We start from the raw sequence: 72,089 nt of genomic DNA, 5'->3' as shown, positions 1-72,089 counted from the left end.
TTAGCCATAGACTACAAGCCAAACTGCAAGCTGAAACTGACCTTGTAGCTTGGTCAGCTGGGTTTTGGTCAGTTGAGATGTACCTCCATTGCTCTGGACTAGTGGATTTCCTTATTTGCTGCACTCGATTATGTACATACACATAAAATCGTCTTGACTCATTGTGAATGTAACCTAAGACCACTCTACTGTCTGAGTAGAATGTTACGAGATAGGCCACAGCTGCAATAGTGCCTGTTGATGTGTCACAAAAGATGTGCATCTCTTTCCTGTGAGCCTGACTAAGGGAGATGTACGTATACTGACGAGGAATTCTTCCACTTCCACCTTCCACTCTTTCAGTTTCCTTTCAGGGAGAGAAGCATCCCAGTCAAATGACTCCGTGGTTAGCTCCCTAAGCAATGACCTCCCTTGAATGGTCACAGGGGCTGCGAATCCCAACAGGTCAAACAGACTGTTTATCGTCAACAAAACCCCACGTCTCGTGTAGGGGTTTTCAGCCACTGACACTTGGAAAGTGAAGACATCTTCAACAATGTCCCAGTTCACCCCAAAACTTCTCTGAATAGGAGGAAAGTCAGTGTTCAGGTATTTTAGTCCCTTGGCCAAGTCCTGAGGAGGGAACTCCTTCATAACCTCAGGACTGTTGGAAGCAATTTTATGTAAGTGCAAATTTGAGAGTGCAAGCATGCTTTGGGTGTTCCGAAGAAGCGAGACTGCCTGCTTCTCTGTGGGAATGGATGCCAGAAATCGTCAACATAGAAGTTACATTCTGCAAAATGCCTAGCTTCAGTTCCAAAGTCACTCTCACCTGCAAGGGCAGCCCCCCTGAGCCCATACATAGCCACTGCTGGTGATAGGCTGTTACCGAAGACATGCACGCACATTCTGTATTCGATCACTTTGTTATCAATGTCGTTATTGCGATACCAAAGAAATTGTAAGAAGCTCCGGTGATCCCTGTGCACCACAAAACAATAAAACATATGCTGCACATCAGCTGTTACTGCAACAGACTCCATTCTGAAGCGCAGAAGAACTCCAATCAAGCTATTATTCATTTTGGGACCAGTTAGAAGTACATCATTAAGTGACACACCATCTTGTTTTGCGCTAGAATCAAATATGACCCTTATCTGATTGGGCTTTTGGGAATGATACACCCTAAATAATGGCAAATACCAGCATTCCTCTTCTGGCTTCAGAGGTGGTGCCACTTCTGCGTGCCCATTCTTAAAGATTTTGCTAATAAAATCGATGAAATGGTGCTTCATTTCTGGGCGTGTAAGATAGCGATTTTAGACGGTTAGCTGCCTGCTCCCAATTATTCAGAAGGCTCTGTCGAGGACTACGAAAGAGAAGTGGCACAACCCAACTATTACTGCTATCTTGATGAAATCAGATGAGAGCTTATGCGCACCATGAAGACAGACTTCTCCTACTATAACCCAACCAAGGGCTAGGCATTGAGCAAAGGGAGCTCCTGGTGCACTTTTCCACCGAATGACAACAGCAATAATCTACTTGTTCACGTTCATCAACGAGATCATCTAAAGGTTCTCATACGTCAGCAGTAAGCTTAGCTGCTATAGTGGCTTGAGCAAAAGCAGAAGCAGCAAGAGCAAGGGCCGCATATGCGCAAAAGGAAATACAAGTAAAAGTGCAGCAAGCTCAGCTTAGAGTCAAAGAGTTACACCTTGAGGCTACATTAGAAGCACTCAAAGAGGAAAAGGAAGCTGAAGCTGCATTAGCAGAGGCTACTGTCTTTGAAGCAGCAGCAGACATAGCTATCTCAGAACAGCTTTCTAGGAGTGGTGTTACTCAACATAGTTCACTCATCAATTTGCTAGAAAGAAAAAAGAATTATGTTAGCGATGAGATGTCTTGTGTTAGACAGAATAGTGGCAAGCAAAGATGGTTCACTGTATAATGCGTGTCAGCCAGATGATTTCCAAGCAGATCACTCATTTCCTATAGATGCACAGTGGGCTCATGTTACACAGCAAACTGATCCTCCTCCTTGTGGCTCCATGCAATCCGAACAGGAAACTGTAATGTAAGGCAAATGAAGATTAACACACCATCTTACAAGCCACATTACCCTGGCTTACCTGATCACAGGCTGCGTGAAAGTGCACATTCTCCTGTCACTGAAAAAAGGTTGGTCGACTTTTTTCTCCCTCGAGTGTGGTAGAATTGGGAATATATTTGGCACGACGGGACCTACTCACTGTGGGATTAGAGAAATTTGATGACAAACCTGAACACTACTGGTCTTGAAAGTCAACATTCTGCAATGCAATTGATGGATTGGAGCTAAAACCCTCAGAAGAGCTTGACCTTCTAGTCAAATGACTCGGACCTGATTCGGCAGAGCACGTGAAAAGGATAAGATCAGTTCACATAAAGTATCCTGCGGTTGCACTCGGTATGGTATACCAAAGGCTAGAAGAGTCATATGGGTCAGCAGAAGCAATGGAAACTGCCTTGTTTAACAAACTTGAAAACTTTCCAAAAATTTCTAGTAAAGATTCTCAACGTCTTCAAGAATTAGAATTAGTATAAAAGAAAAATGGATGGTAATGGGAAACAGATTTAAGCAGGAACACCATGTTAGCTTTCCACCTTTTTCTTTCTTCTCCAATTTTATTCGTGCTGAAGCAAAAATGAGGAATGATCACAGTTTTCAACTCACCAACAGCAGCACAGCACCACTTAGGACAGAGAGGTTCCAAAGAGGAACAGTCCGCAATCCTATTATGGTACGTAAGACAGTTTAATCAAGAATGATGAGAAAGGCATGACTAAAAGGCTTGAAGACCCCAACAGAAACTGCCCCCTGCACAGGAAGCCACACCCATTGTGAAGGTGCAGAGGCTTTCGTGAGAAGCTTCTTGAGGAAAGGAAAACTATCTTAAAGGAGAATCTAATATGTTTTCGCTGTTGCTCATCAACTGTCCACCAAGCTAGAGACCGTAAGGCAATAATACATTGCTCAGAGTGTGACAGCAACAGCCATGTGGCAGCACTACACAATGAGCCAGCTCCATGGTTGGTGAAATACAACACTGATGCCGCCACACAGCATGGCAGGGACGAAAGTCATTCTTCCACTATTCCTATATAAGAGAGTAAGGACGTATGTTATTTTGGATGACCAGAGCAACAAGTCTCTAGTTAAATCAGCCTTTTGCAACATGTTTGGCATACCTGATAATGCTTCTCCCTACACTCTCAAAACATGGGCAGGTGTAGCAGAAGCAAAAGGTCGAAGAGTAAATGGGTTTATAATAGAATCCATCAACAAAGAAATGTGTTTAGCTCTTCCCACACTCATTGAGTGTAATGACCTTCCTAATAACAGGTTAGAAATTCCCACCCCTGAAGCAACAAAGCATCACAGCCATCTAAAGAGCTTAGCCACTAAGATACCACCTTTAGACCCTGAAGCTCAGATACTCATTATTTTGGGTAGGGATATCATCCAGGCACACAAGGTGCTGGAACAGCGCAATGGTCCACTTCATGGTCCCTTTGCTCAACGCCTAGCCCTTGGTTGGGTTATAGTAGGAGAAGTCTGTTTTCATGGTGCGCATAAGCTCTCATCTGATTTCATCAAGATAGCAGTAATAGTTGGGTTGCGCCACTTCTCTTTCGTAGTCCTCGACAGAGCCTTCTGAATAATCGGGAGCAGGCAGCTAACCGTCTAAAATCGCTATCCTACACGCTCAGGAAACACCCAGAAATAAAGCAGCATTTCATCGATTTTATTAGCAAAATCTTTGAGAATGGGCACGCAGAAGTGGCTCCACCTCTGTAGCCAGAAGAGGAATGCTGGTATTTGCCATTATTTGGGGAGTATCATTCCCAAAAGCCCAATCAGATAAGGGTTGTATTTGATTCTAGCGCAAAACATGATAGTGTGTCACTTAATGATGTACTTCTAACTGGTCACAAAATGAATAATAGCTTGATTGGAGTTCTTCTGCGCTTCAGAATGGAGTCTGTTGCAGTAACAGCTGATGTGCAGCATATGTTTTATTGTTTTGTGGTGCACAGGGATCACCGGACCTTCTTACGATTTCTTTGGTATCGCAATAACGACTTTGATAACAAAGTGATCGAATACAGAATGTGTAAAATTAAAACACACAAAGATTCTAATGAATATACAACAAGAGTTAATTTACAGTACAAACTCAATTGCAAATATCACATTACACAGCCAGGAAGATTATGAACACTCAAACTCACAACCTAAACTTCCCAATACCAAATAATTCACTAATAAAAAACTTTAGCCTATAAGAATAACATCTACTTACAGACAGTGCTTAGATTAATGATTACAGGCAGGATGGATGAAGATGCATATCCACAGTGTGCATGTCTAATGTGGAGTTCAAAATGTGCTTTCCTACCATAAAAAAACACAAGAAATTGTGCCACCTAATGGTACGGAGTATTAGGGAAGTTGTGCCATCTAGTGGAAGGGAATAATAACAACAAATAACTGCCCCACCATAGGCGGACATAAGGAGCTATTTTTCAAAGAAACATGTAAGTCACAAAGTCAAGTTTACTAATAAAATAAGTCAATCATAATAACAGCAGGCAACAATCATCTGTAGCTATGAATAGCATGGTTTGGAAATGAACTGCACACAAACAGCCAATTGTCAGTTCTCTACATTGTCGTTTTCTGACAGAGCCAAGAAAAAAAAATAGGCAATGTTGAGGGGTGGGGGTAGATTCATAGGTCTCCACCAATGTCAAAAGTAAATATATGTCCTTGGGCCAGGTGACTAAGGGAATTTGCTGTCTGTATGCCCATTTGAGCTCCAACTTCATAGAGCTATAGTTGGACATATTGTATTCAGTGGGACGCATACCCCGACTAGCATAGGCTACTGGATGTATGCATCCACCTCTAAATTAAAAAGCAAATAAAATCAGCATAAGCAAGGACAGGAGCAGTCGTGAGCCTTCTCTTTAGCTCGTCAAAGCTATACTGACACTGCTTATACCAAGACAATAAAAAGCTCTGCTCTGAACCCTTCATGAATTTTGTATCTGCCAGCTCTGCCACCAACATATGCAGAGCTGCTGCCAGCTTGGCAAACCCCTCAACAAACCTATGATAATAACAGGTAAAACCCAAAAATGAATGTAGCTCAAAGACAGATGACACAGATGAGCAACAGCCTCAGTCTTACTGGGGTCAGTCGCAACCCAATGGCTTGAGAATACATGATCCAAATAACTGAGCTCCTGTTTAAAAAAAGGAACACTTCTCCAACTTGGCCTTTAACCCCTCTCGATGCAAACGTCCTAGCACAAGATCTAGCTGTTCCAAGTGCTGAGAAACTGTGGAGAAGATGAAAATATCATCCAAATAAAGAAGCAAAGACTGACACTTGTTCCATCAAAGAGTCGCTCCATCAGTCATTGAAAAGTATCAGGAGCATTACAGACCCCAAATGGCATCCTATTTCCATTCAAAAAATGGAGTGCAAAATGCAGTCTTAGCATGGTCTTTCTCAGTTACAGGAACCTGGTTATATCCACTAGCCAAATCCATCATGGAGAACCAACAAGCGCTGGAAAAAGCGTCTGTTGATTCTTCAATGTGAGGCAGGGGGAATGCATCTTTCCAGGTCTTAGCTTTCAATTGGAGGTAATCTACACACATGTGCAAGTTAACATCTTTTTTCTTACCCAAACAATTGGTGACACATACGGGCTACTACTCTCCCTTATTACCTGTGCTTCCAACAATTGATTGTGTGCTTTAACCACCTCATATTCAGTGGGAGGTTTTCGCCTATGCCAATGACAAACCAGAACATCATCCAACATAAGGATTTGGTGAGAAGTTGACACATCCCAAGTCATTCTCATGGGATGAGAATACTCCATGGCATTTTCGGAGCAATGCCCTAACTTAGTCCTACTCCCCATCAGACAGTGATGACAAGTCAACCGCTTCAACCTGATCATGCACTAAGATGGCCACAGTTTGAGTTGCAACTGTGGTGGTCATAGCATCAACTTCTGTAACTCCTCGGGCAGACTAACAACAAACACACTGCTTAAAGTACCCAGACTAGTAAGTTTTAAAGTAAAACATCACTAGCACCCACATTGACTACTGGAATATAACCTTTACAACAAGTCACGTTAACCAGTGCAGGAGAAGCCAATAAGCTAGCTGGTAAACCAATATCAGGAGGTTTAAAGAGGACAAGCCCACAAGAGGAATACTCAGAACAAGTTGCTCGCACCAACATCATGGTGCCACTTGGAATGCAACAGACCTGTCCACCCTGAACTCTCACACTCATGCATTTACCAGCTTGATGTTTGTAATGCTTGGATGACAGAACTATGAGCATGAGATATAACAAGCAGATAACATTTTCTCAGAACATTCATCCCTAGAACCGCTGGAGCCTGTGGCCCAACACCACCAAGAGGGTCCTTGATAACTAATATCACACAGCTTGGCACCAACTTACCACCAAGCTTCACAATGATTTCCATGGAGCCAATATAGGGAAGATCAAGCTTCTATCATTGACAGGACTGAAGACCGTCCATACCCCATGGCTCAAAGAACTTAGAACAGAAAGATTTAGTAACTCTAGACCATAGACCCAGTGTCTATTAAGCAAGGTACAAACAATCCACCAATATGTATACACAAATAAGGGCAAGTTGACATTAACATAGGCCTTGCCCAAACCTTACTTGAGCCATGTAACTCCCCACACAAACTGTGGCTTGGCAGTTTGGTGGGAATTAGTTTTCTGCCAAAGGATGTAGTGATGACCTTTCACCCCCACTACATGACGGAACCAAAGGAGAAGGCTGGCGATGGGGCAACCCACTCCCCCCTCACAAACCCAGGCAAAATATCCTGGCCGCTAACACCTGCTACATAATGCCACACTATAACAGTGTTAAGTAACGCTTTGAGAAATATGATTCAGTTCTTGTTGCCACTTCAAAATATCCTTTAATTCAGCTAACTCAGGCTCTGCAATTGACTGCCAACAGCCACACGTGACCCTCCTTGCACACCATACTGAATTGCTTTCACTCTGGCTTCCAGCATGGTTGTAGTTGATTCAAGCCACATCAACTGCTTAAGCTCCCACCACAAAGAACTATCAACAACATGCTCAGTAAACTGGTCATGCAACAAAACAGCATCTACCAGTCCACCAGGTGCCTAGGAGAACTCTAATAAAGTCTCTACCTCCTGCTGTTTCTTTGAAAAGAAGCCTCCTGTAAAGCCACATAAGACTGTGAACACCCATACAGTTCTCTCAAAGCAGCAATTACCTTAACTGGATCACTCCTCTCTGCGTTGGGGTGGTACTTGATCTCTTCCCCTGCCTTGCCTTCTAAGTAATGAAACAAGAAGAAGACTTGATCAGTGGTAGAAAGGAGATGCGCCTACATACAGGCCTACATAACTTATCACACCGAAAGGTAATCCAAGAATCAGAGAGTAAAAAAAAAATTAAATAGAAAGCAAATACCACAAAAATAAATAAATAAATAATAGTAATTACGAAAACAAGGGGTACACATCTCTGTTTTGGGAAAATATGACCCTGCTGACTACGCCAGAATGTGGTGAAGTGGCAGTTGCCTTGTAATTGAAATTAACTAAATAAAATCAACTAAGTCACCCCAGTAACTCACTCACAGGAAACATGCTATCATGTATATCAAATAGGTCTGCAAGTTTGTTATACTATCAACAGACAAAGACGTGTTTCCAATAAAAACAATTTGTTTTATTGAACATAAATTTAATAATGGTAAACCAAAACACTAAACATAAAAACCCACAGAGAAAATAAATTTTTCTGTAAGCCAAGCACTTACCGGCAGAGTGGTAAACTCACCACCCACAGAGGGATGAGATTGGTCACACACACATGCTCCACATGTGGAAATATATTAAAGAAGCAATAGGCAAATGGTAAGCAAATATACTGACACAAACAAACTGAATCGGTACAGAGGACAGTGAGTAACAGCTGTTTGTTGATTGGTTTTCAAAGGCTATTTTAAAAGGCCTGAAAATTCAGTCTTGATTTTGAAATGATGTGGTTTTATTTATTTATTTATTTATTTTTTTCCTTTTGTTCAATGTAACAAAAGCTCTGAAAGTGTGGTTCTATTCAGAATTATATATTCAAAAAAGGCATGCTTATTTAAAACCTTTGGCTTAAATTAGTTACTGGGTAAAGGCAAGTGTTTTAGGATTGTTGGGATGAATGGAATGAATTTAATAAATGTAACTTAAAGTTATACATTTTGTCAAAATCACTATCTATATTAACCTAAATTCATTACAAGAAGTACAGCCCACTCCTGATTTTAGTTAAACTAAACTTGATTTCCTTGAATTGGCCTGAAATAATATTTAAAGTTGAATGTATAAAATTGAGTTGGTGTAACAAATGTTTTTGGTTCTATTTACTCAACTCAACTCAGCTCAACTTTACTTAAAATTTACTTAAATTCTTCTTGTTTTATATACTTAAAAAGGTCCATGCACAATGTTGCCTTGATTTTTTTTAAGTAAACCCACTATTTTTACCAGTGTATGAAAATGTATAAAATGTGTTTATTTGTCTAAAAAATGTATTACAGATGTAAATGTTTTACAAAGTTGATCATTTTAACATATTAAAATGCTAACTTTGACACCCCTGATTTATTTTTTAAATCAAATTTTGGAAAACTTATTATTATTATTAAAATTTATTTTTTCCATTTATTAATATGAATACTATTGTTTAGAGTGGATCTAATATAATATAATGGGATTTTTGTACAACTTGTACAATTTGTACAACTAGGTCAACTTGAAGGGATCTTTTTTTATGGTTTTTTAACATTGGACACTCAGTTAAAGAAATTAACGCACAAAGGCTGATTATAGCTCAGTCCACTTTTCAGCATGGAAAAACACACAAACGCTCCAGGGCAGTCATGCAGAGCATTGGGGTAATTATGGGAGGCAGTTTCATGAATAGGTGATAGTGAAATGAGAGCAGACATTAATTTGTCATTTGGCCAGGCTAACTGCAATATGATGGCTCTGGGCATAGTGTTTTTCAGTCATACTCTCACTGGAAAATACCAGCTGGCTGTGGGATAGCTTAAGTAAAGTAGCCTTTTTCTCTCTCTCAAAACAAGAGGAGTCACATGGGTCTGGGGCATTCTGGCCTTTTCTTGCACCCCCCCCCCACCCCCCCTAGGGGCCCCTAGTTCGGCAAAAGCAATAGCAATGCTAAAAATAAAGGGTCAGGATTACATAGTCAGGCAAAACCCGCTAACCCATAGCTGAAAGTAGCTCACAATTTAAAGCTAACGTTTAAAGCTACTAATTGCATGATGCATATGCTGTTCAAAAATAATGAAAAACCCTTTTCTATGTACACTATATGGTCAAACATTTGTGGAAACCCTTGCATAAAGAACCTTAAAAAAATAATTAAAACATTAATTTGTAGAATTCAATGCTTTGCTTCAGTAACTACCTGTAGTTATTTGGAAAGTGTTAACATTAGATTTCTCTGAGCATTTAATGTCAATTGGGCAAGAGAACATTCCTGAGGTCTCATCCAAATGAATTGGATGGTACTCATCACTCTAAAGCCTGCTCCACAGACAATGCCAGTCAATACCTCTCCAGTGTGGTGAAATTTTTACATTTTTTTTAAACACACACACACACGCACACACACACACACACACACACACATATATTCTCCCTCTGGAGAAACTCTTAGAATGGAGCAGCTTAATTCTCACATGAACATGAGCGGACACTGCCTTTACCAGGAGTCCCTATGAGAGCAAAGATAAAGTCTCTGTGAAATCCGGGACGAATGTTGTGGGTGTTCATGTTCACAAATAGAGCTCCTCAGGGTAAAACTCTGGGTAAACAGAACATTTCCGGTTTGCAGTGCATGTGTGAAAGGTGTGCCTCTGTCTTGTAAACCTACTGAATATGCCTGTATGTCCTTATGTTTCCATCTGTTTGAAGCCAGGTCCATATACATTCTTATGGCTGAAATCGAATCCTTTTGAGACTGTGGTACATTTTGTGAGTTCATGTTCACCCTAACCCTGTTTGGTGCAATGATGCAAAACTGCCAACTTTGCAGACGGTATGGAGATTCTGAATTGAAGATGGTGTACTTAGATGGTGAAATTGGGGAATTTTACTTTTTGTTTGGTTGTCTTCTGTTTTGTCCTCACTGGAATGGATCTAGAAGGAGGGACTGACAGTTTGTGGGGCAATCCCTTCTCCAAATCCACTAGAGAGAGAGAGGGGGAGAGAGAGAAAATGACAATTCTTTTGCAGTGGTAATGAAAACCAGGTGTGGCTTCCCAGATGTGTGTACATGTTTCTTCATGTCTTGTGTGGATTTACATTATGTGTGTGATTTACAGTGTGTAAACAAACACAAAAAATACAAATCTGTATGATAATTCTGTTTAGCAGGCCCCAAATCAGAAATGATAGACCACTAGTGCAATTCTCATTTTTTTCTCACAAACAATGTTGAGTTTTGGAGAGCTGTCTTTACCATACACCATTTGCACAAATTATACATTGTTTTCGAAAAACTGCCTGAGGTGTGGAGCCTTGGTGCACAATATGAACCATAAGCAAGGTTGTTGTTCAGTTGTCTGTCAATATTGTTGTTCAGTTGTCAGTGCTTAACTCTGTTGGAACACACACTCTAAACTGTATCAGGAAGAATTTGTAGTTTGTGTGTAAGATTATTTTCTGTGAGACACATTGATTTGATTTCATATGCCCCTTTCATCTCCAGGAATATTATTTTATTTGACACAGCTCTATATATACACTCAGTCATTTCTGCTGATCCCCATATTTGGAGCCGTGTTCAGCCATTATCAAGCCCATCGAGCCTCCTGTTTTAAACTCGCTCCCACCTCCACCCCGTCTCCACCCTTCTCTCGTATTCATCTATCCAACGGGGGGTCCGGCTTCATACTCATAAGCCACCCTGAACTCCTCCCCAAAGACTTCTGAGTTCCCCGTTTCAGCCTCTACGGGCTTGGTCCGTACTAGCAAATGTACCTTTAGGGAACACAATTGAATTCTAAAACCACTGTTGTATCTTTAAAGGTATATTTACACGGTTGGTACATGTATTGACAATGATGTACAGTATCTTTTTTTTCTGAGAGTGTACAGTTATAAACTCTTTTACTGAATCAAGTCTGTCATGAACTCTATTTTTTTGCCTACTATACAGTAAATATTAGACACAAGGAAAGTAATACTGTTTTAATTTTGAGAGTTGGTTTGCTATGATTGACTATATGTTCCTCTTGTATAGAAAACATGTGCCAGTGTTTTGAAAAAATGACTCCATAATGAGGCAGGTTTGCCTTGTTTTGATAGGGTTAGTATATGTAAAGGACGTTTTGTTTAAATATTACAATGTAGACTTGGTATTTAATGAAGAAAATGTGGTTTTGAGCAGAAAACTAATTATTTGGCTATGTGTATGAGGTAGATGTGTTGCTTTGTTTAGAGTATCTTAAGTATTGGTAAATGCAGTCATAAACTGTAGTAGTAGCAGTAGTAGAACAAGAAGATTTTGAAATTGTTGGAGTAGTAGTAGTAGTAGTAGTTAGCATTAGTAATAAGGACAGCAGCATTAATAAACCATGTAAGTTTAGTAGTTTTTGGAGGATTAGCCCTAGTTGTGGTAATAGTGGAAATTGTTGAAGTATTAGCTGTTTTTTATGTTATTGTAGAAATTGTTTGTTGTGAAAATGTTTTTGTTGTAGAAGTTCTTTTAATAGTAGTAATAACATTATATATGCAGCAGTGAATATATATATATATATATATATATATATATATATATATATATATATATATATTACTTCTAGAACCATTGTATTGGTATTTTATTGTATTGGTATTGCTGATGGGCCCTTTACTTGAATGGTATTTACTTTGGTAACAGTGTTGATTTGTGCTTGTGTATTCAAGTGTAAGATAAGGCTGTGAAGAACAGGGCTCCTAACAAAAAGTAGTGACCAAGATATCGACTTACTTCTCTACCCCAAAATGAGTTGAGAAAGGTCTGTGGGAGGAGACCCACACCCAAGCTCTTGGCTTCCCTTGGCCCCATCTGGCCGCACTGCTTGACAAGATGCTTTGCGAGCGAACCCCAAAAAAACACACAAAGCACACAACTCACGCCCCTGAGTCCAGATGCTCTCCAGCCTGGGGCTCACCCACAGCTACGTGTGAAAAATCACTAACCACTGTTGGGGCCTGCTATTCATGTGTTTATTAGTGTGTGTGGTTTATAAGAAAATCTTAACCCATCTTTGATCAATGCAATTTTTCACTGCCATTTTAGGCATTGTAACGATTTAAATAGGAGCATTGACACTGAAGTAGAAACAGCATGTGACACTGCACAAAACATATTTGAACTATTCAGATGTTTTATAAAATACAATATAAAAACAAATATGTGATTGATTTATTTGGGTTGATGCAGAATTAGTGAAGCTTAATGATTTAAAACATGAATATTCTACAAATTATAAGCAGGTGAATATAATATATCTAAATATATAAATACATCATCCACTAAACATTTAGTGTTTTCAGAGGGATCGTGACTCACCACTTTATGACACATTTTAGGAGAGACTGATCTAACAGTTCAAAAACAAATTTTCTTGATATAAGAATCCACTGGAATAATATCTTTCACCATTGTGAAATGATTCAGGAAATCTGGAGAAATCTCAGACTGTATAGTGACTAAGCTAGAATGCCTGTTGAATGTGTGTGACCTTTGAGCCCTCAGATGGGACTGCATGAGAAACTTTCATGTACCTGTGATAATTATAGCCACATGGGTTTGGAATTTCTTTGGAAAAACATTTTAATCTAATAGTCTGGTCCAGCATCAAGAAACGCAACCTGAAACATGGTTATGCAAACTATGTATCAATTCCTTGCAAAAACACAACCAAAGTTCTCTGTGCCTGACCTCAGCTCAGCTGGTCTGAAAAACAGAGGAAAACATGTCAGACATGTCCATCGCTGTGTCTGAAACTGTGCCCTATTCACTATGTAGTGCACTCTTTCGGGGTTCTGCCATTTTGTAGTAGAGCAGTAAACTCTAGTGGATAGTGGATACTCATAATGCACTGTGCTTTTTTGGTTAAAAACCAGCACAACATAGCGTCCAATGTCCTTCACTAACCTTCCAAATTCAGTTCCTTATAATGGTGCATGACATAGTGAGAAATATTGAGAATAGTGCAAAGGGAGCTATTTTGGACACAGCACAATGATGGATGAGTTATGGTATAACCTTTTGTACGTTGCAGTTGTCATTTATTGATTCATCATGCAAACCACATTTGAACATAATTGATCTTGCTGATTGATTAAGTATTTTACATTAAAATGTACATATTTTATCAATTTTCCACAAGTTAACACAGTTCTGGGGCCTTATATGTCTGTTAAATGTTTGATCAAATTACCACAAAGAACAAACACCACAGCTGTGTTTTTCCCCTGTTTAAACAGTATTCTTCAGAATGACAAGTTTCAGCTCCTATTTCTTTAAATGAGAATAGCCACAGCTCAGTTCAGCGTGAGATCCCAGGAGTGAGGAGCAACAAGCAGAAGCTTTGGTTATTAGCTATTTTCACAAAGATCTCTATTTTCTCCATTTTTAATCTGTACTCTTATTTCTCAGCACTCATTATGTTTTTGTTAGTCTGTTTAACCTCATCTTAAACAAATCCAGTGATGTGACTGAAGAGCCCCAGAAGAAGAGGCACTCACAGCTTTAAAGCAGCACAAAAAATATTTCTGGGTCGTCATGTTTTATAGTTTGTGGGTTTGTAGTTTCCAGGTCCTCAAATTAATGTTCACAAGCACTGAAGATATTTTTTTCTGAAGTTGTCCCTGTTTATACTTAATTTACTTACCTAATATAGAGGAGCTTCATTCATTCATGCATTCACACTCTGGACAGGGCTCCAATTTTGGACTATGTGAGTAAACCCATGTAGACACGAATACCTGAACCTCCTCCGAATCAGCCACCAGGGATTAAACACAGGATCCTGAGATCCTGGAGCTGTGTGGGTTCTGTATTAGTTCAGTGTGAGGTTTTAAACATTAATCACAAATGAATTTACTATGAGCATCAGCTGACATTATTACTGTGTTGGCTCCTGTGTCCATTTTAGGGTAAGTGGGTCATTAACATCTGGGCTGGGGTTGGGCACTCGCCTGACTCAGCATTGCTGGGGACAGGGGATCTAAGGAAGATCTGTAGTAGATTCAATGTAATGTCTTCTACTGGGAAGTCCATGGTTATTTCAGCAAGACAATTCCAGGCCTTATTCTGCTCATACTACAACAGCATGGCTTCATAGATTGTGAGTGCTTGACTTGCCTGTCTGCAGTCTCCTAGTGTTCATTATGAAGAGAAGGATCATACAGTCATGACTGCTGAGCAGCAGAAAATATGTGTCAAGCAAAAATGGGCACAAATGTCAGATTTCCTTACAATTTTAGCAGAGAATAAGCAGGAAATATATTTAATCAGCTCAAGTCTTCAGAATAAACTTCCCACAATATACCATGCAGTCCAAAGAATATAGAGAACTCAAATATGCATGTGAAGATTTTATAATGATTGGTTGCTCTGCTAAATACATATTTACAGGGTAGGCCATTTATATGGAATGGTTGGTGATATTAACTTCATGTTTGTGGCACATTAAAAACTTTTCAAGATGGGTGGTGACCATGGCGGCCATTTTGAAGTCGGATATTTTTTATCCAACCTTTGTTTTTTCAATGGGAAGAGGGTCATGTGACACATCAAACTTATTGGGAATCTCACAAGAAAAACAATGGTGTGCTTGGTTTTAACTTTATTCTTTCATGAGTTATATCTAAATGTGTTTAAAATGCTGCCCATTGTGTTGGATTGTCAATGCAACCCTCTTCTCCCACTCTTCACACACTGATAGCAACACCACACCCTGTACTTCTTTAAAGTACACATGCTTACTTTCTTTCTTTCTTTCTTTCTTTCTTTCTTTCTTTTTTCTTTCTTTCTCTCTTTCTTTCTTTCTTTCTTTCTCTCTTTCTTTCTCTCTTTCTTTCTTTCTTTCTTTCTTTCTTTCTTTCTTTCTTTCTTTCTTTCAAGACCTAGCTTGCTGTGCATGAGTTTAGACCAGCCAGTAAGGAAGGGGGTGTGGAGAGAGAGAGAAGGCGAGAGGGAGAGAGAGAGAGGGAGGTAGTGGTGGGGCGGTATAAAATCACCAGAGCACAGACCATGCTTTATCCTGCCACTGTGTCTCGCGCAGCACACACAGTCACTGGAAACTCCTAAATCCTCCCAGCACACTCCACATACACTCTACACACTCTGCAGAAAGCTCACAAAGGAGGAGGATGGCCACGAGGAGAATGAATGGGATGTGGAGACAGGTGACTTTGGCTTTGGCACTGTGTGTAGTGCTCTTCCACAGTAAGTACACTCCAGTTTCTTTAGGAATTCCATCAAGATATGACCTCTTTTCTTTTCTTGGCTTTTGGGGTGTTTGCTACACTTTCTTATCAACTCAAGGCAACTTTCTTTGTTCTTTTTGCTTCTCTTTGGAGCTTTGTTGAGCTGAGGTAGTGCTAATTCTTGATAAGTACAGCTTATAAGGGCAGTTCATTGTAGTTTATGTGAAGAAGCAAATATATGAGTAGAAGAGAAGCTGCAAATATGATTAACAGAGAGGAAAAATATTAGAAACCACTTTTCACAGTATGGTCAATGACTTTGGCTTTACTGATCAGGTGCAGCAGATTGCAGTATTTGTCCAGGGCATCTTGCTAAAAAGTTAGCGGGAATCTGAAACAAAGGGGGCTGACATGGAGTGGAAAGTTGCCTTTGAGCGCAATTATGGAGTCTATCCTCCTCCCCCTCGACTGGGTGGAGCAGGGCAGGCATACAAGCAGAAACGGGATGTGTGAGTTGGGGTGATAGAAGGATGGAGGGCAGTAGGGTGAAATGCATTTTTAGTTATATAATAATCTTATATACCTATCTATATAATAATCTTTTTATTTGTGTATTTTACTATATTTTGTTTTCATACTTTTATTCAATTTTTTTCATTGCTCTGTCTTGTTTTCCTTCCTGTCTCTCATCCTGCCTCCACAAAGGATGTGATTCGCCTTGTGTTTCTTCACACTCATTTAAGGAGAATGGGTGTTTACATTAGCACTCGATGGGCTGGGGGATGTTTTGTGCTAATGTTTGGTGGCAAGGGGAAGTTAAAAAAACGTTTTAAACAAAAAGATGATGTCCAGCATATGAGCGCATGCATTTGGTGAGGCAAATGATGATTTATAATGATTTCCTACCACATAAGTGTCATCTTCTAGACGTAATCTTAACTCCCAAACTGTAGCAATGCTCTGACATAAACATGGAACATTTCTAACATTCAATATTAGTAGCCATAGCAATGTAGCTCATTCTGATTGTTTTAAACCCTAACTCATTACTTCTTACTTGCTGCAGTAAGAGTCCTTCTTCATCTTGGAATGCTATGTTGAAACATTATTGGTGATGATTTATTAAGTATATTAGTAAGGTCAGGTACTGTGTGTGATGATTAGTTCTGAATCATAAATGCTACCTCAGCTTTACCTTTATCTCAAATGTACTGAATGGTGGTGTATTACTACAGAGAACAGTTCTACTGTTGAACTGTTCCGATGTCCAAATGTTTGTCTTCAGGACCTTACATTAGGGAACGTCTGTTGGTGATTGTTTTTCTGCCTGCATTTCACTGTCCACAACCATGTTCAGGGTGTGATCCTGACTTGTGCCCAGTGATTCAGCTTAAGTTCTGAACTTATATATATTTTTATGGATAAACCATATGAGCTTTTTTTTCAATCTGTCTCTATGCATTGCTGTTGAAGGTGAGTGCAGGGCAGTGAGCAGTGCCACTGGTAATTACAGGGTGAAATCTGGCTTGGACACTACTCTCCATGTGAGGGCCCATTTTAACAATTTCTGCCCAAATTGGTGGCTAGACTGGGTAGTCTTGAAAGTAGACCTGGCATCATTCTGTCCATGGAAACACACCACCACATGTGCTGTTAGCAAAGGGGAAAAAAGCTACAGTTTATACTGGGTGAAATTCATTGCTAAGAGACAATCAGCACAAATACTGTAGACACACAAAGCTGACTACTAATTTCATTTCCAAGGTACAAAGGAAACTAAATTATGCCACCAGCCGCTTCAGTAGCCCTTGGAAACTCTGCTCACAATGTGGCTCAGCTTAAAAATATCATGTAATTTAACATTCTTGTGCCCTAGTGTCCTCAAGAAGCCCTATGAGATCATACACCCTTAGCAGTACTACTTTCAAGAATTAGGAGTGGTCACTGGTGCATCAGTATTTATTGATACTGTGACCAATTATGTCATAATATTGCTTTCCAAGCCTGTTTTGGATATATTAGTATCTGAAGAATAATAAACTGCTCAGTTGGATTTGTTGTGGTGTAGTATATGAGACTATGAATGATCAACACCTCTAAAAAAATTCAACCTCAGAAAAACAATATATCCTCTGTCGTTAAAATATTTCCAAGCATGCTGTTAAAGTAAGGATATTTTAGTCTTTTCGTATCACTCAACCCTATTATACAGTAGATTAAACCTCCAGTTTGCAAAATCTAACGAATGCTTAAGCTTTGGAAATTGCAAGGAGGTGCCGCTGAGAGTAGCTCTTTCCCTGCCCTAGTTTTAACTTCCACTACCACACATGACCATTCTTACTATTCTGTTAAATTTTTTTGTACTCAAGTAACAGGCAATAATGTGGGACATGCTTGGTGGTGATCATTATCTAAAAACATGGAATATTTATGGTATGAACTAAGTTCAAATGTATGCTTTTACCCAAACAATGGATTGTGATATTGTCTTTGTAGACTCCCTTTATAATTACACATAATATATTTTCAGTTGTACACAGTCATCTGGAATACGCCGAGAAATCTTTTCGCTAACAGAATAGGAGCCCACAAAATAGGTCACTATTCTCCATGCCAAGTGTTGGCAAGAGTATTAGTATAAACCTCCAAAGATCGGGCATCATTTTCCAGATGGTTTGAACAAAGGCCAGTAGCTTTGGGATGAGTTATAGTGGTGTTATGTGATCCATAACTAATCATTCAACATCTGTATTCACTCACTGATCTCACTAATATTTATGTGGCTGAATGCCATTGGGTTCACCCATCTATCTTGAGGGACAAACTCCCTATTGATGTCATTGACTTCAGAAGTTATATTTGCCAAGCATGTATGTACAAACCTACTGTCATATAGTGAAACTGGTCAGAATCAGTCATAACAGGCTACTTCAACTTTAGTATAAATTAAAGGACTATAGGGTAGTCCTTTTCAAATAAATGCTAGCAGACCTATTGAAATGCAAACAAATAGAAATGGATCTCCAAGAGTAGTAGACAATATTAGAGACAATGATCCCCCAATGCAAATACTGGTATTTAGATAAAACTAGCTCCTAACTTTCGAGTATTGCAGGGATTTGGAGGAGGAAGAGGATGCATTCATCACTAAAGTTTCAAGATATCTATGTAATTCTGTCAGATTGGGGTAAACTAGGCTGTGAAATGTACAACTTTAGTTACTGCTTCAGAATTGTTCATGGTGTTGATAGAATCCAGACAGCCAAGTAATTTCCTCAGAAGGTTACAAATGTGCTTCTTGATGGCTGAGACCTTGTTTTGTCACAGGTTTGAAAAGTGTTTTCTTAATATTTGCTTATAAACAATGATGGAGAGGTACATTCAGGGTGTCAAAACTGCAGACCCTTTGATTAACAGTGATTATACAATTATTTTCCATATAAAAACACTAAAGACCCGTCTTGTGGTCCCTTGTTTCCATCAACATCATTGTAAAAATTCATTAAGTAAGTTAGAGACAATTAGGCTATGTTCACACAGCAGGGAAAATGACTTGTTTGTGTTGTTTGTGTGGCTGTTTGAACAGCAAAAAATAAAGTAAAATAGTAATAAATAAATAAAATAATAATAATAATAATAATAAAGCATCAAATTTCAGTTCGGATGTGGTTTGTGTCATTTGTTGTGCTGAAATCTGTTCCATTTCTGGTTTGTGATGCTGCAACTGGTCTAAAAAGCCAGATTGGAATTCACGTGATACTTACATCAGTGCAACTCCACATTTCTCATAAGTTTGTGCTGCTGGGACAGAAAGATGAATGACATCACTGAGGAACAGTCAGTGTTTGTCCATCCAAAGCATTTTAATTTTCATTTGAGGCATATAAGAAAAGGTAACAAACTGTTCAACATTTTAATAAAAATATATACAATTGGGAAACAAGAATAGATGATGCTGCTTAATCCATACATATATATATATATATATATATATATATAAACGTAGCACAAAACAATTATGTTTGATTGATTATTTTTTTGGTTGTAACAATGCTTCTTGGCAATAACTATTAGACTGTTGGAAAGCCTGTTAATTTCCTTTTTAAATGGTGCAAATTTGTAAGGAACATGTATTTGTGGGATGAGTAGTACAGCTGAGAATGTGGGCTGCGCCCCTGAAAAATTTGTCAGATCCTCTCTGCCCTATTTTTTTTTTTAGTACAAATTTGCTATAGAAATTTATTTTATGAATTCTGCATTATTGAGTCAGTACAAAAATATTTTCATTTACTTTACCAATAATAATAATAATAATACAAAAAAATCATTTTATGTCTAAAGAAAGCAACTTAAAAAAGAGTTTACATTCATTAACAAAAAAAAAAAAAACATAATGAGTTGTTGCATGAGAAAAGAAGTGTGGCAATTCAACTTAAAAGAAATGTGGCAGATTCTTCAAGACATTCAGTAAAACTACCATCTAATTTCTATAAAACAAAAACTGTATAAACTGTACCTAGGACTAATATTGAAAAAAAAAAGCAAATTGTCATCATATAAAGTTTTTTTTTTAAATGTCACATTCATCTGTCTGAAGGAAAAACAACTGAATTCTGCTGGTACCACATTTAAAAGCTCAGTAAAATTCATTTTCCTATAGGCACCAATCCAACTCATATTCAAACAGAGGGAAATGTGGTACTGATGGAATAAGGGTGCCACCTATTCCTCATGAAATAATCTCAGAGAAGTGCCAGGCTGTAATAATATTTGAGTCTCTGCTAAATGGCAAAGCACTTTCACACTAATTTGACTGTATGACACACCTGATGTGAGCAAGAGCTCAGCTGTTTCCAATGCTAATGCTGCTACTTCAGCACATGGCTCAAGAAGCAGAGTAGTCAGCAGTTTGGTTAGATAGTCCTTCTGTGTTAGTCCTAAAGTGTCCTACTGGTCATCAATTACACCTATAATAGTCTTTGTTTATCAAAATGACACAAATTTATACATAATCCACTAAATTCCTTAAAAATGGTTATATACACACTAAACACCTTCACCTTCATTCAATCCACATGTATCAATGACCAAAGTGATGTGATTGGTTTCATGGTGTACATATTCTCTACCTTGTAGTTAGGAAACATAAAGGTACCTTATTCTATTACACTTGTATATTTTTAAATTGTGTTAATTTAATATGCCCACAATGTACTGTACCTTTAGGTACATTTAGGCTGGTTGTTCCTTAGTGACCAAAAACGTAACTCTAATGTACCTTTTTTTTCTGAGAGTGTATAAACAAAACCAAACAGACATGTAAACGAGGTTTAAATGCTGGAGAGGGTCTTTAACAACAGCAATTACCATAATTTGGAAGGACTTTGAGAGCATAGCCGAATTTTTTCCAGCCCCACCTGGGTTAGTCAAAGTTATTACATAGTCAGTTACCTGCAGTTATTTGAGATAACCACACTTGTTTTCCACAGTTGTTAAGTTTGACAACCATGTTTACATCACAACAAGTAGACTGTGGATTTATTTTTACAAGGTGGAACAACAAAAATAAATGTAAATCAAAAAAGCCGAAAACACATTATGAGCCTATGAAGAATTAGAGGGCAGCAGTGAGTATTTGTTTGTTTATTTGAGCTATGTCTGTTGTCTATGGGATCTACTAAGTATTAACAGCTAGCAAGCAAACAATATCTCCCAAAATGACAACATATAACACTAAAAGATGTAGCTCAGATATTCATAACGCATTCACATTCTTTTGATTTGAGCTCCCATCCACAGGTAGTGCTGTTTCACTAAATCCATGTCATACACTTATGTAACAAATGAACAATTACAGGGTGAGGATCTTTGAAAACTCCTTTTTCAGTGGTGTCATGTTTACAGGCAAAAAACCCTGTTTTTTTTAAAACACTGACATCACATGGCATGCTTGTTTCTGGATAAAATTCAAGTATAGTGAAGTATGTAAAATATACATATATATAAATAGAAATTGAAATATTTCAGTTTTCCACACATACATACATATAAATGATGCTGAAAATAGAAATATAGAAATATATAAGCGCATTATTTGAAGAGCATTTGGGATTAAACCACTGTTTCTTTCATGTTTGGTGGTGTTGATATCTCTCTTTAAGAGGTATTATGGACTCATACTGGACAGGCATGATGGATAGTCATCTGGATGGGGATATTTAAAAAAACAGAAGGAGAAAAATCTCAGTTTTCAAAAATATCTAAATATGTGTGGATGTGGCATTAGACTTTTAGACTTCAATTTTTGTTGGGGCATACAATAAACAAAAATAAGATTATACAGTTAGTTGTAAATTAATGAGGCCTAACACCTAGTCTAACTGAGAAGAACTCTAGCCAGCTTCTAGTTATCATCCTGAAAGGGACCACACTTGACTGACATTTTTTGTAAAAATTATCAACTGATCAACACAGCAAAGTCATTCAGTGCAGAACAAATGCCAGCGTTCATAAGTGTTCTGCTATAAAAAGGCACCCAGTGGCAACACAAATGGGAATGGCCATTCTACATGCCATTATTATGAGAGAGACCCTTCTCAGTGAAAAAAGCAAGATAGAAGGCAAGGGTCAATAGGAGAGGCACGGGACTGGGGAGAGTGATATATCTGTGGCTATTATTAATATATCCCTGTACTTTGGATCTGGAACATTCTCCTTTAAATGCTGTTGAATCTTTAGCCAACATAAACAAAGGCTGAAAATTGCCATTCATTTTCTCATGCCCTTTACTGATGAATTTTAGCAGGCTAAAAAATGCTCTCACAAAAAAAAAAAAAATGCTTTCACTAATAACGTCATGTAACCAGGGGTGTGTGTGATCAGATCAGGATATAGAGTAATTAGTGTTGTGAGCTAATGCTTTGAGGCCGGGCTCATGAAGGCCTCTGACTGAATGATTAGATCATATAAAATCTGGATGAAGGGAGATCTTTGGGGCAGAATATTGTTTGATTGTCATGATTTTAATTTTTTAATTTGCAATTTTTTTATATAATTCTGAGGATGATTCCTCATCATTTGCTAGCTCTCCAGTCTGTGTGCACTCTGCAAACAAGTCTGGTGTGTTTACGAAGCCCCAGTGCCAGTAAATGGTAAAATAAATGCTCTCTGTGTGATATGCTAGAATTTATTTCCCTGTTCACAGCAGAAAAACAGCATCTGGGGATGTTTAGACAAGGGAAAAACTTCTGAACTTTGAAAAGCAGTAATACTGACTTATTTATATGAATGTTGAAAGCATAAAAAAATTAAAGATGTCGCTCTATTTCTACTCCATAGGTGGGTAAATTTGTCCTTTTTTTTTTTGCTATTACATATTACTTAAAGTGGAACTGATTCGGGAGAACGCTAAATGCATGAAGGTAAAAACAGACAGAAAATGCATTAATACATTAAACAACACTAAATAACTCAGTGTCTGTGACGATTCAACCAGTAAACAAAAACTTACAGACTTACAGACAAGTAAAATTCCAGTCACATACAAATTGCAGTCTTTTTTCCCCCTCAAACATACTGTTCTACTCTAAAAGATGCAGAGCTTCAGAACATAACAAACCAGAGAGAGTAGCAGTTCCCCACAAACATAGGCATTGCCTTTAAGTAAGCAGATGTCATCTACACAAACAGCACCACACCCTGTAGTTAGTACTGTTACATAATTGGCAATGCTGATACATAGCTGCAATAAAACTTAATCAAGTGCATGTGTGAGAGGGTATACTTCTCCATAGATGTCAAGGGCATGAACAGAACAAAGAATCCATGTCCACTTTCAGTTTGCTCAAAACATATAATGAACACAAGGACATTTTGTATTCTCTCTCTACTATTGTTGTTCTTGTAAATCTTTGCTTCCTTGCATCTCTGGCATACTGAGGCACTATTACAGTTCTTAGGCATTTATCTGAAAACAGACTGTTTCTCCCACCATGGCACATTCATTTTGAATGAGAAACTTTGGCAAGGAGCAAGTCCAAAAACCTGAGTCAAAACATTAGAGCACAATTAGCTCATGAGTACATGCAGCTCTGCTACCAGTGGAAACTCTTAAGACATCAGATTGGATGAGTCTAGTATTTGCCTCATCTAAAAAGCTTAGCAATTCTACAGCAGTGGAAGTTATTAAGTAAAGCTACATAATCCTCTGAAGCCACTGTTTTGAAGTCTTGCAACATGCAACCATTTCATGGAAGGAGGACAATAGCTCCTATTCATCAGAGTTCCAATAAAATAAATGCGATCTGAACACTTTGAGTGTTATAAAAACAGAAGTATCTTTTTTGTGTAAGACATTTGCCTCATGTTAACACTGAAGGATCTCTGGATTAGTAGGAACACCTACCTTGTAAATATACTCATTGATCTTTTTATCAGCTCCACTGACCATACAGGAGCACTTTGTAGTTTTACAATTACAGAGTGTATTTGCTCTTCTGCATACTGTTCTTCCACAGTCAGGAACCCTACAGGACCAGCACAGAGCAGGTATGATTTAGGTGGTGGATCATTCTCAGCGCTGCAGTGAAACAAGCGGATCTGGCACAGCCATTTAGTTAGCAGTTTGTTTAGTTAGTGTAGATACAAAAGTATGTCTTCCTAATTCAATGATTGTTCTGCCAAGTTCTTTTCTACAAGCCAGGACTCCAAGAGCCTGGAGCTGTGTGGCAGTGACGCAAAATCTTACATAGTGTTCCTATAATACAAGGTTTGCTTTGTTTAATATTTGTACAATATTTTATTATTATTGCCAATTTTATTGACTGAATGAAAACAAAGAGTAACTAACCATTCAGGGACATTTACATGGACTCATTTTACTCCCCAATACCATTTATGAGAGAGATTTGGAATTGTTTACCTGTTTATCATGGAGATGGCTGGACATATAGTGGCGTCAGGCGTAATTTTTCCTGAGGAATAAACAGGCAAAGGCATTGTAATAATTGCCCTGGGTAATTAATGTTTAGCAAGAAGTAAAGAGCTGGGGCAATTGGGTCTAATGTTCACTAATTGAAAACATAAGCTTGCATCCCTTTCCTGTCTCTGCAAAAACCAGGACTTTCTCATGGCTGCCTTCCCCCTCTTAACCACAGTGTTAAAGAACTCAAGGGATTTGTTACGGTTAGCCAAAGGAAGGGAAGGTAAAACCCACAATCTCAGCTTTCTTTTGTGCATGGAGAAGTAAGGAGAGAGAAAACCTTTCCTTAAGTCTCCAATCCTCTCTTCCCCTGTCATCTGCTGTGGATTTCTCTGAAAGTATTTGTGTATGTTAGGCTCTCAACATTTATCAAACATTTAGATATCCAGTTACGCAATGTCTGGATGCTTAGGTCAAGGAATAAGAGCTTGGTTCCTTCCACAGACATCTGTAGTCATACAGTGTTGGTGTGCTGACAGCATGTTGTGGAGTTGAATGGGGGATGTGTGGCGGGTGGTATTTTAAGGAGGTGAAAGCATATTTCTATATTGTAGAAGAGGAGGGGTGCTACTTAGGAAACAAGGGCTTGAGTTACAACTTCAAACTATTTCTATGAGGGCTTTAGTACACACACATTGGAAAGGAGTTATGGACCTGATCCTACCCATTCATCAAACTGATAGCAGAAAGTCCACATTCCTACCTGGCTGCTTATAGCAAGTCCTGTGTTTTCTCTGAAACATAAATCAAAGGTAACAGGGCATCCAGATACTCTAAATGCTGCACTACAGGAATACATACGCACAGGAATATATATTATTCTTAAAGGCAATGTTCATAATTTAATCCTATATATATATATATATATATAAACTCAGAGAAAACTTCCTCACCGTTTGCTAGCTCTCTTGTCTGTTTGTGTTGAAAAAAGGTCAGGTGTTGATAACAAAAATCAATGAACACATGATGTGTATCCTCAAAACTGTCATTAAAGAGTAACACATCCTAAAACTCAGAGGAAGCAGGGCAGGGCAGAGACGTGTAACACAAAAAGGCATTTTCCCCCTCCATAAACCTCTGCCTGACTAGGATATTCGGGGTTAAGGAGTGTTTACAGCAGTCTGTGTCTCCACCCTGGAGCCATTTGACCCATCAGGCCATCCAGAACATTGCTCAGCCCTGCATACTCAAGAGTGTAGGCGGAATTTGAGACTTTGTGTCCCCTTGTTGATTCCTTACAGGATGATCTGGTGTAAGATCCCACAGGAAGCCAAAGGCCTGCTGCAGGAACATCTGGAGCTAGGGTCAGGAGCAGAGACATAGCCAGATTGATGAAAGCAGAGGTGTTCTCTTGGGCGGCTTGGGTGGAGCCACGAAAGCCCGGTGCTCCGTAGACGTCAGGCCAGGATCTCGGATTTTGGCACAGAGCACACAGCCTCCCTGGAGACTTCCACATCTGCGGCAGAGGAGGAACCCCTCCCTTGCCAGATGCCACATCTTTAGGCCTTCTCTGAGTCCAACACAAGGCTGATTACAAGGCATACATTCGGCTCCTTCACCATGGCCCTATAATTCCTTTCGCTCTCTGAGTTGTTAGTTTGTTTTGGTTTTTGACAGGACATTCCTGATGTTAGACCCCTGAAGAGCACAGCAGTGACATGGGATTAAGCAACCTATAGAGCAATGAGATTTAGAAAAGCCTGTCTTAGGCGGGTAGACTACAGGAGGGTGGATGGTGTTTCATGTCCCAGCTATTGTGTGTACGTGGCATTACCCACATGGGTTGAGTCATGGTAGCGTGAAACTGTCTTGTCTGTCTTCTACTGCAAAGCATTCCTGTTAGGATAGAGCTAAGCATAAGTCTTTGCTACTTGACAAGCATTAGCTACTTTGCCTCCAGTGTTAGCATTTCACAGAAAACTAAGATCTCTTTAAAATGGTAAAATGACATATTTTAGAAATTGTGTATTTGAACATTTAATTATTCATATTTCAGATTACCTGTAGCCTATATAAACGTAGTCCTACACATTAGTGCTGAAGCATTTCTGCCATGGCTGCTTTGTGAATGAGACACAATAAAGTGTAGCAAATCAGAAGATATTAGGTGTACAAATAGGTTTTAAAGCATTTTGTGTTACTTATAATTGTAATTTAAAATCTAACATTCTTTGTCATTTTAAGTAAATAAAACCAAGTAATTTTATTTATTGCGTATTAAAGGCGACATACCCTATTTTAACTGAAAAACACCATCCATCCATCCATTATCCACTGCTTATCCGGGTCCGGGTCGCAGGGGAAGCAGTCGGAGCAAAGAAACCCAGACCTCCCTCTCCCCAGCCACCGCCTCCAGCTCCTCTGGGGGTATACCAAGGCGTTCCCAGGCCAGTCGAGACATGTAGTCTCTCCAGCGTGTTCTTGGTCTGCCCCAGGGCCTCCTCCCTGTTGGACATGCCCGGAACATCTCACCAGGAAGGTGTCCAGGAGGCATCTGGACCAGATGCCCGAACCACCTCAACTGGCTCCTCTCGATGTGGAGGAGTAGCGACTCCACTCCGAGTCTCTCCCGGATGTCTGAGCTCCAAACCCTGTCTCTAAGGGAGAGTCCAGACACCCTGCGGAGAAAACTCATTTCAGCCGCTTTTACCCGCGATCTCGTTCTTTCGGTCACTACCCAAAGCTCGTGACCATAGGTGAGGGTTGGGACGTAGATTGAATGGTAAATCGAGAGCTTTGCTTTTCTGCTCAGCTCTCTCTTCACCACAACGGACCGGTACAGAGCCTGCATTACTGCTGATGCTGCACCGATCCGCCTGTCAATCTTTCCTTCACTCGTGAACAAGAGTTGCGGGGTTGCGGAGCAGATCTAGAGTGTCACAACCAGGCAAATGCAAATGCAAAAACAAAAGGAAACGAACAGAGATACTTGGTCTCAGACAGAAAATACCTTGACAGAAGATACTCAAAACAGAAACCTTGACAGAAGATACGCAGACAGGGATGATACCCAGACAGTGACTTAGACAGGGATGATACCCAGACAGGGATACTTAGAGATAAATACGTAGACAGGGATACTAATACAGAGAGACCTAGACAGGGAGACTGATATAGAGAGAGCTAGAATGACAATGGAGGACAATGGAACTAATAGACTAAGAAGAGGTACAAACAGACAAACTAGAGAGAGAAATACAAACAGACTAAAGCAACAATGATAGATAGAGACAGACCAGACAAGAACAAGGAGTAGAGTAATAAGAAGGAACAGACAGACCAAACAAGCACACAAAGGGAAAATGTCCAACAACCAAACACCAACACAAGGGAACTACACACACCAATAAATACACACCACAGACAAAGAACACCTGGGACAGATAATGAAGGGGCAGGACAAAAGAGGCACAACAAGAGGGTGGAGCTAAGGAGGGACTAGGGCAGAGACAAGAACAACAATAAACACACAATGGCACATGGTGGGGAAAACAGACAACAGACAGTACAGGACAGGGCCATGGTGTGACATAGAGAAAGCACGATCACCATATCTGTGGAGGCTGGAGGGAGAAATAGTGAGCAACCTGGCTGAAGAAGACCTGAGAGTGCCAAATGGGTTTGTAGAAATGAAGAAGGTCAAGGATATTTAGAGCTTTGTAAGTGAGAAGAAGTATTTTGAACTGGTTAATTTACTTTATGGGAAGCCAAAGAACATGTTGGATAACAAGCGTGATGTTGTTGAGATGATAGCTGGTGTTGATGAGAGCAAGTGTGAGTGAAAAGGTGGACAGCAGCATTCTGAACAATCTGAAGTCTGTGGACAGAGGAAGAGCTGATGCCAAAGAGAAGAGAGTTGCAATAGCCCACACAGGAGGCATGAATAAGGATTTCAGATGCAGATTGAGAAAGAGATTTTGGCAATACTATGCAGATAAGAATATGACAATTTCCTTAAAATAAATCAACAAAGTGTTATCTTATCTTATTTTGATTATAGAATTGATATGAGTACTAAGTGAAAGAGTTGAGTCGAGGACAACACCCAGATTGCAAACCAAGGAAGAAGGTAATACACTTGAGTTATCAATAGAGAGATAGAAAGGGAAACTACTGTTTTGAGAATTGATTTGGAACTGATTAGCAAGAGTTCAGTCTTGTTTCTCATTTAACATGACAAAGTTGTGATTCATCCATTGCCTGATTTCTGATAAACAGGTTTCTAAGTGGCTAAGAGGTGGGTTTTTAATAAATTTAGTAATAAAATAAATTTGGATGTCATCCGCATAGCAGTGAAATTTTATGAGCATACGTGCAGTTCAGATGCTTGAGGGAATTCCTCCTATCACCAGACCACATAATATAATAGCAAAGCCACACCAAGCTCAGTCTCCAGCATTGCATGCTGTTTCAGATGTGTGTGTGTGTGTCTGTGTTGCCCTGTGAAGGACTGGCGCCCCCTCCAGGGTGTATTCCCACCTTGCGCCCAATGATTTCAGGTAGGCTCTGGACCCACCGCGACCCTGAACTGGATAAGTGGTTACAGATAATGAATGAATGAATGAATGAATGAATAATAATAATAATAATTACGGTTTAGGTACATTATTGGACACTAAAAGTAAAAACGTTGTAATTTCCAGTTTTGTTCCCTAAAGGTACATTACATTCTCTTTACCACATGGAGAGATGAATATTTGTAATCTTTCAATAGGGAACTGTGTAAAATTAAAGACAATAATGCAAGTCCTATAAGTCCTATGTACTGAATGAATGAATACGTACTCTTGATGGTACCACACAGTGACAATTGTTCTAACAGTGTAAGTTTTGTCACCTGATGGTCAACTCGTTGCACAGAGACAAGACACACTAAGACTATTGCAAAGCAGAGAAGTGGAAACAGCTATGTGTTTAATAGTGATGTATTTGAGCTTGTGCTGAGTAAAGATATCATGAACTCAGAAGATACAGTGCATGCAGGATATATGAATGCAAGCCTGCTGGGGGCTTTAGGTCTCTTTAGTGTTTTGCACATGCTGACTCATTTGCAGCTACTTCTTAGCTTTTCATTTTTCTGGGGCAATTGTACGAACAGCTGACTAGTACAAGTAGTTGATTTTACTCATTATAAATGATGCCTGCCCCCTCCAGGGTGTATTCCTGCCTTGCGCCCAATGATTCCAGGTAGGCTCTGGACCCACCGCGACCCTGAACTGGATAAGCGGTTACAGATAATGAATGAATGAATAAATGTTGCCTACATACCTTTCAGCATAGTCCCTACAAAAGAGTGACTTAGTGCATCACAGCTTGCTTTGAAGTCACTGGTTAATTTGTGTCATGTCTGTGCTTAAACCAGAGGTCTGGCTAGAGACCAGCTCTCAGAGTTTGTAGAATGATTTAATTCACCACAGAACATGAAGCCTCAACCTTTAAAGTTTGGCTTTGAGGCTCATATGGCAACTTCAACATGGCTTCAGTAGCTTGGGTAATGTCAGGGTTTTTTTAAACCACTTCTTAACAGTCAGCAGAGTGATGGTGATGTGCTGTATGATTTTGAAATGATATTTCATATAGACAGGGTATGTAATGGAACAAAATAGTACACATTACATTTTGCAAAGGCAATATTCTGAGATTTACTTTTTTATATTTTTTTCAAAGAATTTAACATAGACACATTTAAACCAGATAAAAACATATATTTAAGGCCCTGTTCACACAGATCTGGATATTAAAAAAACTGAGATTTTCTTGTCTGTTTTTGAAAATATAAAGATATGAATACAAAAACAGTTGCTTTTTCCTGCCAGTCCTGTAGCTTGTCATAGTACCTCTTTAAAAAGACATCAAAACACAAAGACGCATTAGAGAAACATAGAGGTTTAATTTCTATTGCAACATCATTTATATTTTTTCATGTGTGTGAATCTGAAATCTATTGTTATCTGCATGTATACATTGTAGTTTTGTGACGTACCTCACTATACACGGGAAAGAGGAGCAACTTGAATTTCAGCCAGAGACAGGCATGCTGTGTAATGTCAGTGTTTCAGAAAAGCTCAGTTTTCCCAATTCCACATGACAATAGATATAAAATGCTGTATACAAACAGGCAGCCAAAACTCCACTTTTAAAAATACGCGTAACCGTGTGAATGGGGTCTAAAACAAGTACTATCCAGCACATGCCTCTGTAATCTGTCATAGGAAATCTGGACTGTTAGTGTTCTCCTCCAAATGTGTTGTGCTTCAGTGTCTTTGTGTTAACTACAAATGTGAAGTCAGCTGTAGCCCATACCCAAGGTCTCTCAGCTTTGCACTGTTGGACATTGGACCCATTGGAAGGATGGAATTCCACCTAATACCTGTGGGAAGATGTATGTTAAATATCAAACAACACCACTTGACCTCACTAATGTGTATATGGATGAATGCCATCAAATCCTCACAACAACTGTCCAGTATCTAATTTGGAACCTTTGGATTACAATACCATGCAAAATATATTCATTTGTGATATATATGGTGCAAAATATATAATTTTAAATAAAATAATATATAATCATAAATTAATGCTAAGTTCACCTAGGTCTGTATCTTGAATAAACCAAAGGTTGCATGTAATAAGCAATAATAAGCATCCGTCTAATATATAACATATAGTACTCTGTTTTGTAAATGTTTTGTAGCTTTAAAGTTTACATATTTTTATGATGATCTACATTTTAAATGTCCAAAATAATCTATATATTCCATGTATAACTGATTTGACATGAATGAATGTATATGATAAGAACATTGTTTATATTTTGCTAGTATATTATGTTTGTGGTAGTAGAATCCCATGACTCTTCCGTTACTCTCATTGTTTTCTGACACATTAGGAGGTTAATCGATCAGCTGCTGAGACTGTGTTTGAAAGCCGGGGGAATTTTACCACTCAGGGTGTGGTGTTGGTCTCTGTGGTGTTAAGGCCACCCAGAAAGCCTCCTGGTCAGCATTCTGAACCCTGGGTGACAATGAGTTTGACAATGAGCCTCTGGAATGCCTTCATAAATGCCTTCAGTGAGCTTAATTCTCAATGTGTCTAGAGATATTGGCTCACCTCAGGCTTAAAAAGACTGAAGCATGCGGCAACTGATATATATATATATATATATATATATATATATATATATATATATACATATATATATATACTACTACAGTTTCAGATATGTACAGAAATATAGACCTGCACATGTATAAAAGTATGCTACAAATTGACCATTTTTGACCCTGCAAGGATTAACTGTAATTTTTTACTTTGATTTTTCCTTCAGAACTGACATTATTTCTTATTTATTTATCCCGTACAGGTTATGTAACTCTAAGAATAATAAATCATAGCACTGGAGTTTAACTCACTATTAATTACATTGTATGGCCCTGTTCCATTTGATTTTGTACATCAAGCTCATGAAACACATTCTGTTGATGCAGACACATACAGCCAGATCACAAGCAAAATAAAACTAAGATTACCCAATAACACGGTGTAACATTAATCTTTAAATAATTTCCCATCATGTGATCACTTTTAGCCATTAGCATTACAGCATGGAAATCTCACACGAGACTCAGGTTAGGTGTGGCAAAGTCAAGGGTCATGACTTTTTCAGAGTGATGTTTATTTGTTCAGGCTGTGTTGAGAATTTTACACCAGTCTCAGGCTATTAATTATTCACTTTGCCTGTGCAAACATACCACGTTGTTTTGGGGAACGGGGGTTAATGGGTTTTGGCTTGTCTGGTGAGGCGAAGCTTTTTTTTTTCTTTAACTTGCTCTCCTCCACGGCCCACCTCTGAACAAACATGCTACACTTTTGCAGGTGCATTGCATAGAGTGCTTATTTCTCTGCAGTCGCTTTCGTGAGCAAAGGAAGTAAAATAGTAAAACAAGATGTAAATGAAAACCTTTTAAGAGTTTGAAGAACCTCTGTGTGATGTGCCGTTTCTTCACTATAATAAATTATGTATTTAACTTAAGTCTAAAACCATTTGGGTTCTGTTATTTTTGTTTTTTGTTAATAATTTATGATTATCTTTCTCACTTAGGTTGCTGAAAAACACATATTTGTTTGTGCATTCTAATGTATTACATATTGGTTATACTATACAAACAAATTCCCAAAATATGTGAGACAAAAATGTCTGTTATTTCTATCAAATATTGACTGGTTCTGAGTATACATTGTGGATTTTTTAATGGACTCAACTTTGACGCTTATTCAAATACACCACATACTCAAACACTAGTTAGGATTAGGTGTTGTTGTTTTGGTTTTTTTGATGTTCAGAAGGAAATTTCTTTAATAGACCATTACAATGTATTTGATTGCAGTTCTGATCTCTTGATCTGATCTCCCACACTGGAGAATTTTGCACACTTAATTTGATTTCTAAGGGAATCTAAGCAAAGTGTGGTACTTTTAAATATTTGGGAGAACTCTAATAAGATAAACATTGTGTAGATGTATAGCCTTAACAGGCAAAAGTCTGCTTTCTGGCTTTCTAATATATATATTTTAAGAAACAAGACCTGTAAAAATAGGAACCATTAATGATGATAAATATAAGGTACTACTACTCTTGTCCATTTGTGGCTCTGCATATCTTTTTTGCCCTCTTTCTCTCAGTTCTTCAGTGGTCACTGATCCACCACCCAAGTCATACCTGCTCCAAGGAGGTCTTGTGGGTTTCCTGACCATTGTAGAACAGGGTAAGAGAGGGCAAAGAAAGAATGCAGAGCTACAACTACAATCTGTAATATGGACTGAATTCCTTTATTCTGTAAGGGCTTCTACGGCTCCACATATTTTCAGGCCCATGGTATCAAGATTTCAACACAGTAGAAGAATGCACTTAAACAGAAGCAAGATCTGAAGATCTGGACTTGCGTTTCTCCAAGAAGGATGCTTAAATTGATCTTTATCAATGGAATTTTTTTTTTGTGTGACCTGGCATACAGTTTCAAATTGGAATGAATTTGAACACTCTCACAAACGGTTAGGATGATCATGACAATATATAGATATGCACACTCATATTGTTTTCTTTTTAGGTTGCATGGGGCAAGATGATTCTGCTTATACTTCTCACACTACTGTCTCCAGACCTGTTCCTTCTTCTCAAGAAACCACAATGCAACCAGCTGTCACTGGTAAGAGCTCAACTAAGTTAATATAACCTGTATTGAAATATTTAACCTTTCTACTGGCTACTTTGTCTCGTATTTAGAGATGGGTAATACATAATTACATTTACTCAAGTTGCAGTTCAAAGTCCATTCCTTGAGACCTGGTGCATTTTGTTAAATGCAATCTTGATATAAGTACTTAACTGACATAAGTACAAAGGAAATATTTAGAATATTTTTACTGAGCAGTTTGATTGTATTTTGTAAATAAAAAATAGTCAAATTTGACATTTGCCACACACTCTAAAAAACTGTGAGAGATTCATTTTTACCACTGTGTTATATCACCTTTCCTTTGAATTACCCTCTTTGATCATATGGGAGCATTTGGCATGCTAACATTTGCTGCTTTACAAATGGATTTCTTAACATTTATTTTTAATGCAGGAATTCAGCTGCTAAACATTCTGTAGCCATCAGATCCTCCTGTTCAAGATGAATCACAGGAGACAGATCTAGAGTGCAAACATTTCAACTAGGGGGCCAGTCTAGGGCCAGTAGTTATGTTAGAGGGGCAGACTGCTTTCTAGCTCATGGCGTTTTGCAGGCATTAAGAAGCAAAAGTATGCAGTAAATATCATTCAACATTTTATTTATAGTTTTCAGTTACAAATTCACAATTTACAAATTTGCATAATCTGAATTCTGTATTTCCCAATGTCTCATGCAAACACATTAACTATTTATCACCTTTGCTATGATTTAAAATGTAAGCATATAGCTTTGTATATAAAACACATTTCCAATAACGTTATCTTAATTATAACTAACAAAGCACAATTATATAAACAGTTCCCACAAGATATTTTACTTTAGTTCTTCTATATTTCTCTTTTTAGATACATTTAGCTGGTGAAGTAAAATAAATCCACTGAAACGCTGTGTTGCTACTAGATTTGGGTGTGAACTTCCTGAAATCAAAATAAGGAATGCATGGGTGTATACTGTATTACCAGTTTAAAACAACTGGATTAATTTAAATTGTTTGTTAATTACAATAAGGTCTGAAGTAAAATATTCTTATTGGTCTAAGAATCTAAAAGACAATCTCATCCTCGTTATATTATCATAGGTCCAATCAAAATGTCATAGAATTAATTTTATGCTTATTTAGGACTCTTTTTTTTCGTACACCCTAATAATAGCATGCTAATTTTATTGTTAATCTGTATAAAATTATCTAATGTGATTTTTATGTATAAATAATTACTTTGATTCAAAAAGTCATCTGTGATGTATTGAGGGAGAATGAAATGTAGTTTCTCCAGGACACGGTGCTAACACTAGTTCTGTATGAAAGCAGAGATGTGAGTTCCCAATTGTTCAGCACTGACCTGCTGCTCTCAGCGCCACCGCAAACTACCCTCTGTAGGAGGGACTGTGACTCGGTGACTGTGCGCTCGTTGAGTCTGACTTGCTCGATTTAGTGTCGTTTTTGCGCTCTCACATAAAAGACAGTGATCTCACTCCATACAGATAACTTTGGTTGTTTGTTGGCTATATATAATAATAAAGGACAAATGAAAAGCGTGTTCTCTGTTTAGAAGCCATGGAGAATCTGAGGTCGGTAAAGTTTATATTGGATATTCAGCGTATATTTGGGTTGCGCGCCTCCCCCTGCTCACAAGCAACGTCCTAAAATCTCCGAAACTTCATTTTCTTAATCGTCGAGGATCAGAGAACAAACTACAGTTATTATATTTTGCCAAAATGCCACATCTTTCCATTTCAATGAGTAAATGGATGCGTCGGCAAAGTGCGGAACCTGTTTAAAAACATAGAAGAGCAGCGAGCTAGTGATACTTATAAAGACTCTATACATAACGTACAACAAACATGAGGTACACACCAATATCCAACCATAACAACCTAATCAATATTATTTATTTATACATATGAATATTTAGTTTTAAGCAATGTACACATTGTAAACATATACATGTTACTGTGAAGCATCCATATTACTTAATAATTAAAAAAAAATTGTGGTTCACAGAAATAAACTTCACCAAAATACCACAAATTCTATTTCGTAAAATGTGCCTCAGTTCAATTTAAAATATTTTTCTTTATAAAATAAACTGACTTCCTCAGACATTGAGGAACCCAGATATGGCAGACAGATCTAAAATAGTTGTAGTCTACAGAGAAACATTTGACCAACATACTACAACCTTTACTTTTTTTAAAATATGTCTTTGTTAAATTTTGATTATTTTTTTTTAAATTACAAATTGCTACTGTGAGACATCCGTATGATATATGGATCTAAAACTGGTTGTAGTCTATAGGGACATGTCTGACCAACATTCTACAACCTTTAGGCTTTTTTTAAGAAAATGAAGTTTCAGAGATTTTAGAATGTTGCTTGTGAGCAGGGGGAGGGGCACAAACCCAATATACGCTGAATATCCAATATAAACCTAACTTTATAAGCTTAGAATCTGCCCCTCGCTCCGGCTGAGATAGTGCTGAGTGTTTCTGTCTCAAACCATCGCCATAATTTGTGGTTGATGCAGTGACAGACTGCTAAGTGACAATGACTTTTTATGCAGTGCCATCTGATGGCTCCAACGTCATGTACATTCAACAGTTGTGTCTGGTCTTGCCCTACATAGACTGAGATTTTTCTGAATTCCCTGAATATTTTCTCAATATCATGTACAGTAGATGGTGAAAGCCCTATATTCTTTTTCCCTTTTCACATGTGCTGCTGGCCCAGAGAACGTTATGACATCTAATTTAACCCAAGACACCAATAACACGGACGTTACTGAACAGCAGACTGAAGGGGGTTTTATAATGAAAACAAAAGAAGAACTTATGGAGATGTTTGAAACTTCTGATCCTGAAAGTAAAAAACCTATGCTGCCCCCTCAGAATCCTACAATGGTAAGTGATTCTGATTCATTGATCCATTTTTTTCCCTCTCCAGCACCTCTCTCGTGTGGGTTTTCCCAGGGTTCCATTCTCAGCAGAAGCAGAGAGATTCAAACTCTTTATAAACATTGCTTGACTGTCTGGAGAACCTTAAAGCCTGGATGTCACTAAATTTATTTGAACTTGAATAAAACGGTTGTGATTTTCAGATGCTGTGGTCTCTCTAATGCCCCCTACAGGGACTTAGGTTTTTGGATCGATGTGTGAAAAATGTAGGAGTGATAATGGATACTGATTTTAAATTGGATAATCTTAATCAGTCATTAAAAGCAATGTCTGTATTTAAATCTCATCTTAAATCTAATTTTTATTCTATGGCTTTTGATTCTGTATGAAAGTTGCTAATATTTCTCATGTCTTTGTCGTGTTTTATTGGGGTTTCTTGTTTTATCTATTGTCTGTCTCTTATGTTTTGTTTTTAAACTATATTTTGTTGGATAGCACTTTGGTTAGCACTTGTTTTTAAATATGCTTTATAAATTGACATTGAGGCTGTGTGGAGAAACACAAACTTGAATGGGGAAAAAATGTGCATGTTACAATACTAACAGGATCTGTGGAGGTGCATTATAGGTGCAAATGTTTTTAGACACCCTTACATTAAGTGTATTCAGCTACTTAAAAGTGCACGCACAGTGGACACCATTGTTAATTAATTTATTATTATATCTATTATTGGATCTATTCTCCTTAGACAAGTATGAATGAAGTTAAATGGGATAGTCTGAAACAGCTGCACATGAACCTAAATGTCAAGCTGGAGGGGGAGTGTAAAACTCTCCAGCACTGGGTTATGGTTGTGTTCAACAGAGTGATAGAGCTCCATCCTTTACCTTTGCAATGTGTTATGACATGTTTGCGATCATACAACATCAGGACCAGACCTAATTAATACGTTCATGTGCCACACATTTGATACGTCAAAGTTCTGTGGCTGGTACCTTTGCTAAAAAAAATTCTCTCATCAGCATGAATTTGAGACAATACTCTTAATGTATGCCTGTTGATTTTTAAAAGGCACATGTTTTAAATATATATATATATATATATATATATATATTGTTAGTGTCATGGAAAACAAAATCCTATTCCCCGAAATAACATCCTCAAACCATCCTCTGTAGAAGATGCATAATAGGCTATTCACTATAGCCCTGCTGCATTTACTTACCTTTATATCCTTACATATGGGCAACTGGATAAACTAAGATTATATATAAGGCCTCCTCTTGCACCTGAACTGTTTTTATGTAGGTGCCCTACAGCCAACTCTTACATATTTATCAAAGTTTTATAAGTTGTGTATCTTTTATTTTCATATGTGTTTACCACTTCTCCTCATTCTAACACAGAAAATAACTTGTACAGTCTACTGCATCCAGATCTGTGTACTTGTTATTTGGGATGTTTGTAAATCAGAGCCTTATTGTGTCATGTTACAATTCAATGTTAATAATACCTGTGATATAATCACATCATTCGGAGAGTGCATTTCCTGACATAGTCATAGATCTTTGTTATATTATGTGAAAATGCAGACTGCTTCAACAACTATCAGTGAAAGAATGGATTTGCTCTCAGGAGTTCAGTGAATTCTAGCGGTCTATCGTAATAGGATGACACCTGTGCAACAAGTCCAGTCATGAAATGTCTTCACTACGTAATATTCCAAAGTAAGCTTTCAGTGGTATTATAACAAAGTCGAAGTGATTGGGAACAACAGCAACTTAACCACTAAGTAGTAGGCTTTGTAAAACAACAAAGAAGGGATGTCCCCTCCCTGTTCCAACATAACTGCACACCAGTGCACAAAGCAAAGTCCCTAAAGACATGGATGAGCAAGTATGGTGTGGAAGAACTTGACTGGCATGCACAGAATCCTGACCTCAACTTGACAGAACACCTTTGGGCTTAATCGGTTGTTGACAGGTGACATCACACTAACGAGAAATTTGTCGTTGCTGCCATTTTGGCAGTCAACTGTGGCCAAGGCTGTACTAAACTATTAAACCCTAGATTTTAAATCTAGGGCTATAAACAGCAAATATATGAAATAATACCACAAAAAAATCTGGAACATTTTCTGGCTTACATTAGTACTCTGCAAAGTGTTAAGTTGTTTTTTTAAGATGGCACAATATTGTTTATTACATATATATTTAGTTTGAACAGTGGCTCGGGTTAAGACTATGTTAAGTTGTAATAATATGCATTTTAACATGACTTCACCACAGTTATCATCACAGCCTAAATTTGTAATGTATTTATTAGGTTTAGCTTTAATGCAGAGGTGTCCAAACTTATCCACAGTGGGACAGAGTGTAAATGCAGGCTTTCATTCCAAACAAGTTTAACTACCAATTACTTTCTGCAACAAAAACCTGCAGCCACATCAGCCGTTTGCAGATAAGTTTGGATGTCCCTAATTTAGCAAGAGCATGACTGAGTTTGTCTTCTGCCATTAACCTGTTTGGTGTTTGGTGGCCTGGATGATTGAAGTTTCAAGAAACGAGATAGTGGTAATTTAACAATTTATTAATTTAACAAACAGGAGCCTCAGTATCCCATTCTTCAACCAGCATTTGTCGCAAGTCAGCCAACGTGGTTGTGATGGTCACTCTGGCAAGAACAGCACGCTCAAGCTGATCCCACAAGTGTTCAATGGAGTTGAGGTCAGGACTGCTTGAAGGCAATTCCATCCTCTTCGCTCGGTCCCAAACTGTGGAGATTGGCACTTTTTGCAGAATTTCATCCTGATATCTCTCTGCATTGAGATTGCCTTCAATGATGACAAGTCTCATTTTTCCAGTGAGGGAGATGCCGCCCCACACCATCACACTGCCTCCATCAAAAGATGTTACTCGGTGCAGCAATCAACATAATGTTCTCTGTGTCTTCTCCACACTTTGATCCTACGATCCCACTGCCATAAAAGGAATATGGACTCATGGCTGAATATAACATTCCTCCACGTGTTCAGGCTCCAGTGTACGTGTTGCCAAAAGATGGTACCAATGACGATTGTCTACATAAATGTTTGCAAGGAAAGGTCATACTAGCTATTATTATTTCCCAGAAATTACAAAAATAATAAATAGAGAGATGTCCCTTCTGACAGGAATTTATCTACACCGTTGGGTAGATGAATTCAAGAAAAAGGGTGAAGACGGGGTGGACGGGAGAGTGAGTTTATCCGACATGGAAATTACATATAGAGGGGAGGAGTTCAGGTGTGGCCCTACTCCCAAATTTTGTTATCACATAACTTCAGGTATGTCCTTTAGGTAGGTCAGAAAGCTGATATATGTCATGGAAACCCTTTTCTTGTTAGCATTAGCTAAATTAGGGCACCTTTAAGCAAAATTGCTTAGTAGAAGTAATAAAACTAGCCTATATCTCTTTTGTGTTGGAATGACTATCTATGATTTGTAAATTGTGTCCTGTTTCTATGTTCTATGAGTGAGTCATGCATTTGATTTCATTTCAAGAGCCAAAGTTGGTGATGCTGTCACATAATACAACGTATGAGACTATAGCCCCTTTCAGATAGACACAGTAACCCAGAACTTTTCCAGACATTACCCAGAGGAGATATATCCAATATCCAATTACCTGGACATTACCCTGCCATTCCCCTTGTACAAAGTCCTTGTACAAATAATATCTGTGAGAATCCATCTGTGAATAGCACAGTGAATTCATGTTGTGCCTCCTGCACTCAATATACAGTCACTGCCAATGCAATAAATAATGCAGAACATTTCTTGACATTCATTGGCATTGTTAACGTCTTATACAACATGGGTTCTGTGAGGAACTCCTCAGCCTCCTAAATTGGTAATCGTTGACATGCATCTTTTTGATGCAACTTGAAAGTGCTGTCCCACTCTCTGACTTGGGCAATGGTTGTTTTTTCCAGAGTATTTCAAAGATTGAATACAATGTGACCTGTGGGACGATGAAAAATACGGAGAAGAATGCCGTGCGGGTTGAGCTGGCGTCCCCCTCTAATTGTGTGAGTAATTTCAGTCTATACAATATAATTCCGATATTGATATGAACAATTTAAAAGCCACAGAAAACCTGCCAAGAAAAACTGCCAAAAAACATGACATCACAGTCAAACATAAACCTTTTCAATATTATGGCTTTCAATATTCAATGGCTTTGTCAGTATTCATTTTAAAGTTAGTTTTAAAAATATTGAACTTACAGCAGCACCCTGTAATGAACATCAGTCAGTGACAGATGATGTAACTAATGTATATCGAAATATTCATGATGTGTTTAAAAATCATATTGTTGTTACTGAAACACTTTGTTGCAAAATATACACCAATCAACCAAAACATTATGACCATCTCCTTGTTTCGCTTGTTTCACTCTCAATTCTCTCATTTCCACTGACCACACAAGAACACTTTGTAATTCTACAATTACAGATTGTAGTCCATCTCTTGCTCTGCATACTTTTTTTGCTCCCTTTCACCCTGTTCCTCCATGGTCAGGACCCCCACAGTGAGCAGGTATTATTTGGATGGTGGATCATTCTCGTGGTGGTGGGAACACCACCATATCAGTGTCACTGCTGTGCTGAGGATGATCCGCTACCTAAATAATAACTGCTCTCCTGTGGTTCTCTAGGCACATGTGCAAAAAAAAATACTTCTGGAAGCAACGCTGTCTTTGAGGCAGAAGGAATGTACTTGGTGAATGCACTGGGTGGAGATTTTCAAATTCAACGCCATAAACCAATAAAGCTCCACCAAAACCCTCGTGCTTGCCTGCCCTGCCTGCCAGAAATGTCTTTAAAAATGTCAGAAATATGCAATATAACATTGTTGTTGTTGTTACTGTAGATTTAGGTTTATAAATCAAGTGTGAAGAATGTACTTCTTTAGAATCTGCCTCATAAGCAGCTGAATTTTATTGTATGACTTACTGCAGCTTCTTCTGAGGCAACAGTTATAACTCAAATGTGCAAGAAAGTACTACTTCAGAATGCAGAGTAGTATAACATTCTGAAGCTTCCTCAGAGGCAGTTACGTTATCCTCCATTCAAGCAAAACTAAGATTTTTGCAACACTTCCAACACAATATGAAATGGAACTAAGTGTAGAATATATTGCACACTCATTTCTTCCAAAGTCATTTCTGGCATTCAGACAATGAGTGTAGAAACAAGGAGATGGGTTTAATGATGGCTGATGGGTGTATAGTGTAAAGGCATGAAGTTACATCATTTTTCAACCTCAATCTGAAAACTTTTTTGGTATGTGCTTTCTTAAATGGACACCAGCAGAACAATTTAAGTCCTTTGAATATAAGCAGAGTCCAAAGGCTGTCACTGTCTTAGAATAAATTGACCGTTGTTTTTAGAAGCAGGAGTCTCTATCTAGGTCTCTACACATGTCTAAGGAAGGAAGCTTCAGTTGGAAGAAGATATATTTGCAGGCCAAAACAGTTGGGCTGTTTGAGCATGTGGGGCCAGACTGAGTGGATCCTTTTCCACTTGTCACTTTATGACCACATTAAATTATCCCATCACACAACAATAGTGAGCCACTGCAGTTACAGTGGCTTATGAACTTAGGACTTAGATGGACCCTCTGTGGAGGCAGGACAGTACAGATTTAGAATATAAAGATGGACAGAAAGGGTGGTGAGAACTGTAGAGAAGCCCTATCATAGTTTCTCCTTAATGTGTTATTTTGCAGATTAGTAGCAAGACTAACTTAATACCTTCTATATGATGCTGAGGAAGGGGTGGGGGGGTTAAAATCTCTCAGCTTTGGGGTATGGACCGTTGGAATTTTATTTCTGGAGTAATGACTGCACAACGTCTCTCCAAAGTGAACCCAGCAGAGGTTTTGGATATATAAACTTAGCACAAATATAAGGAAATTTGTGTTTGGTAGATTATTTCTTTGTTGTAACAATGCTTCTTGGCAATAATTCTTAGACCGCTGGAAAGCCTGTTAATTTCCCTTTTAAATGGTGCCACATTTGTAAGGAACATGCCTTTGTGGGATGAGCAATAGAGCTGAGTATGTGGGTCGCACCCAGGAAAAATTTGCCAAATCCTCTTTGACAATGCCCAACAGCGTATTTTGCCATTGACTAGGTTTGGTGTTTGATGTATTGGATGATATCTTGTCACTGAATATCATCAGGAATATCCCAAACTAGCAACAGGAAAAATAAATAACCTTCTTAACTTTCATAGGAGGGTGGCATGGTGGATGGCACGGTGGGTGGCAAGTAGTATTGTGATTCCGCTTTGCACCCAGTGATTCCAGGTAGGCTCCGGAATCAGCATGACCCTGAACTGGATAAGCTCATCCAGACAATGGATGGATGGATCTTTCATAGGAAGTCAATGTAAAAAGATTTTATTCAGAGTAATTCGGAGTGTTTCTATTGATCCATTCATCATGAAATTTTCACACAGTGTGAAAACAATGTGCTGCTGTGTTCAAATCATCAACTATATATATATATATATATATATATATATATATATATATATATATATATATATATATATATATATATATATATATCTCAGAGGCGATTGCTCTAAGACTGCAAGGGGAGCTCAGCTTCCCCTAAAATGTAAAAAAATAAGTGATCAAATATATACTGTTGTGTGTCCATGTCACTGAATAAATATGCTCAACATTTGTTCAGCTTCTTATCACTGGTAAAGACGCGGCTTTCCTCTCAATCGTTCCCGCAGCTTTCAAATAGTGCGGACGCTGAGCGTCCACAGAGTTCAATAGCGAAGCACAGGCGGACACACTTCACATGGGCCAAGGCCCTTTAAGCAGCCTAGCTCTGCTGGCCATTGAGAGGACACTAGTCAAGTCCCTGGAAAAGACGCCTTGTTGGTATGACAGGGTCACAGATCATTTTCTTGAAAAGGAATGGAGGGTAGAATTTACGTATAAATAAACCGACACATTTTATGATGTAGGCCGAAATTGAGCTTCCCCTCCTTGAAAGACCAGCATCCGCCACTGGTATATAAATATATATTTGGCCTAGAGAAATGTGTCTTGTGTTCCTGTCAGTATTAAAATCAAATCTACTTTCATAGCATCTTTCTCGTACACATATCCCTGGAATGTGTCCTTGGATGATGCGCATTGGCTCTTCATATGGAATGTAGCGCCATGAACTGAAGCTGTCATAGGATGAAGGAGGATCTGTTTAAACAATCTAATGGGACCTTCAGCAAAAAGTACACTCACAGAGGTAGTTTATGAAGGGTCTTGGCCAAATGTAGTGTCTTTTTTAATAGATTAAAGGATTGGGAAGAGAAAGGGGTGGGGGCATCTCACTTGGGACATGTCTTGACAGTTGTTCTTGTATTGGACCATGGCCAAGACAGCAAAGAAAAATCCCTCTGGGAGAAATGTGCAGGAATGCATTGGCTAAATATGGCCATCTAATAATCCTACGTGAAAAGTTGAGGCTATGAGTCAGCAAATAGCAAACTAATGATAGTGACCTTGCATCGACAGTTCTTTGTCCATTTTATGACCAAGCAGGTTCTCCAATTACACTGTTGCTGTGCATACTTTGTTAGCCCACTTTCACACTGTTCTTCAATAACCACAGAGCAGGTACACATTTGAGTCGCCAATCCACCTACCAACGTGTGTTTGTTTTGGAAACCGGAGCACCCGGAGGAAACCCAAGCAGACACAGAGAGAACACTCCTCACAGACAGTCACCCGGAGGAAACCCACGCAGACATGGGGAGAACACACCACACTCCTCACAGACAGTCACCCGAAGTGGGAATTGAACCCACAACCTCCAGGTCCCTGGAGCTGTGTAACTGCGACACTACCTGCTGCGCCACCGTGCCGCCCACCACAGAATTACTGAGATATAGCAAAATTTAAAAATTTAAACAGGTTAGCCTAGCTAAAGTTTGTCATTTGAAAAAACGGGTCAATATTACATGTGTAACATATAGCAATTGATAGAATAACGTACATAACAATGTTAACTGCATTTGGGTGACACCAAAATACTTACGTATTCAAAAATGTAAGGTTAAACTGAAATACTTACGGGATGAAGCTGTTCTCTGAGGCTGGTGAGAGCTGCTCGTGTGCTGCGGTCACAGAAAGAGCGAGAATCTTCATCGTTTTCTTCTGTGTTTTTACAGCGGTTCGCTTCTGCTACCTTCTGGTTTCTCATCCAGAGTTCATTCATTTTAAAGCTGTCATTCCAGTCCAGTCTTCATTCATTTATTATCTGTAAGTGCTTATCCAGTTCAGGGTTGCGGTGGGTCCGGAGCCTACCTGGAATCATTGGGAATACACCCTGAAGGGGGGGTCAGTCTTTCACAGGGCAACAGAAACACTCATACATTCACACCTACGGACACTTGAGTCACCAATCCACCTACCGTGTGTTTTTGGACTGTGGGAGGAAACTGGAGCAGAGGAAACCCATGCGAACATGGGGAGAACACACCAAACTCCTCAAAGACAGTCACCCAGAGCAGGACTTGAACCCACAACCCAGGAGTTGTGTGACTGCGACACTACCTGCTGCGCCACCATGCTGTCTTCCAATACATAAATAACAATCTCCTTCCTTCAGTCATTACATCAATTTTCTGAAATATTACAATATTAACAAAGCTTACCTATAACTGTATGGCATTTAACAACTTAAAATAATGATTCTGTTTATTTACCATTTCTTACATCGTTATCCAGACATTTTCCAGTATTGTCTTTTATTGAGCAGGATTGAGCAAACATTTGGGCACTGTTTGTATTTTAGTCGTTTTGCAGATTTATGTTTTTTTAAACAAACATGACAAGCAAAAAGACCAAAAAAAATGATTTAAAAAAAACAGTAAATATTGTGCTAACGCTTTGGCCCAGCTCTGCATGGCCAACTCTGGCTGTCATCTGACAAACAGCAGCCAGTTGCATCCCACCCCATCCTTCCCTTAGCACTCCTACTTAGAAATAGGCGCTACCTGCTTCACAACAGGAGTACGAAAAAAACGTGCTTTTAGTGTTAAGGACCCTTATTATAAAGTGTTACCAGTCTGTTTATCAATAGAAGACCCAAGAGTGACCGATGTGAATATCTCTCAGTTCAAAAGCTATGCGTGTGTGTGTGTGACAGAGAGAGAGATGTGTGTGTGTGTGTGTGTGTGTGACAGAGACAGAGAAAGAGATGTGTGTGTGTGTGACTTGATTTTAGTACAGTACCCTAAAGGTTAATTACACTTAGAAACAGGTAGGGGGAGGACAAGACACCAGAAAAAAACCTAATTCTTACATAGTATTCCTTTATGAGGCACAGAAGAGATCGGTTTTCCAATGTCAAATAATACAAACCGGATTCCAAAAAAGTTGAGACACTAAACAAATTGTGAATAAAAACTGAATGCAATGATGTGGAGGTGCCAACATCTAATATTATATTCAGAATAGAACACAAGTTTAAACTGAGAGAATGTATCATTTTAAGGGAAAAATATGTTGTTTCTAAATTTCATGGCGACAACAAATCTCAAAAAAGTTGGGACAAAGCCATTTTTTACCACTGTGTGGCATCCCCCCTTCTTCTTACAACACTCAACAGACGTCTGGGGACAGAGGAGACCAGTTTCTCAAGTTTAGAAATAGGAACGCTCTCCCATTCATGTCTAATACAGACCTCTAACTGTTCAATCGTCTTGGGCCTTCTTTATCGCACCTTCCTCTTTATGACGCACCAAATGTTCTCTATAGGTGAAAGATCTGGACTTCAGGCTGCCATTTCAGTAGCCGGATCCTTCTCCTACGTAGCCAGGATGATTGCTGCAGAATGTGGTCTGGCATTATCTTGTTGAAAAATGCAGGGTCTTCCCTGACAGAGATGACACCTAGATAGGAGCATATGTTGTTCTAGAACCTGAACATAGTTCTCTGCATTAATGGTGCCTTTCCAGACATGCAAACTGCCCATGCCACAAGCACTCATGCAATCCCATACCATCAGTGATGCAGGCTTCTGAACGGAGCGTTGATAACAACTTGGGTTATCCTTGTCCTCTCTGGTCCGGATGACATGGCGTCCCAGTGTTCCATAAAGAACTTCAAATCGTGACTCATCTGACCACAGAACAGTCTTCCATTTTGCCACACTCCATTTTAAAAGACCCCTGGCCCAGTGCAAACATCTGAGCTTGTGGAAATGGCTTAGAAATGGCTTTCTCTTTGCACTGTAGAGTTTCAGCTGGCAACGGCTGTCACGGCTGAGCAGGAAGGACGAGGACATGGACGTAAACGCAAGGAACTTTATTAACAGAATCAAAATAAACACAAGTAGATACATGGAAACTAGACAAGACTAAACTATGAATTAACCAAAGACAGACAGGAGACAGCCATGAACATAGACATGTAGGCATGTGAGACCGACAAAAACAGAGTAACACACATTTATGCACACAAGAACCGACCCAGGAACACTGAAACAAAGGGACTATATATACACAGAGCACTGACAATGAACACCTGGGGACAATAATGAGAGGGCAGGACTACAAAGGAGACACTGACGAGAGGGCGGAGCTAAGGCGGGACTAGGGCAGAGACAAGAACAACAACCAGAGCCATGTGCTACATGAACACATGGTGAGGAAAACAGACAGTACGTTACAACGGTGGATGGCACGGTGGATTGTGTTCACTGACAATGCTTTCTGGAAGTATTCCTGAGCCCATTCTGTTATTTCCTTGACAGTGGCATTCCTGTTTGAGGTGCAGTGATATTTAAGGGCCCAGAGATCACAAGCATCCAATAGAGTTTTACGGCCTTGACCCTTACACACAGCAATTGTTCCAGATTCTCTGAATCTTTTGATGATGTTATGCACGGTTGATGATGATAACTTAAAAGTCTTTGCTATTTTACGCTGGGTAACACCATTCTGGTATTGCTGCACTATCTTTCTGCGCAACAATGGTGGAATTGGTGATCCTCTTACCATCTTGGCTTCAGAGAGACACTGACACTCTGAGAAGTTCTTTTTATACCCAATCATGTTGTCAATTGGCCTAATTAGTGTTAATTGGTCTTCCAGCTGTTTGTTATATCTCAATGTCCTTTACCCAGCCACTTATTGCTACTTGTCCCAACTTTTTTGGGATTTGTTGACACTGTGAAATTTTGAATCAACATATTTATCCTTTAAAATGTTACATTTACTCAGATTAAACTTTTGATCTGTCATCTATGTTCTATTACGAATAAAATATTGACATTTGCCATCTCCACATCATTGCATTCAGTTTTTATTCACAATTTGTTAAGTGTCTCTTAATAAAATGACATCCATAATGTGGGTATAAATATAATAATAAAGTTAAAACCAAGCACACCATTGTTTTTCTTGTGAAATTCCCAATAAGTTTGATGTGTCACATGACCCTCTTCCCATTGAAAAAACAAAAGCTGGATCCAAAATGGCCGATTTCAAAATGGCCACCATGGTCACCACCCATCTTGAAAAGTTTTCCCCCTTCCATATACTAATGTGCCACAAACAGGAAATTAATATCACCAACCATTCCCATTTTATTAAGGTGTGTCCATATAAATGGCCCACCCTGTGTAGAACTGTTGCTGAGATTAACACTAAAAATGGACCATCAAATTAAAGTGTCTCAGATTGCTATATATATATATATATATATATATATATATATTCAAATTTTAATGCAGTTATTTTTACTTGACAATACTGCTGCACTGTGCATAACTCAAGTACATTACAGTTATAAAATTCAGCCCAGTGTATAATCTCTACAGCTGAATAGAGCTGCTGTGTGTTTAGAAAAATAATTGCCTACATACAAGAAGTTGCTTAATGTTTTTATTATTATTATTATTAGCAAATAACAGAGCAAACAGATGTGTAACTTCAGCTTAGTGCAGCTTTGCATTTGTAAACTCAGAACAAATGAGTAATATAAATACAATACCATTTTAAAGTGCTGTTAGACAGGTTTCATTTTCCAATTTAAAATATTTCCACACTACAGACATTGTAGCAGCTTCCTGTCATAAGCTTTCCATTTACTACACCCATGTGCCCACTGACAGAAAAAAAAAAGGATTTGGCTTAGGTCATGTTCAGTAAAGCTGATACTGATTATTTAAAAAAAGTCTTATGCTGCACCAAAGCCAATACTCGGATCAGGACATATACACAAATGTGTATGTGTGAATAAATAAAACCTAGTACAGCATAGAATAAAACACCAGAAGGAGGAATGAATTGACCTCAAATAAACACTGAAATTGGTGCAGGTTAATAGTATTATATTATAATATTATTGTTATTTGTATATAATTTCTTGCCACTTTCTCTCTCTAATCTTACTCTATTTTTTTTTCAAGACAGGATGTAACAATTGCGAAAATAATGTCCCAAATTCACAATTTATGTAGCAATAAATCCTGCAACATCAGTATCTTCCATGAGGACTCCCAAAATATAACTCTGATCGGAGGTGAGTTTGAAGCTATTTTCATCTTATTACTTTTTTTTTTTATTATTATTATTTTTATACTTTGTAATGATTTTTTTTTATAATTTCTAAATTGTCTCCTTCTACAGATGGTGTCCCTAAATTGGAAGCTATGATTAATGAATATAAAAAAGAAGTGAGTATATAACATTGTGATTATAAGACATGCCAAGTTTGAAGGGTAAATGCATAATGCTGGAATTAATGATATCTTATGAATGTTTTTGATGTTTGAAGATAAAATGTTGTTAATGTATTTCTTACAGAAAGAGTCATTACAATTTGAGCGTCCTTTCTGCATTTAATAATGGAAAGATTGTTAATTTCATTTATTATTAAAGGAGCAATAAATGTCATTTGCTTCTTATTCATAATTTTTAATATTCAAGCATTTATATTGAAGTAATTTTCTGCTATTATGTGCACTGGAAACTCAGTGGGTTGGACTGCAATTTGATTGGTCCGAGGGTGGGATCCCAGGCCAAAACTCCAATAGAGCTCCAGATGGGTACTTCTCAAAGCTCTGGACAGGGCACTTCTCAAAGAGAAATACTGGCTTGACCACGGCTCTCAGGGATGCTAGTGCTTCAACTTAGCCTTTTTCCTTAATGTATGATGACACACCCTGAACATTTATGGTTGAGTACAGTTTTACCATGGGAAAAGTGGTGGGCTTTGTACTTTGCATCATACCAAATGTGGCCATTGTGTTGTGGTGCAGGACATATCAGATGTATTGTAAGATTACTGACAACTCTTCTCAATGGTTGTGATACAGTAGCTCAGTACCAATGAGAAGCGTATTCTCTGTTTAGGAGCGGTGGAGAATTTCCTTCTCACTTTGGCTGAGGGAGAACAGTGGTCTTTCTGTCTGCTTCAAAGAGGCAAAAAGATCCTAAACTTATCTGTCATACCCAGTCCATCAGTAAACAACTATAGTACCCCATGATATTGGGGGGGGGGGTTTCTACCACCTCACCTGCAAGGTTTAGAAGAGTCTGCCTGCCAAAATATTTCAGTGGTCCTGCAGTCACATATTGAATAAAAATATTGAAAAAATAATATTGGCCTGCAAAAAAATTGCTGTCCAATTAAATTAAACTACATCATTTGAACACAGCAGCTGTCTTTGATTTTTTTTTTATATTGCAGTCCAAGGAAACTTGACTAAACTTGACTAAAATGATTTGTGTTTTGTTTATGCATAAACATATATTAATCATTTATATTTATCTTTTTTGTTGAATTGCATATTATTAGACAGTTATTAAGCAAACTGCCTAAATAAAAACACAAATATTTGTATATTTGTAAATTTGTATATTTAACCAAGCCATACTTCTGTATTCTATTTGTACTGTGAATACTTCTTATAAAAGGTAGTTACTCAGTTGATGCATGAATTATTAATGTTTATTTACCCAGTTATTAGAGACAAAATATTAAGTGAGACTAAAAATCTCACCATTTCTCAGAAATACTTTCACGGTCCTGTTCTACTAAAGCCTGTGATCTAAAGCTTTCTGAATAGAGGATTGGAATCACATTTTACAGCTGAGTGCAAAAACACGAGAGAAAGACTAGAACAGATGCAAAGTAACTTCTAATAAAAGGTCAGTTTCATCAGGTCTGTTCTGACACAAGCAGGCGCCATGGTGAGGATTCTGAACGAAAAGTCCGCACTGACTCTCCTCCTCAGGCCACCTGACATAAGCCTGTTACATGCTCCCCTCCCTACTATATTCCTTTCTCACGCTGCCTCTTCTCATAACATTCTCCTTCTCCCTCATTCCCTCTCTCAGCTGGAAGTCATCTTCAATCTTTTGCAGCAAGCTAACTTTCACATGAACACACACACATACACACACACACACACACACACTCCAGAGTTTAGATAACCCTGCTCTCTGTTTTTCCCATCACAGACGTTACTCTTTATTGCAGATGTTCTAGGTGGACCATAGCATTTGGACAGAGGCACTACACTGAATGATCACTGAATTAGAAATGCCTACCTTGTATCTACACTCACTGTTATCAACTCCACTGACCATACAGAAGCACTTTGTAGTTCTACAATTACAAACTGTAGTCAACTGTAATCCCCATTTCACCCAGCTCTTCAGTGGTCATGATTTAGGTGGTAGATCATTCTCAGCGCTGCAGTGTTGGTGTGTTAGTGTGTGTCATGCTAGTATGAGTGGACCAGACACAACAGTGCATCTAGAGTCTAGAGAAAAAAAAATAGTTCACCAACCAAACATATCCACTAAACAATGTCCTGTGTCCACTGATGAAGTCAGCATATTCTTAGTATTTTTTCTATGAAAGTAAAAGCTGTTATATATAGTTATTTAAAGGTGCTTTTAGAGAAGGGTTGTTTTTGGTTTTTGCTGTTCTAACAAGATGTTCAAAGAAACTGTTTTGTTTCTGTGTAGACCAAGAGTCTATGAAGCCAGGCATTGATCACAGATATAGCCAAATAGGAAATTGCATTGCCATAATTGAAACAAGAAGTATTGGGTCATGTGCAAGTATCTGAGTCCACAAACACCAAACTGGTTGTCCCAGCAGAGTGTCACTAGTGGTTCTAGATGTGTTGGAATTCCCCTGAATGATCCATCGCTTAATGCTTTGTGTTTCTTCTGTTCAGCTAGGAATAAAGAACGTCCCAAATAGTGTGCCGTCCAAGGGTAAGGAGCCTAAATCAGTGTTTGTGCCTTTGCTGGTGACTGGTTTAATTCTGGCTGCTGCACTGATTGGAGCATACGTGTGGAAGAACAAGCGCTCCAATGCCAAGGGCATAAAACTGGTGAGGACACACACACACACACAATGTTCTATAATGACCTAATCACTGCCTGTAGCAGTGAAATTGTGTTCAGTGGAGTGAAAGAGCAACTTTCAACATTAGTTTGTGCTGCCAAACAACAAACAACACAATATCTTCTTTATGAAATAGGAATGAATAAGATGTAAAATTTGTGCATTCTTCTTATGTCATTGTGCCACAAATTCACAGGTAACACCTAACCAACCTTAGGTGGGCTACCATTTGCAACCACTTGGTACCACAGTAACCACCTATCAACACCCTAACAACCAGCTGGAACACGTTACCAATCATCTACTATAACAGCATTAGGAATCACTTGAAATACCATAACCTTCACAATAGCAGGCACCTGGAACACCTTAGAAACTTAGTAACCCCCTGAAATACAATAGTAACCAACTATTATACCACAGCAACCACTAAGAAAGACCTTAGCAACACTATGACATCTAATATCAAAACATAACAAACAACCTAGGATACCTTAGAAACCACTTCAAATATAATAGAAACCAAGTGGAACACTTTAGCAACCACACAAGCAAACACCAATACCATAGTAATTACAAGGAAAAGCTTTAGAAACACCATAGAACTTAATTAGCAAACCACCTGGGGCAAATTAGCAACCACCTGAAATACAATAACAACTATATGTCATACTAAAAACCATCAAGAAGCACCTTAGCAACACTATGGCATCTGCTTAGCAAGATCGGGACACTTTCAAAACCACCTGAAATTCAATAACCACCACCATATCAACCAAGTGTAACAACTTAGCAATCGCCTGAAGTAACATAACCATCACCAAAGCAGCCACGTGGAACAAACATAACAAACATAACAACCATATATTATACCACAGCAACCAAAATGAAACACCTTAAAACAATATGAAATACCATAGCCCCGACCATAGCCACCAAATGGAACACCTGAAATACTATAGCAACCCACAGAAGGCAACCAACTATACCATAGCAACCACCAAGAAACACCTTAGCAACACAATAGAACTCACTTTTAAGAAGTTTAGCCACAACCTGGGACAATTTAGCAGTCACCTAAACTACCATAGCAATAGCTTCAAAGAAGTGACCACACAGCAACACTTGATAATGGTGTCACTGGGACGTGAAGGGTGGACTAACGGAGGCGGACACACTCGCTACAACACAGATAATTTATTATAGAAATAACAAAACAAACGGACTTGAGGAGAAACACGAAATAACACGAGTTAGAACATAGGAAAAGAGCACGAAACAACACTACAGGACTGGGGCATGAAACAGGCAAGAGACCGAATGAGAACGAGAACAAGAAACGAGCTAGAGAAACAAAACAACAACAACAATAACAAACCACTAGGAATGACGGCACGACTGGGATAGGAAACAAATAATACAATACAAATGACCGATAACAGGAAGTGACAACACCGGAACTTATATACATGAACAAACAAGAGACACCTGACACAGATAATGAGGGAAAATGACAAGGAGGCGGAACAAAGGTGGAGCTAGGGTGGAACGAGGGCGGAGATAGGAACAATGACAGACAGACAGAGCCACATGGCAGGGGAAAACAAACAAGAAAGGGCCAGGATGTGACAAATGGTTTAGATATAGCTGTTATATTAGCTATAACTGTGTTATGTTTTAGGCATATAGTAAAATTTTCATTACTTCATTAATTCAGTTCAGTGTCATTAAAAGACAATATGATTATCTATGACACCCCAATAGTTAACCAAATCTCTCTCAGAATAAAATGATTCCAGTTCCTTCCATATGTTAAAATAGATTGTACTCTGTGGCTATGCTGTTAGCTTGGTATTTTTTACTGTTTCATTCAGCAGGTGGCCAGTGCCATAAAAACTGCAATCTGCCCCCGAGGGTTCACAGTCAAATTCCCCCATTCCAAAACTGCACATTCATCCCAAATCCAAATGGTATTTGCAAGGCAACAGTGGATATGTGTGTGTGGAATATATTTGCTGCAGATGTGAAGGGCAATGTGTTGATGTGTGTGCAGTGTTTTGCCGGAGAAGTGTTGCTAGGCTTGTGATTTAGAGGGGAGCAGCTGGCTCCATATCAGAAGTGTTCATAGAGCACACACCCCTATCTAATGTGCAGAGCTGGAGCATTATAAGAGTGAAATATTCCTCGTTTCATCTCTGCGCCAAATCAGCACAGCTGTTTTTTTCTCCCTTTGACGTCAAACACTGAAGTTCTGCAAATGGCTTCACTTTGGCTGCCAACATTAGCTCCATCTGTATTGATAAATAAAGCCATGTGGCATTATAAACAAGCACTGAAAATTAAAAGTTGTGTTTGCTGCAGTTTAACCCATGCAAGTCCACCTGCAATATCATAAAAGTAAGTACAAAACTATATTTTTGATCACTAAATGTACAAACAGTCTAAATGTACTTTTAAAAGTGACGTACGTGATTGTAATCAAAAATTACTTTTTAAAAAATTCTAAAGATGTTTCTTCATTTAAACCTTTAGAATGTTTTTAAACAAAGTTCTTCATCCATCCATTCATTTTCCACTGCTCCTCCTGGTCCAAGTCACGGGGGAAGCAGTAAAGGGAAGTCTTAGTAAAGAAACCCAGACCTCCCTCTCCCCAGCCACTACCTTCAGCTCCTCCAGGGGTATATAGAGGCGTTTCCAGGCCAGTTGAGACATGTAGTCTCTCCAGCGTGTTCTTTGTCTACCTCCTCCCCGTTGGACATGCCCGGAACACCTCACCAGGAAGACGTCCAGGAGGCATCCGGACCAGATGCCCGAACCACCTCAACTGGCTCCTCTCGACGTGGAAGGGCAGCGGCTCCTCTGCGAATCTCTCCCGGATGTCTGAGCTCCTAACCCTGTCTCTAAGGGCGAGTCCAGACCCTGTGGAGAAAACTCATTTCAGCCATTTGTACCCGCAATCTCGTTCTTTCGGTCACTACCCAAAGCTCGTGACCATAGGTGAGGGTTGGGACGTAGATTGAACAGTAAATTGAGAGCTTTGCTTTTCTGCTCAGCTCTCTCTTCACCACAACAGACCGGTACAGAGCCTGCATTACTGCTGACGCTGCACCGATCCACCTCTCATTCTCCCGCTCCATGTTTCCCTCACTCGTGAACAAGAGCTGAGGTATTTAAACTCCTCCACTTGAGGCAGGATCTCACTTTCAACCTGGAGAGGGCACTCCAATCTTTTCGGACTGGTTACCATGGACTCAGAATTGGAGGTGGTGATTCTCATCCCTACCACTTCACACTCAGCTGCATACTGTTCCAGCAAGAGCCGGAGGTCCCGGCTCGATGAAGCCCACTAGACCACATCATCCGCAAAAAGCAGACATGGAATCCTGAGACCACCAAACCGGACACCATCTGCCACTTGGCTACGCTGAGAAATTCTGTCAATAAAAATTATGAACAGAACCGGTGACAACAGGCAGCCCTGACGGAGTCCAACTCTGACTGGAAACCAGTTGGACTCACTGCCAGCCATATGAACCAGACTCCTGCTCTGTTTGTACAGGGACTGGATGGCTCGTAGCAAAGAGCCCAGTACCCCATACTCCCAGAGCACCCCCCCACAGAATATCCAGAGGGACATGGTAAAAAGCCTTCTCCAGATCCACAAAACACATGTAGACTGGTTGAGCAACTCCCACGCACCCTCCAGGATCCTAGCGAGGGTAAAGAGCTGGTCCTGTGTTCCTCAACCATGGCGGAATCCGCATTGTTCCTCCTGGACCCGAGGTTCAACTATCAGTCAGACCCCCTGAGCATAGACCGGGGAGGCTGAGGAGTATGATCCCCCTATGGTTGGAACACACTCTCCGACCTCTCTTCTTAAAAAGGGGACCCACCACCCCAGTCTGCCAGTCCAGAGGCACTGCCCCTGATGTCCATGCGATGTTGCAAAGATGTGTCAGCCAGGACAGCCCCACAACATCCAGAGCCTTGAGGAACCTGGGGTGAACCTCAGCCCTGCCCAGGGTCCCCAAACTCTACTTCCTCTGTGGAAGACATGCTGGTGGGATTGAGAAGATCCTCGAAGTATGCCTTCCACTGCCTAATGATGTCCCCAGTCGAGGTCAGCATCTCCACCCACCCCCCCCCCCCCAACACCATATACAGTGTTGAGGGAAATGAGTTATGGGGGGGTTATGAGTAAGCCCACTCCTGCCTTACACCTCTCACCCTGGGCAACTCCAGAGTGAAAGAGCATCCAGCCCCTCTCAAGGAGATTGGTTCCAGAGCCCAACTATATCTAGCTGGTACCTCTCAACCTCACGCACCAGCTCAGGCTCTTTTCTCACCAGAGAGGTTATGATCCATGTTCCAAAAGCCATTTTCAGTAAATGAGGATCAGAACGCCAGGGCCCCCGACCTCGGCTGCCACCCGATCCACAATGCACCAGACCCGGATTACTACCTCTCCCACTGGGGGTGGGCCCATGGGAGAGTGGACCCATGTTGCTCCTTCGGACTGAGGCCAGCCAGACCCCATGAGTGAAAGTCCGACCACCAGGCGCTCGCCAAGGAGCCCCTCCCCCAGGCCTGGCTCCAGGGTGAGGCCCCGGTAACCCTACTCTGGGCAAGGGAAGCTGTGTTCCTGTTTTTACTCTCTTCATCTGAGTCTTTATGGATCACTCTTTGTCTGGCCCATCACAAAGTTCTTTAAGAAACCAAAACTGGATCTTCTGTGGCATCACACAAAGAATCCTTTGTACCACATTTATCTTTAAGAATGTAGCTCTCCAGTCAGTGTGCTGCAAACCAGTTCGAGGGTTTTACGAAGCCCTGTTGTCAGGAAATAAGTGGCACAGAAAAAAACAAAGTGGCCCGGTCAGACATGCTAGGCTTCCTCTCCCTCACTGCTCATGGCAGAAAAATGGCAAAGAGCCCTCCAAACGCTGAGAATAAAGAATTGATGTATATTTGTGTTTCAAATTATTTAAGTAGGAGCCTGATCTAAATTCAGGAAACTGCTAACTGTACCTAAGCAGAGTGATAGTGCTAAAAAAAAAACTAAACAACTTAAGTTACAAATTAGTTCCTGTTATAATCAAACAGTAAATAAAAAAGTACAGACAAGTTCAAATTCAGCCATGTACAAACAGTTATTTTTCTCCTTAAACATGCCATTCTACCTTAAAAGATGTGGAGCTTCTGATTGTAAGCAAACCAGAGAGAACTGCAGTTCTCCACAATCGTTCATTCACACAGTGCCAGTGGCAGGTTTAGGCATAGAGGAATGATATGGTGACATTTGCACATCACATCAATAAATTAACACAACTTAGCATTGTGGCTCAATTAACTATTTTTGGAGCAGGCGCCACGTGTCTCATTCTCATGGACTTTTCCTTTGTCTATTTTCCTGTCAGTTCCACCATGTACTTCTGCCCAGGGCATCACACAAGCTAGAACCACCACTAAGCAGTCATTCGACAGTGGTACAATGGCATTCTGTTAGAAAACTAGAATTTTTTGAAGTTCAAAATTAACAAAGTTGCAGAGGCTGTGTCTGAAACAGACTTTTAGCAATGTCAGTGCTATCTCAGAAAGTAAGGCATGTTTCTAGGGCAGCAATTTGTAATGACATTGGCAAGATACTGATATGCAAACACTTACTAACCAAAATCATTTTTGGAGATAACAGAGTGAAAAATCTGTGATGGTAAAGCTGTATCTGGCCAGAGATAACAATCTGTCAATCACTGGAGCTTATAAATAATCAGGGCAGGATATATATACATTTTTACAGCTGCATAAATAGCATATCTGCAGTGGAATATAATACAATCCCAATAACAGGAAAGTTGGGACAATTAGCAAAATGTAAATAAAACAGATTGCAATCATGTACAAATAATGTACAATTATAAAGGTATTGAAAATGTCTGACTGAGGGAAACACATCAGGGACATGATGGGTAGCACCACAGTGACAGTTTATTATCTTTACTTCTGAGAATGGGCACGGACTGGCCATCGGGAGAACCAGGAGATTTCCTAGTGGCCTGGCATGGATGCTTATGATGAGTTTAACAGCACAGTACCACTTGTGAAGTTTTTCCATCCAAAATGTTCACAAATAGGTTGCACAATAAATAAATATTGGCATAAGAAAAATATGAAATGAATTGTGTTCCCATCCACTTCACTTTTGTGAATAAACATCAGATGATGGTGCTGTGATCAAGGATGGCATCGAAACGAGGGAGATAAAGAGATTTGAGTGAGGTTTTGCTTTGATCAGAATGGTTTTTACAGAAGTCTATATCAAATAAAAAAATACTTTATATCAAAAATATTTATTTGTTGGGGTGGTGCTGGTATGAAAACAGAGTGTTTCGAAACTATGAAGAGGAGAGAAAAGAAGGGGAGTCAGGGAACTCTGATAAAAGTCTGAGGACAGTGGCGCACAAGCCACCTCCTCATTTTTTTCGTTATTTCACATTTCATAATTTCGATATTCTAAATTTTCCACTTTGTCAGATGATTACAAATTGTGATATTTAGGTGTTTTTCAAATTTTCTGGCCTTTTCCATTCAGGCTTTATGCACATTTTCATAATTTGCAAACACTCTAAATGGAAAAATACTAATAAATACATACAAAATAAATACATAAAAATGATCCACTCTCACACTCAATAAAGCTGGAGCTGTGAGACAACAACACTACTTGTTGTATGTAAAAATACATTTCTAATTAATTGATGAATAAGCTGTTAATTAAAGAGTGCGTAATTATTAAGCATATATTGTTTACTTTGATAAAAAACACACTAGTCATATTCATGCAAATACATTATCTGTGAATATGTGTGGGATGAGTAATGTCATGATTCCCGGCCAGATCAATTGCCCCAGTCCAGCCCTGTCTGAGTGTGTACTTACCCAGTGCTATGTTTGTGTGCACTCCAAGGCTAATGAGTCAGTGAAGGCTGACGAAGAGAACCAAGGCAACACTCTGGTATCTGTGGCCCCTCTGAAGCCCCTAGAGACCCAGGAGAAGCCCAGCCTGAATGGAGAGTCTCCAGAAGCTGTGAAGACCACAAATCCCCCTGAAGCTACCAATGGTCACTCCACCACCAAGACGGCTGACACGGAGCTGTGAAAGCCATTCCCTACAGCAGGCTCTGGGTTCAAAGCCACCATCCCAGGTCCCCTACACCCCAAGCCTGTTCTGTAGACCCTTGTCTACAAAAGAACACTAGGGGACCTCTCCAGCAAATGCTCGCTTTTCTTGCTTTATATTTACTTTATTATTGTCAATACAATTAGCAACCAACAGGGGACTGAGCAAATGTTTAAAGAGGATGGTAGTGATGGTGGTTCTGACACTGTAGTTTCAAAATGGTTCCTAAGAAAGGACCAACCAAAGCGTTTTTGCAAATTTGTTGATGATGATGTGAATGGTAATTCAATATTTTTGCTAGAGGGGGCAAAAATCTTTTGGGAGGCAACCAAAAGTTTCTTGCTATTGTTTTTGCAAATTTCCCATTGTTAAGTGCCATGTAAAAGACAATCTCTTTTGTTCTTTATGTGTGTTAAGGTGTTTAGGGTGATGGATTGCTTGGTTTAGCGTGAAGAGCTAGAGAGTTGTGGCCCTTTGAGCTGATGTTAAATACTGGTCTGGGGTGGAGGACCTTCCCAGTGATTCATTTTTGCCTGTCATGACCATAGTCAGGGTTAGTCCCTGTTCAGGTCTAAAAGCTCCAGTTTCCCTGCAAAACCTTTCCCAAGGCTAACCATCCAAGAGCACACCGCTTCTGGGATCACTGTAAATTACATGATAAAAAGATGTGCAAAATTTGTGTAAAAAGGTATTTAGGCCTCATAAGACATCATATATTGATTATAGTAACATTGTATATATATATATATATATATATATATATATATATAGTTGGAATCAAATCTATGGGTATCAGTGTTGGAATGATCAGGTTCAATCCAACATCATAATAATAATAATAATAATAATGACAATAATAATATGTATCAAAAGAAAGAATCAGATCTGGTCTGAAGAAATGCATGAAATTGGCGATACAATATTGATATTCATCACCTAATCATTCACTAAAAAAGCAAACTAAATTTATTTATGGTCAGAATTCACTGAACCATTACCTATAGGATCAATCTGAATCAAGTTGAGGTAAAATTGAAAATTGGACAAAATGTATCGCTTCATTAAAAAAAACTAACCGTATATAGTTGTGGAGAAGCAGGAGATATCAAGATGAACTGAATGATTACGTAAAGAATATATTTGAATCGAGTTGTCGTAGGATTGGAGATTGTATTAAAGCATCAAACTTATTTGAGTTTAAGTCCAAAGATTTTAAGCTTAACAATCAAATTTAATTGCATTGTGATGACACAGCAGACATGATGAACTGAATCATTATTTACAAAATCATATCAAATTTCTATGAGAAATTTACATCCCTAGTCTGTATGTATTGTATGCTTCTGTGTTCAGTAGTTATTATACGTGTATTTTTGTATGCGTGACATCATATTTGTGTGTGTTGCAGTAAGTATGCATTTGAACAGTATTCTCAGCCTTGTACAAGTATGTGACAACGTGATGACTTGAGGTTGAGGTCTTACATGGTGATGGACCTCATTCAGTATTCATTTCATCACAGCAATCCAACAAACAGCCCAATTCAATAAACGACAACCAACACTGGGAAGTGACAGTTAATGAGCTCCCTTTTCAGCAAGCCAGAGACCATTTGGAAATGCATATTTGCTTTATCTTTTATCTTTGTAAACCAGTATTATGCTCTTTTGTAATATCTGTGTAATTTACGTAGTCATTTAGATATAGTGGTTCTCTTGAAACCCATCTTAGTCTTGTCTTTTAAATGCTTTTCATCCATTTTCTGTTCATACTGTGGATCAACCAGCAGCGAACGGGGCAGAATCTACACAGAAGAGAGTGATGGGCTAAATGTGTTGGATTTCAATGTGTGCATCATGTCCACGTTAATACAGTTTGTGGGTCCAGGTGATTGTCTTTTATTTGCATAGATGACATTTGGCAATTGTAGCTGACCATTTTAATTAATTTACAGTGGTGGGCATTTATTGTCTTAGGAGTTTTGCTTAAGGACTCATATTGTTGTAGTCTTATGTGTTTACCCAGGTGGGGAATTGAACCCCAGTCAGCATAGAAGTGTACTGTGTTATGGTGTTATGCACTACACTATACCAAACACATCTGGCAATTACTGCTGTGTGAATGTTGTACACATTAATGCCAATACATTGACCTGTATCACATTGTCAGTGCTGCTGTTGGTTTTTATGATTTATATATGTGTACACAGATATTACGAGCAATTTTCCAGTACTGTAAAGCCTTTAGAGTCTAATAGTGTAACAGTCATGGCTTTAGAAAGTGACCTTTAATAACCCTTGCTCCTTCTTTTCAACATTTTACTCTTCCATTCAGTTTTGGGTAGGATGTGATGGGGGATGAGTGTAGTGAAAGTGGTGCTTGGGGAGGATGTGGGTAGGGCTGTGTACTAGAACTGTATAAAACTGATAACATTCTTTTTGTTGTAAGTTGAGATATAAATAAAGTTTTGGAAAAAAACATTGATTTCAGTGCATTTCCAACCATATTGGTTTGTGAACCAGAAATTTTCTTTAGTTCCCAACGGGAACCAAAGAAATTACCAGTCCACAGGCTAGATGAATGTGATTGGTTAAAATGGGTTTGACAGTAATTTTCAAATACTGTGCCATAAAGTGTAGCCTTGGGTCTCACTGTTTGCCTGCTTCAGACTGACAGAAATTTCTCTGGAAGAACAAATGTGCAATATATTAACAGTGGGTTAACCATGACTCTGTCCTGAGTCTATCTGTTTTTCTCTGGCTCTTGTGCAGGCTTTGAATCCAAAACTGGAACTGAGTAACCCCACAACACCCCTCCACTCAAGATGTATATTTGGTTCCCAGCAAAAACAGGTGGAAAACGCAGGGTGGTACACTGGATAGCACCAAATTTCCAAGAATATTAAATTTGTTATTTTAGTTATTTGGGTGGAAATGGGCTATATTTGAATTGCTGAGGGGCTTGTGTGAAAAGGCGGGGGTAACATTTACAATATTTGTCCTGGGTCCATGTGGCTTGCAAGGCATAAGATTCAAATGCTTTGAATGATTAAAGGGTTTTTGCACAGTGATAGGATTCTTTAGACTGACAGAGAAGGTACTATAGATGGTTCTATTTAGTACCTTTTAGAAAAGGGTCCTGTATGGCACCAAAACTGTTGACATTTTAACTATAAAAGAACCCTTCTTTGGTGCACATTATCTATGAATATGAAGAAGGCTTTCACCATGCAAAGAACCCTTTAATTATACACAAGGCTCTTAAAGTGTTCATGGTTCTGTACAGAGCCTTTTGCTTTACTAAAGATCACTTGAGGAACCATAATTTTTAAGAGTGTAGGGTATATGATCTCCATTTCCTCTATCTCTCTCACTCTCTCTTTTTCTCTTTCCTTATTCTTTCTTTCTCTCACTCTTTCCTTTGCTCCACCACATCCAAACCTTCCCCCTCTAACTTTCACTCTCTAAGCAACACACATAAACTGACTGATATGAAAACCAATGCTTTGTTTTTCTGCTAAGGCTGTGTAGTCTGGAAGAGCAAACAGCTGGCTTGCATAAGTGATGGCACTGACATCATGGTGGAAAGATTTGTCTGCATCACTTTGGGCCCACCCTAGAGTTAAAAACTTAGCAGAACATCCTCTCTTGTGCTGGATCCAACTGCTGTATCTGCAGCTTACAAAACACACACGCCTCTCTTAAAAGTCTCCTCCCCTTACCATTTACCTTAGCATCAGCACACTGTGCTTTCACTAGTCAACAGCTGAGAGAGGGCAAAGGACCTTATTCTGTGACCAAAGTAATGAATTACATTAATTTCCCTCTGTAGCAATAATATGTGGTTGTCCACTCTATAGCCAAAAGTAGTCTCAGTTGCCGCGAATATTTGATTGCCTTAAACCTCAAGAACATTCATGATGTAAGGTGCTGGTGTTAGAGGATGAGCACCTAGATCCATTGCTTCAAAACCCATTGATGAAGATTGATACTCCTCTAGAAAACACTTGGAGAATGGTCCTAATGCCAGAGTTGTTGGCACCTTTGCAATTAAAATTCATTACAAGAGAGTGAACATAGAGCTCCCCCTTCACACCTTAACCCTCTGAAGTCGGCGCTCCTGCTGGCGGAATAAATCAGAACCTGCGCCAAAACACTAACACAACACAGCAAGCTTTGGTCCTAGAAACAAAACAAATATACCCCCAGAAACCTTAAAGGGTATACTGGAGATTGAAAATAAATGGATTTATAGCTCGTTGTTGTAGAAAGATAAGTAACAAGAGGCATGTCTCTCTTTGAGATTCGGACCATGACTTTTGATGGCCCAAACATTCATATTCATGTGATAATTGCATGCTTATTCAGCCACTCTTATTGGAGGATTATGGCAGCAACACATTGTGTAGATATGCCCATTTTAGTCATATAAATAGAAGCACATTGCAGTGTTTTCACAGTGAGCGCAAGATGACACAGATGTTTTTCAGCTGCCTGAGGAGGAACTTGTGATGGGTAAGTGAAATATATTTGACTCTTTCTGAAGCATGTAGCAGGTAGTGTCACAGTCACACAACTCCAGGGACCTGGAGGTTGTGGGTTCAAGTCCTGTTCTGGGTGACTGTCTTTGAGGAGTTGGTGTGTTCTACCTGTGTCCATGTGGGTTTCCTCCCACAGTCCAAAAAACACACGTTGGTAGGTGGATTGGCGACTCAAACGTGTCCGTAGGTGTGAGTGTGTGGGTGGATGTGTGAGTGTGTGTGTGAATGTGTGAGTGTGTGTGTTGCCCTTTTAAGGACGTGTGCCCCCTCCAGGGTGTATTCCCGCCTTGCGCCCAATGATTCCAGGTAGGCTCTGGACCCACCGCGACCCCTGAACTGGATAAGCGGTTAATAGATAATGAATGAATGAATGAATGAAGGTTTGGCGCTGGTTAGCTTTGATGCTATGCTAGTTCAGTAATATATTCCAGGGGTGGAATATGTGAAGCTGATGGTAAATGTTTTGTAAATGCGCAGAAGCACAGAGCTCAGCTGATAGAGGAAAAAACGGCTTGTAGTAAAGTTTGGGTGCAACGGGGACTAATGGGTCATTATCTTTGACGGTGTGGAGGGGATTCCTTACCTGTGTTTCACACCAACCTCCATGAATAGTCAATGTGTGAGCCACAGGGATGGAGAAAAACAATGTGACATCATATTTGTTGCAATATAGAAGAAAAAGAATTCAGAGCGCTAAAGAAAACTTCATAAATGTTTACAATGTGTTTTGTTCTTTTTGGGAAGTCCATGTAGTTAATTAAAAAAAAACAGATGAATGACATACATACTTCTCTCACATTATTGTTGCTGGGTTTGTGCTGAATATTATCATGTGCAGCTATTTTTAACAAAGTTTTTTAGGTAGGTGAAATTTATTAAAATGTTAAGGAATGTCAGATTACCTCTGACATGACTGAAAGGCCTCAGACTCAAGGAGGTTAAGATAATCCAATCAGCAGGAGAGAGAGAGACAAAAGTCTGCAGACTGCCAAATATTCCCTTTGGTAGCTTTTGTCTTTCTGATAAAATCAAAGAATGATCCATTTAAAATTTGTGTAACACAACAGAATGTACACTTCAAGTGGAACTTCAAGTAAAAGTTCAAATGGAACACATGAGAAATTTTCCAAAAGATTTATTTCATGATTAAAGTTTCAGGCAACATAAAGCACCCTAAAGTATAACACCACAAGGCTTCAAACAGGCCTTTTGTTCTCGTCTCTCCACCTAAAAATCCTTTAATTCCTTTTATTGTTTTATATACTAATAAATTCTTTAATAATCAAGGTTGTATCATCTTACAAATGTTCTTGTACTCATGAGTCCCTTATGTAATCCAACCTAGATTTGTAAGAATTAATGGGTTGTTTTTCTGTTTATTGGCGATGCTCTGTCATTGAATTCCCCACAGGGAATATATGGGTCAAAACTACTAATTTGTATAACTCACAATTGTAATCCCCTTCCTGGATTGGGGCCTTGTCATGTTAGAATGGCTTGTGTGGTCTAATGACTACCAGGGCTATTTTGGATGTCATTAGACCGTGGAACGTGGAATGTAACACCCCTCATTGGGGTGGGGGAGGCGGAGCTGGTGCATGAGGTTGAGAGATACCAACTAGATATAGTTGGGCTCACCTCTACACACAGTGTGTGCTCCAGAACTCCTTGATAGGGGTTTGTCTCTCTCCTACTAATGAGTTGTACAGGGTGAGAGGCTGCCGGCGGGTGTAAGGACACTCATAAGTCCCCGGCTGGCGGCTGTACAGTTGGAGTTTGTCCTGGTAAACCAGGGGGTCACCTCGATGCGGTTTTGGCTTGCAGAGAGGAAAACTTTGACTGTTGTGTGTGCATATGCACGAAACGGCAGCTCAGAGTATTCTGCTTTCTCTGAGGTAGTGAGTGGAGTTCTAGAGAGGATTCCATGCACCGACTCTATTGTTTTACTAGGAAACTGTAACTAGGCTGTATATAGCAGTGGTCAAAAGCTTGTCTGTGCCTGTTATCAAGCTTGGCTGAAGTTACTGAAGGCACATCTCTGCAATATTGCATGGACCTCGGAACAGTGCCTTTGGATTGGCAAATGGGGGGTGGTGGTTCCCATTTTTAAAAAAGGGGACCAGAGAATTTGTGCCAATTATTGGGGCCTCCCTGGAAAAGTTTATGCCAGGGTTCTGGAAAGGAGAATCCGTCCAATAGTCGATCCTAGGAGGAACAACGCAGATTTTGTCCTGGCCATGGAACTATGGACCAGCTCTTTACTTTATTACAGGTGATTGAGGGGGCATGTGAGTTTGCTACTCCACTCTACACATGCTTTGTGGATTTGGAGAAGGCGTATGATCATGTTGCCAGAGATATTCTGTGGGAGGTGCTCTGCGAAAATGGTGTGCAAGGGTCACTCTGGCAAGCCATAGGGTCCTTGTAATCTCAGAGTTTGAGTTGTTTTCACATGCTCGGCAGTAACTCGAGCTTGTTCAATGTGGGCATTGGATTCCGTCAGGGCTGTGCCTTGTCTCCACTCCTGTTCCTGATATTCATGTACAGGGTGGTGAGGCATAGCCTGGGACAGGAAGGCTTCCATCTAATTGCTCAGAAGGTGGCATCTCTGCTGTTTGATGATGTTGTTCTTCTGGCGTCTTTGTACAAAGGCCTCCAGCATTCACTTGAGTGTGAAACAGTCAGTATGCAGATCAGCACATACAAATCTGAGGCCTTGGTTATCTCCTGGAAACAGGTGGCATGCTCCCTTCAGGTAGGTGGTGAGAACCTACCCCAAGTAAAGGAGTTCAAGTACCTCAGAGTCTTGTTCATCAGTGTTAAAAACCGCTATACAAATAAATTTGATTTGATTTGATTTGATCTTGTTGCCCAGTGATGGGAAGAAGGATTGTGAGGTTGACCATAGGTTAGGGGCAGTGGCTACAGTGATGCGGTCACTGTACCGGCAGTCATGGTGAAGAGAGAGCTGAGCAAAGCTCTCAATTTATCAGTTAGTCTACATGCCCATTCTCACCTATTGTAATGTGCTCTGGCTAATGACAGAAAGAATATAAGCAGCCAAAATGTGCTTTCTCCGACAGGTTGCTGGGCATATTCTCCGTGATTGGGTGAGGAGCTCAGTGACTAGTGAGGAGCTTGGAGTAGAGTCGCTGCTTCATCGCCTTGAGAGGAGTCAGTTGAGGTGGTTCAGGCATCTGATAAGGATGCCTCCTGGATGCCTTCCACTGGAGGTATACCAGGCATGACCAACTGGAAGGAGGCCCCGGGGTAGACCCAGGACACACTGGAGGGATTATATCTTCTGGCAGGCCTAGGAATGCCTAGGGATCCCAAGGAGGAGTTGGTGGAGGTTGCAGGGGACATAAAGGTCTGGACTACTTTGCTCACCCTGTTGCCACCACGACCCTGACGGATTTAGTGGAAAAAATGATAATGATGATGACAATCTTTATCTATTAATAAGATTAATAATTCTTTATTCTGAAGCCATGTGAATTGATAAAAGTCTGATTAGTTTAACACTAAACCATACTAAATGAAGAAACCCGTCTTTATACATGTGTTAAAACTGTTTTGTTTGTATGTTATATATAAATCTCTGTGGAATAATCCACCAGGAAACAATATATCAGGCTACTAAAAATACAATTTTTTTCCCACAAAAATAAGCACATTTATTAATCAGGATCCCTTGATCCTGATTCCCGCTAAATCCATAGGGCGTGCTCTAAAGACAAAGCACCACCCTGGACCCCTCTGGGCCAATCACCATCAGCTCACAATAAGAGTGGCTGGATAAGCATGCAATTATCACGAATGAATATGAATGTTTGGGCCATCAAAAGTCGTGGTCCGAAAACTCGTGCCAATCAGAGCAATAATCAGTATATTAAACTGTTGGAATATGTAGTGTTTATCTATAAATGAACCCTTTTATCTCCCGCTGTGTTGACTAAACCTGAAGCAAAACACATAGTGGTTATTTCTGTAAAATATTGTTTATACTGTAGGGGATTGCTATTGAGATCTGTTCACTTCAGAAAGCTGTTGTGGTTACTAATATAACCTTTCCATTTTACACAGTCACTGACTTAAATGATCTGTTTATTTTAAAGATTACCGTTATGTGTATTATGTGTTACAATTACTGTGAGGAGAGCACGCCAGAGAAATATGAGGAGCAGAGAGAGTTTTTCATTCATTCATTATCTGTAAACACTTTTCCTATTTAGGGTCGCGGTGCGTCCAGAGCTTACCTGGAATCATTGGGCGCAAGGCGGGAATACACCCTGGAGGGGGCGCCAGTCCATCACAGGGCAACATACACAGTCACACATTCACTTACACCTACGGACACTTTGGAGTCGCCAATCCACCTACCAACGTGTGTTTTTGGACTGTGGGAGGAAACCCACGAGGAGAACACACCAACTCCTCACAGACAGTCACAAGCCAGAACCTCATCTGGAGCCAGCGTCTATGAAAAGCTCATCCTTCAGTGATTATGGTATGCTCTCAAGCATGCCCAGCCTATGAAGTTTTAATGACTAATTTTATGTTATGTATGTTTATTGTTTATCTAAATTAATAACTTTTCTGTGTGTTGTGTTTATGTGTGGAATATGCTCATTGAAGTCAAGTGTTAATCCAAGAAAAAGAACCCAAACTTAAAATATTTTCTCAAGTTCAGTGGAGCTGAAAAAATGGACAATGAGGCTTTTACTCAAAACTTTATGCTTGAGACAGCTGTGAAGGGAAATTTGAAATGTGTGTGTTTCTTTTACAAACATGTGCTCATTGAATCACTAGTATTTAGTAGTAATCACTAGTATTTAGTAGTAATTAGTAGTAATCACTGATGATTAGTAAGGGTCTTTGTTTTATATAAAGATGAGCTGTTTTATGAAATGTATGTTGCATTATTAGTTTCACTAAATGAGTCTTTTGTAGGAAAGGAATTAGATGGGAGTACATAAGAGTGCAGCTTGAAAGAGTTACACTCCTGCATCCAAGGTATCAAGGACGTTTTTTTTTCTCTCTTTTTTAATGAGCACAAGACGTAGCTGGTTCATAGAACTTTGTTTCTGCACAAAGCTGTCAGTTACAAAATAACTCCTTGTATGATGATAAAGTGCTTATGTGTGTGTGTGGGTATAAAACAGAGTTTTTTTCCTTTTGATAGAGCAGAGCAGAGTAGAGGGTTAGTGCATGCTTTTAGCTGCTCTCAATAAAAGTTACTCAAAGACCACTTTCAGTCTCATTTCTTATCAGTTGATCATTTCCATGACACAGCTTAAATAACTTGAAAGTATTGAAAGAGTTGTTGTGAGAATTACCCAGGCTGGAGATGGTGCAAATAATACATTTGGATGCCCCAATAAGCAAGGAAGAAGTTAGAGAAGCAAACAAGTCATTAAATGCAGGAAGTGCTCCAGGTTAAGATGGCTTTCCCAGTTAATATGATAAGACCTATGATGGCTGCAGTGACCCACTCTCTCCTTTGTTATTTATGTTTATTTTTTTTATTGCGATAGCAATTAGAGCAGATCCTAGAATAAGCAGGATTAAACTGTGTGTGAGAGAACTCAAACTTTTCCTATATACAGATGATATGATATGGGCCCCACTGGATCCTGTGGATTCCTTTCCAATTTTTCTAGAACGGTCCGGGATTAATATAGCAGGTGGTTGTGTTCACACACATAGTTCTGGGTTATGATGCATGTGTGAAAGGGGCATTATATATACCTTTAGGTTCAAGCAATATAATCAAATAATTAAGGAGTTTTGGGGGGATGGGAAAATGCAAAATCTATTTATCAGAAAAAAGGCATTACCCAGGACTTTATAATCTAACTTCTGATATGTCAAAACTGTGGATTCATGGGAACTATAATTGTGATAGCCTGGGGTGGACACATATAGCCAGAGCAAATGGCTTTCTGCAACTTTCAGTTGAGGCATTAGAACAAATAAACTAGATTAAAATTAATAACAATCCTGTATTGTAGCATTCAAAGCTGGTCTGGACCAAAGTGCATAAATTGTTACTTAGAATTGAATAATTGTTCAATTATTCAATAAAAGCAGAGATACTCCTCTCTTTGGAACAATCCTCTCATAAAAATAGAAATAAACAAATAGTGTGAAAATCATGGTTAGAAAGACATATTAATATAGAATTAGGGATCTGTTAGGGAATGCCATTTAATTTTTTAATTTGGGAGGAAGATGTTAAGAATCTTGGATTTTTGGCAAACACTTGTTTACTACTGGTTTGAGAATAGTGAACTGACCAGCTAACATCAAACTAAGGGATATTTCATGAAATTTTTTCATTTGTGTACTGATTTTACTCACCCCGTGGCCCCACCAGCCTGATTTCTGGACGGCTACCATCAAATCTTACAGTGTCAACAATGCCCCCCACCACTCCAGCAATCACAGGACACTCATATGATCTCCATTTCCTTACTCAGGGAGCTCTGCCAAGGCCGTCACACCCGGCTATCACCATGAATATGTAATCCAACGAATCAAAAAACAGAACAAATCTCTCCGAAGGCCTCACAGAGCAAGGCAAACAATCCCAAACAAAATACAGCAGCTCTCTTAGCTATTTCCTTCAGGCTCCTTGTATCAAGTGAAAATAGTAAAATCTCTTGAGAGAACATTCCCAGAAAGACCAAGGCACAAACAAAAAAGCTGGATCTGCTTCTGACTGAGGCAAAAATGTTTAAAAGAAAGGCCCATTATACTGCCAGCAAATTATTTAGTAATTACTCTATAAAAAGTTATTATACAGTAATTGCCCTTGGTGTATTTTATAAATGTCATATACATTTTAACACAAAAAATATACTTAATTATAAAGGATAAATAGTTTTTACTCAGCTGGTCTCCTTTGTTGTTATACCCCTACAGGACCACCACAGAGCAGGTGTGTTGTGGTGGTGGATCATTCTTAGTGCTGCAGTGACACTGACGATGTTGTGGTGTGTTAGTGTGTGTTGTGCAGGTACAAGTGGATCAGACACAGCAGTGCTGCTGGAGTTTTTAAACCACAGTGTCACTGCTGGACTGAGAATAGCTTATCAACCAAAAATAACCAGCCAACACACACTAACACACCACCATGTCAGTGTCACTGCAGCTCTGATTACAACCCCTGGCAAAAATTATGGAATCACTCAATTCTGAATCATTCAAACAAAATAACACTCCAACACATCACTAGTACTTTGTTGCACCACCTTTGGTTTTTATAATGCCTCTCTGAGGCATTGACTTAATGAGTGACAAACAGTACTCTTCATCAATCTGGCTCTAGTTTTCTCTGATTGCTGTTGCCAGATCAGCTTTGCAGGTTGGAGCCTTGTCATGGACCATTTTCTTTAACTTCCACCACAGATTTTCAATTGGATTGAGATCCGGACTGTCTGCAGGCCATGGCACTGACCTTATGTGTCTTTTTCAAGGACACATCATTTTCACAGATTTTGCTCTATGGGAAGATGCATTATCATCTTGAAAAATAATTTAATCATCCCCAAACATCCTTTTGATAGATGGGATAAGAAAAGTGTCCAAAATGTCAATGTAAACCTGTGCATTTATTGAAGATAAGCCCATTTACAATTAGCCCATTGTAACCTTGATTTTTTCAGTTTAGGTGTTAGTGATGGCTTTCTTTTAGCTTTTCTGTTTGTAAATCCCATTTCCTTTAGGCGGTTTCTTACAGTTCGGTCACAGACATTGACTCCAGTTTCCTCCCATTTATTCCTCATTTGCTTTGTTTTACATTTTCTGTTTTCAAGGCATATTGCTTTAAGTTTTCTGTCTTGACGCTTTGATGTCTTCCTTGGTCTACCAGTACGCTTGCCTTTAACCACTTTCCCATGTTGTTTGTACTTGGTCCAGGTTTTAGACACAGCTGACTGTGAACAACCAACAACTGTGCAACACTGCATGATGATTTGCCCTCTTTAAGGAGTTTGATAATCCTCTCCTTTGTTTCAATTGACATCTCTGGTGTTGGAGCCATGATTCATGTCAGTCCACTTGTTGCAACAGCTCTCGAAGGTGTGACCACTCCTTTTTACCTGCATACTAACGAGCAGCTTTAATCTGATGCAGGTGTTAGTGTTTGTAATGAACATTTGCAGGGTGATTCCATAATTTTTTCCTCAGAATTGAGTGATTCCATAATATATTCCCTGTGCTTGTTCTAAAAAT

At 39.2% G+C, this 72,089-nt stretch overlaps 1 protein-coding gene across 1 annotated transcript; it reads left to right on the top strand.

Annotated features, from left to right (window-relative positions):
• The first annotated feature begins 15,438 nt into the window (after nucleotides 1–15,438).
• Nucleotides 15,439–61,750, top strand: cd34 (CD34 molecule). The gene is made up of 8 exons (XM_066672142.1): nucleotides 15,439–15,605; nucleotides 33,674–33,772; nucleotides 36,531–36,700; nucleotides 40,668–40,763; nucleotides 49,182–49,290; nucleotides 49,398–49,444; nucleotides 51,962–52,120; nucleotides 59,099–61,750. Exons 1-8 carry the CDS (start codon nucleotides 15,530–15,532, stop codon nucleotides 59,288–59,290), a joined length of 948 nt encoding a protein of 315 aa, XP_066528239.1. The 5' UTR covers nucleotides 15,439–15,529; the 3' UTR covers nucleotides 59,291–61,750.
• Nucleotides 61,751–72,089: the final 10,339 nt, after the last annotated feature.

This window comes from Hoplias malabaricus, chromosome 5 (genome assembly GCF_029633855.1).
Source record: "Hoplias malabaricus isolate fHopMal1 chromosome 5, fHopMal1.hap1, whole genome shotgun sequence".
NCBI classification, from domain to species: Eukaryota; Metazoa; Chordata; class Actinopteri; order Characiformes; family Erythrinidae; genus Hoplias; species Hoplias malabaricus.
Note: the sequence above shows the minus strand (reverse complement) of the source record. Positions and strands in the feature narration are given on the sequence as shown.

Bases quoted from the DNA above. Each gene is read 5' to 3' on its own strand.
- cd34 (XM_066672142.1), top strand. From the start codon at position 15,530: ATGGCCACGAGGAGAATGAATGGGATGTGGAGACAGGTGACTTTGGCT. The intron at 33,773-36,530 runs GTAAGAGCTCAA...CTGCTGGCCCAG, and splicing joins AATGCAACCAGCTGTCACTG to AGAACGTTATGACATCTAAT. The intron at 40,764-49,181 runs GTGAGTAATTTC...TTTTCAAGACAG, and splicing joins TGGCGTCCCCCTCTAATTGT to GATGTAACAATTGCGAAAAT.